The 54925-nt window shown below is 41.2% G+C and overlaps 1 protein-coding gene and 1 long non-coding RNA gene across 2 annotated transcripts; one reads left to right on the forward strand and one right to left on the reverse strand.

Moving 5' to 3' along the window:
* Positions 1–14362: 14362 nt before the first annotated feature.
* On the forward strand, positions 14363–18924 carry LOC139433815 (uncharacterized). Its single transcript, XR_011643217.1, has 4 exons — positions 14363–15188; positions 17342–17448; positions 17838–17898; positions 18011–18924. It is a non-coding gene; the product is annotated as an uncharacterized lncRNA (long non-coding RNA).
* A 6374-nt stretch (positions 18925–25298) lies between these two features.
* On the reverse strand, positions 25299–32785 carry LOC117446938 (adenosine receptor A1-like). The gene is made up of 3 exons (XM_034083463.2): positions 32044–32785; positions 28430–28724; positions 25299–27795 (listed from the first exon to the last, which is right to left on the reverse strand). Exons 1-3 carry the CDS (start codon positions 32376–32378, stop codon positions 27415–27417), a joined length of 1011 nt encoding a protein of 336 aa, XP_033939354.1. The 5' UTR covers positions 32379–32785; the 3' UTR covers positions 25299–27414.
* Between the last annotated feature and the right edge of the window lie 22140 nt (positions 32786–54925).

A 54925-nucleotide genomic window follows, 5' to 3' on the forward strand; every position in this document is an offset into this window, starting at 1 on the left:
TTTTCGGGCCAATTATGCCAAGATACAAACATTTGTTTTTTCCCTCTCACCACACGCCTTTTTAGAATTTTCTCGACTTGAAAAGCCTTGTCATTGGTTATCTTCACTTTTTGTAACTCTTTCTCATAAAAAGTCCCATTGATCTCTTCTCCATCATAATCTTTGAGCTTGTAAACAGGTGGCTGCCGAGGTAAGCCTTCAGACACCGTAAATAGTTCGTCAGTATAACTCTGCTCATATTTTTTATCAAATACCCCTCTCAATTTGGATATCCTTACAAGTTCGCCCTCCTTAAAGTTCATTTTGACAGCAGCTTTTTTACGTTGGCTAGAGGGGTTATACAGGTTCCGAAACACTTGAGCCGCATTTTCCTTTGTCACCTGCATTGGTGTCATTTTAATACTCCGGTGATAACTATTATTGTAACTTTCAATTAGTTCGGGTAAGATGTCTATATATCTATGAGTGTTTTTAGCTGTAAAATACCTCCACATTCTAGTTTTCAGTGTACGGTTAAATCTTTCTATCACACATGCCTTCATGTCACTGGCTGTTGTATAATGTGCAATACCTCTTTTCTTCAACAAGTTTTGAAAAACTTTATTAAAGAATTCTTTCCCCGCGTCTGTTTGTAATTTTTTAGGGATCTCGCTGTGTGTTAAAACTGTATCAAAAGCTTTGGTAACCTCTATACCCGTCTTTTTCTTTAATGCTTGAGCATAGGCTTTTTTCGAAAACACATCTACGACTGTTAATAAATAATTAAAGCCATCATTATAGTCGGACAGCGACTGCATATCACAGAGATCTGCTTGAAATTGTTGCAGCGGTCTGAGTACGAAAACTCTGTTTCTTGCAAAATGCACCCTTGCCGGTTTATGCAAAGTATATGCGTCTTGCTCAGATAAATATTCTTTGACTTTCTCTACATTTATTTGTTTACCCATTTCATTCTGTACAGCTCTATGGAGTTTATCCACACCTCCTAAACTCCCTGGATTAGATGGATTGTAATACACCCTATGCATAACACGTTTCTCAGACATGTTTCCTGTTACAGCCCCGATGAGGTAATGAGTACAACAGTTTTTCTTACAATGCATTTTATTGATATGTCACACCCATGTATAGAAAAAACATGTTACAAAAAGAAGTAAAATATAAAAACAGATCAAAAATAAAACATACTTTAACGAAAAAGTATCAAAATAAAATAAAAACTCTTCCTAATGCTGCCAGAAGGCCCAAGCTGCTCTTGTAATCTTCATTTGGGTTTCGTCGTTCTCTACCAGCTGTTCGTATAGTTTCTCGATTTTAGCCTCAAAGAGTCTGGTGTTTCTGAGGTTGTGCAGAATCGCCTCGGTAGCTCCAAAGACTCTCCTCTCTGACACATGAAGGTGGTTCTGGTGCAGAGCGTCCCGAATGGCTGGAATGAAACGAACGGTCCACAGTCTCTTTACCACTTCATCATAGTGTCGATCCAAATAGTATTCATCGGTAGGGAATAAACACTCGTGCTGCCTCTGACTGGGGTGATCGACTTGACATCCGTTACATGTTTCCTTTCTGTAAAGGTACACGACTCTATCCAACAGATGAACTACAACCGCTTTTACCGTGTTCAGGAATGCCGATGTCCTAATACGTTCTGTAGCATCACCCTTGGGAGCATAAGGAAAGCATGGCGAATCAATGCCTACTGTTGTTGTTGATTCCTCTGGAGACTTGGATGGAGGTTGAGGCATATCCAGCCACCCCGTGATATCAATGTCAGCCATAGCGCTGTCCAGATCTGGTGTCCAAAATGTTGGTGAGGATGGCGGTCCTGTAGGCGTTTGATCCAGGCTGCAGATCGTGGTTTTTCTCAGATCCATGGTTGCTGCTCTCTAAAAATGTCCTTGCGGGGTCCTTACTTTTTAAATGATCTGCTGAGGTGGGTGGGACTTGTTATGTTGACTGGGGGGCGGAGTCCTCTGCAAAAGTGAGGGTCTTTTTCACCAGTATAATGTCCATCGATGTCTGACTTTGTTTAAAAAGTTCTTTAAGCTTTGTAGCTTTTCCATCAATCATTTCCATCCATGCAGTCAGAGGCACCCTCAAGGACGTTTGAAATACCCCGCAGGTAGAATTAAAATACTCCAAAACAAAATCATCAGAGGAGTCCTTACCCAACGTCACCAAACGGCTTGAGCGGTAATACCAACGCCCAGAGGGTCCGCTTTTAGTTTCCCAGACGGTGCCTGTCAGGACTCTTCTCCCCTCTGGTTGTGTGGGAATATCTCCTTCTTCTTCCTCCACATTGAGGGGTAAGGATGCAGGCTCTTCTTTAATCTCGCATGCTGTTTGTGTTTCTTTGTTTTTCTTTGCAAATATCTTGTACACCTCTGGTTCCACGATGGTTTCTTGATGCACTACTTCTTCCGATACAATGGTTGCGTGTAGATCTCGGGAAGACACCAGAGTTAACACAGCCCAATCTGTTGAGGTCAGTGTCACTTTAACACTACGGGGTCCATACGTTTCTCCATTCTTCAGATTGTAGAAATGCAGTTCATTAGCCATATAGTTGAATATATAACCCCAAACATCGCCATTTTTTAGAATCCATTCTTCGTGAAGTTCTTCGGCTGTAGGCGTCTGAACCCGGCATACAAACTGCATTCGTTTCTTGATTGGAGCACCCAACGGATGGCTGTAAGTTGTCACCGGTGTCTCGCTGATTAAATTCATATCAAGACGTCTCTTGGCCATTTTCTCTCGACTTGAAAAATATTTAAGAGTGACCAAAGACGCCGGCTTTTTATTTAGACAGAGGGAGAGGGTGAGGGGCGGGGCGGGGAAAGTGTGTGTGTGTGTGTGTGTGTGTGTGTGTGTGTGTGTGTGTGTGTGTGTGTGTGTGTGTGTGTGTGTGTGTGTGTGTGTGTGTGTGTGTGTGTGTGTGTGTGTGTGTGTGTGTGTGTGTGTGTGTGTGTGTGTGTGTGTGTGTGTGTGTGTGTGTGTGTGTGTGTTCCCCCTCCTTCACCATATGTTTTCTCCCCTCATGTCCTGTCATGTCCTGTTTGCAAAAACAGAGAGGTTTAAATATATGTTTTTTTAGATGCTTTACTTTTGATTAATTTCATGTTATTTTGTAAGTTACATTCGATACTATATACAGGATTAACCACACAGGAAGTGGTTAGGAGGCGGGACATATATCCTAGACATATTAATTGATTGAAAACAACGGCATTTTATTTTTCTCATTTTTTAAATTTAAATTTATTTTTTATTTTATTTTGTAAACCGGAAGCGGGGGCGGGACATCCGCCGGAAGCGGGGGCGGGACATCCGGTCGAACGAGGCGGTACTTCCGGTCGAACGAGGCGGGACTTCCGGTTTTCAAAATAAAAAGGCGGGACTTCCGGTCAAATAAGGCGGGACTTCCGGTCGAAAAGGGGCGGGGCGACCTGTCACTTTTTTCTGCATACTAATGAGATTGATATGGCATTGGTAACACTACTCATGAAGACTGTACAGATAGTGCATGAGTGCCACTGGCTCGCTTGGCAGCTGCCAGGGTCAGCTTCATGTCACACTGTATTCAGATTGTACCACTTACGGGCCAGGCCCATAGAGCCAAGCGCTCTGGGTGTGGGTGAAAGATCGCCCCCCCCCGCTTGGGACAGTATGTCCCTGCGTAGTGGGAGCTGCCATGGCTGCCCGCACAGCAGCTGATATATCTCCGCTAGCCAGTACATAGCTGGCCAGTGCGGAGCTATCAGGATAAGTGTGTGGCGTTGCTCTCTCACTCTGGCCAGAGTTGGGGGTATCAGAGCCAGGGGTGGGAACGCGTACAGAAGGCCCGGGGGCCAATCGTGCGCGAGTGCATCCACGCCTAACGGTGCATTTAGATCGCGCAGCGAAAAGAACAGCTGACACGGAGCGTTGTCTTTCGATGCGAACAGATCCACCGCGGCTCTGCCGTAACGCACCCACAGCTGGCTCACAATCCTTGGATGTAGAGTCCAGTCTGCATAAAGTGGTATACCTCTGGACAGTAGATCTGCCCCGAGGTTCATCACTCCCGGTATGTGCGTCGCTCTCAGAGAGAGGAGACGTCTACCGCTCCATAGGAGTGTGTGTGTAACTGGAGAGAACGCAAACCCCCTTGGCGGTTAATATACGATATTGTGGTCGTGTTGTCTGTCCTCACGAGGACTTGATGTCCCCTGAGGAAAGGCAGAAAGCGTTTTAGGGTGAGAAACACCGCTAAAAGCTCCAGGTAATGTATGTGCCCCCGCTGGAGGTCTCTCTCACCCCTCACCGGGCGACCTTCAGAAATACCTCCCTAACCTGTCAGACATGCGTCCGTGGTGACCACCTTCCGTGAAAGGACAGCACCCATAGGCACACCTCGTACTAGAAAAGTTGGGTGCAGCCAGTGGCGCAGTGCTATTACGCATTTCACAGTAACCATTACTCTCGGGTTTAGTTTTAGGGCGGCCACCCAGCGCTGAAACTCCCTCATATGTAAGCGTCCCAGTCGTACGACCAGGATGGCTGACGCCATGAGCCCCAGCAATCGCAGGCATGATCTGAAGAGAATATGTTTGCACAGCTGGAAAAGAGCGAGATAAGCTCTGAAAGCTTTCACTCTTTCCGCTGACAGGCGGGCTGTAAAGGGCACCGAGTTCAGGCGTAAACCCAGGAAGAGTATAGTCTGCGCGGGGCACAACATGCTCTTCTCTGTGTTTATTATGAAACTCAGGTTGAGCAGGGGGGTATACTACGAAGCAGGATTTTCGCTTAGCCGGCTAAATTCAGGGGAAACTCCGGCTTTCCGGTCCTACGAAGCTGGTTCTCTTTTTAGCAGGCTAGATCTCCATGGTAATTTATGCTTAGCGGCTAACCTGGTCGGGACCAGGTTAGGTTGCAGGCTAAGAGCTCAATTCAGTGAAAGCACCGCCTGCTGACCAATCAGAGCTCAGTGTGCGGAGTTTAAAGCGATCAAGTCATATTACAGGAGAAAGGAAATACAGAAAAACTGCCGTGGCAGGAAAGACGGCCGGCAAAAATCACCGACTGTGTGAACGTGAACGTGAACATCAATAGAATATCACCTCCCATCTTCAGAGCAATCTGACTATTATAACATTAGCGTTAAGAAAGCTTACTTAAATATCGGCCACAACATAAGTAACCGGATCAGAGTACATTAAGTACAGTCCGCGGCATATCACTTCATAATGTATCATATATCTCCTTATCTGAGTCAGCTGAGCCGTATCTGGCCGTGCAACACTCACAGTGTCACATACTGTATGCAGAAGTATTATTTTAAGCAACACATTAAGTTGACGAAACACTCGAGACAAATGTAATTAAAGTCAGATCGTGTTTTAGACGTGGCAGTGATATCATAAACCTAATGTACGCATTCAAACACTTTTTCTTTTGCCAGCTGTATTCACCTTGCAGGTGCAGCTATGTGGCTTTTATCCTGGATCAAGTGTTTAAGTCATGGATGTTTAAAGTTTAACTTCTTCATTTTTGACTAGTATTATAGTTCACTTTTCATTCAGGAAGTATGACGCTGCGCTGTCAGTACGCTTTTCCATGTTTGTGATTGGTCGAATGCTCCAAATACCACCCCTTTCATGTGAACGCGCACCTAACTAGATAGGACACGGCTGGCTTGAGCGATCCACTTGATAACCAGCGTCGTAGTACAGTTTAGCGAGAGCGCGTATGTTTTGGATTAGGCCAACCGGCTAACTCAAACACATCCAGGTTAGGTTGAACCAGGTTCGTAGTATAGGCCCCAGGTGCTTTACGAGGACATTTGTCTGCGTAACAGCCTCCTGCTCCGACTGTGCGAGAAGCAGCCAGTCGTCCAGGTAGGTCGCCAGGCGAATACCCTGTTGTCTTAACGGGGCTATCGCGGCTTCCGTACATCGTACAAACACCCTTGGACTGAGAGACAGACCGAAGGGGAGTACTCTGTATTCATAACAGATCCCCTGAAATGCGAATCTCAGATATTTCCTGTGTGGGTAATATACTGGGATGTGAAAATACGCATCTTTCAGGTCGACTGATGTAAACCAGTCGTCTTGTCACACGAGCCGCAGCAGAGATGTGTGAGTGAGCATTCTGAATTTAGATATTTGTTCAGAGCCCTCAAATAAAGTATTGGCCGAATTCCGATCCCTCCCCGTTTGGGAACGAGGAAGTACTTGGAATAGAAGCCGCCCTGACTCTGCTCGGCGGGTACAATAGATATAGCCCTCTTTTCTAGGAGTGAGAGAATCTCTCTCTCCAGAATATGGGCTGACTCTCCTCGGGCCTGCGAATGCAGAATGCCCGAGAAGCGAGGGGGGGTGACGGTGACTTGGAGTCTGTAGCCCCGTGTTACTGTCTTGAAAACCCAAGCAGATGATGTGAGCATCTTCTGCTGCATGCTCCTTAGAGCCAGTGGAGATGTCACGTCTCTTCCCCTCTGAGTCTCTATTTGTTGTGTTATGGGGCCCTCTAGTGTCTGAACACAGTGGTGCCCCTTTTCGACAATCCCCACCGACACTGCGCATGCGCATGATGGTGGTGCCTTCACAACCCCAGCAGGCACTGCGCATGCGCGTGACGGTGGTGCCTTTAAAGCCCCAGCCGGCACTGCGCATGCGCGTGGCGGTGGTGCCTTTAAAGCCCCAGCCGGCACTGCGCATGCGCGTGGCGGTGGTGCCTTCACAGACCCGCCTGTAATCCGCCTTTTGAGAGATGCCGTAGCTGCTCTCAGAAGGGGAACAGTTGACGGGCTGTTTATTGGTTTTATTGTTTTTCTTTAAAAAAAAATGTTGAGCTGCGCCCTCGGCCTGAAGCCTAGATGCAGCAGCAAATGTTTTATGACAGAAAAATCAACAAATGTGTGACATGTGTTTGTGCGGACTTGAGGATGGTGTTGAGGCATCTCTCGAGGTGGCGGGAACACATTTAGAGCTGGGGAACCGTGGACTTCCAGCTCTGTCACAGAGGGGAGAATGAGGGGCTGCTGGTCGAAATTCTGGGTTGGCTGCACCTGAGCTGCAGCCGGAACCGGCGATTTTCTAGGCCAGCTCGCCCTCGTCTCCAGCCTGGGCTGGGGACTCGGGGCGGGCTGCGACCTCTGCGTCTTCGGTGTTTTAAACCGAGCAGGGTTCGAGGCAGCTTGGGCGAAGGACTGCTGCTGCGAAGGACTGCTGCTGCGAAGGACTGCTGCTGCGAAGGCAGCGGCTGGACCCTTCGAGGGAGGCAGATGTGGAGTGCCTCGTCCTCCTTCTTTTTCGACTCACACCTCCTTTGCATGGAGGCGAGAGCGGAGCCGAAAATTCCCTCGGGAACGATGGGCATATCCAGCACATCCTCCTTTTCCCGGTCTGGGAGGTTGGTGAGGTTGAGCCATCTCGCTCTTTCCTGCACCACCATGATCCCCATCGCCTTGCCCGTGGCCTGGACGGCACAGCGTTGGACACGGAGACAAATGTCCGTGACCGCTGCCATCTCGTCCAGAGTGGCTGCCCCCGGGTTACCCGACAGGTCCTCGCAGAGCTCCGCTTGGTAAGCGGTTTGCTGGCAGTGTGGGGTTCCTGCTTGGTGACGGGCCCATCCTCGGTAGGAGGTGGGCCGCTACCAGCGGTTCCATGGGCGGTATGCAGAGCAGGCCGAGCTTCTCCATTCGGTCACAGTCTAGGGAGGAGGCACCCTGGATTGGGACCTTGTTGCTGAAGGGCCGGTCTCTCCACGAGACCGACACCTCATCCAACATCTCCGGGAAGACCGGAAGGAATTGTCTCTTCGTCCACGCTGCTTGGGGAAAATGTTTCCCTTCGTAGCGGGACCTGGAGGTCTCCTTGGCCATTTCAGGCCACGGGATGTCGAGTCTGGCCGCAGCGCATTTACACACGGCCTGCAGGTCCATGCTCAGACAGGGCGAAGCTGGTGTGCTATCGCCCGGGAGAGCAGCCCTCGCTCCAGGCTTTGCAGCCCTCGCTCCAGGCTTTGCAGCCCTCGCCGATAACATGAAGATGTCCTCTTCATGTTCATCCGACTCGGACAGGAGGAACACCGAGGCGTCCTCTTCGTCCTCATCGTAGTCCAGCTCGAGGACATCCTCCGCGGGTGAGACCATGGTGAGGTCTAACCGGGAGCCCCAGCTCGGTGGGGTTCCGTTCCCGCGTGTCTTGCCGTCACCAGGTCCCGGCCTGCCAGGGCGCGGGATTCCGGTTCTGCAGCCATCGCAGATAATGAGCCCCAGACCGACACGGAGAGGGGTTCACTCTCTGCAGCGGACGCCCCCGCGTCTTGACTGCCGGCCGGCAGGTCAGTGGACATGGGGGGGTCCTGCTCCGACAGGCTAGCTTGGCGTGCTAGCCGTCGGCGGAGGCTCTTCACGGTGAAGCGGACACAATGTCCGCGCGAGCCGAGGTTGTCGATAGCGCCTCGGGCGTGTTCCAGCCCGAGGCAGGACGAGCAGACCTGGTGTGTGTCTGTGCCCGAGATCTTCAACCCGCAGCCGCAGAGTCGAGCCACCGAGTCCCTGACTCCTCTGGTGTGAGGGAGAGAGGCGTCCATCTTGTTCGCCTCGTGGCGTGGAGAGGACCCACTCTCAACAGGTAAATTGGGAGAAAAGGACGGTGTGGGTCTTTTATTCCCGGAGAATACTGACTGGTGGGACAGTATGCTCCTTTAATCCTTTCCTCCTCCGTGGGGAAGAGAAAAGAAAAAGCTTCCTCGCTACCGTGGTGTCGATAGTGAGGGAGCGAGCTAGCAACAGGTGTGTTGCTAGCTTGAAAAAATCAGACCTACCTTACTTTCCGGGGAAAGAGAACGGCGAGGTCGATTTCAATACTAACTGGCGTTAGTATTACCGTCTTCCTGAAAAGCAGAAGGAGTAGCCTGCAAGCGCCCGTCGATCGAAATGGTTATATTTGGGTTCAGTCTGTGGACCGTTAAGCTTGTCCGGCTACTATAGAGATGTGCTCTGAAGTGAGAAGAGGTGTTTGAATGACGGATGCGTCGTGGCGCAAGCTACTTATAGGGGGTGAATTCCCTGACGCTGACGTCAAGATCACCAGCCAATCAGGATTGGCGTAATGAGATTGGTGCTTCTGTTTGCTCCGCGATGAGGCGCATCCCATAGTGAGACATCGAACGGAGTGTTATGTTCCCCCCATGAAGCCAATATTACAAGGGAACCAGAGGTGTGCTGAAAGCAAGTACCCTGATAATTATAAATGAGACAATAATAGGGTAGATCCCTAAAGACAATGAATATTCAATATTAACCTCTACCTGCGACCTGAATTTACAGCGAGCTAATAGAAGATAACAAAAAGGCATGTAACCCGAGGGGAAATCAATTCAGTCCATAACTCACAATAGCCAAACATTAATATTTATATTCCTAAATTAGGTTCATTAACAAAAGGGACGCACAACAATCAGGCATTCGAATAAATGTGTCAAACAACCAATAAACACTTGCAACACAACAACCATAACAATGCAGAGTATTAGCAGCTCAGTGAGAAAAGCTTTGCAGACACCAACACATCAAAAGCAGATTTAGAGTAAACATTGCCAAGCAGCACACACACCTCACAGAGACCAACGGTACAAAGCCAATGACTTCACATGCTAATTTAAACAGTAAGCCCCTTACTTTGTTGGTGGGAAGCAGACCGTCTCAGGTATCTGAGCAGAGGGTAGATCCTTTTAGAGAAGCTGTCACAGTCGCAAAGTCCCAACAGAACAAACTCCAGAGAACTCCAGATTATGGATTGAAATGGAGGCCAAGCAGTCCAACAACTATCAAAACAGTAGCTTTGAATAGAACAACCGCGATTATTCCTTGTCCAATATTCATGAGACAACGTGAACATGTGGCAGGTAAGCTAACTAGCTAATGAAATACAGACTTCACCTGCAGGCAGCAGAACTTTGTTTACAATGGAGGTTAGCAAACGAGCAATGCAGTAGAATCTCATGACCAACTCAGCGACAGAAGGATAGCTTGCACTGCAAAGGGTGCGTTTGATATATGCAGTGGTGTGAAAAGTAGGCATATTCGGTTAAAAAGTACTGTATGTGTGATAGAAGGAATGCTTACATAATTATACAAAAGTATAACCAACAACACATTGCATAAAAGTCCTCATCATGCAGAATGTCAGTGGCTCATTTCAGAATGATTTACATTGGATAATAATTTGTAATGCACTTTAATGTTGCTCTGGTAAAGGTGGGGCTGCTGTGTTGTGAATAACCCCCCACCTCCCATGATTGAGCCTGATTTATTAGTTGAAGATTATATTTTGTAAATATGTATATGTAAAGTATCTAGTAAATAAAGATATCAAATACAATTGGTGAAACAAAGATCATGTTTATTTTACCAGAAAATCAAAATACTCAAAATACAAGGAGCTCAAACATAAGTACAGATTGGCAAACAAAGACATGTATACATATACAATATATATATTTTTATAAATCAAAGGGGGAGGATCTGGATTTAAAAAATTACACAATTTAAGACCAGGCCCATATGCTTTATTAAACACTGCAGTTGCTAAACAAAGATCACCAGCACTTTGTGCACCAGTGCAATAGGATGGACTAATGCAGAGTGACATGCAGGGAACATTTACTGGTGCATGCACTGGAGGAAAAGCAAAAACACCTACAACTATTGATCAGTTATTCCATTACACAGGGCGAGAGTAAAGGATCTAAAGCTGAAAAGAATTGAAAGCCTCTCTCCTCTGGCTTCTCATTTTCTCTAATTGAAGAGCCACTGAAATTACACCTTTTGGCCTCTCATAAGCAGAAAATCCACCGATGCAGCTGGCATCAGTGCTCCCACATTCTCTTCTCACTCCAGTTTTTGTACCCTTTTCATCAACAGTCCCCCCATTGACCTCAGTTTTCCTGCACAGCTGCACCTTATTAGCCAGTATATTATTAAGTCAGATTTTAGACACATTTCATTGGATTTCATTCAAGCTTGTAAAACTATTGCAGGGAAATTCAGATTCAAATTTCAGTTTTTTTATGTTAGAAAAATATTAACATGTTGTATGTGAGTAGTCGATTACAGGTCAAAACTGATGTTGTATTTTCTAACACTATCATATTGATTCCTGTTAACATTTTATGAATATTTGCACGTTTGAAGAGGCTGGTAAATCTTTGTGCTGTTGCTTTTATGTTGCGATCACCCAAACCAAATCACAAAATCCCATGTGATCTGCTTGTATATAATGTAGTTTATGATACTTAATCTTACATATTTGCATGATCACCAGTCACGCTCATTGGTTTCATTTGATAGCAGCTCTTCCTGTGTCTGTGGATGAATTTAGGATTTGGGTACATTTGATTTGCTTTGATGTTTATTTCATCTGCGATCCAATTTTCTGTGTGTGAGCCGCCACACTGACTTTAGTGTATGAGACAGCTCAGAAGTGGGTGTGACATCCCTGCTGATTATCCTGCTGCATGTTTCCTAATCAAGACTTTATTCTTTCCAGAAGAGATGGAATTGCTTGACTGGGCAACCCAATTTCCATCTCATTCTCTGACATCCCAGGGTACAATGTGCGGAGGAAACATGCTCTTTCAGTGTTTTCATCAGTCCTCGCAAATAATGCAGCTGCCAAGGCGGAGTGTATGCAACAAATACTTTGGACCAAGATGAGCATAATCTGCTGCAAAGAGACAAAATACAACAATTATATACAATAAAACAACACATTTATCCATAACATAACCTCCTTAATCAAATTAGTTTGGTGGTGTGAACATTTTGTGGTTGGATGTTGGATCACAATATGGCTGCAGAATTGTATAGGTTTCGAAGGCAGGTAAACAGAGTGCATGCTGATAAGTGGCTGGCTCCTGTTTTGAGAGAGGAATACAAAATAATGCCAAAATAAAATAGCTGATAGGCAGAATCTATGACAGAGCTTTTCCCAAGGAGATGCTTGACTTGGCAAGAGGAAACACAAGTTACAAACTCATTTTATTATTATTAGTTTTATGATTATGAATGAGGATAGAGATACAGCAAGATACACTCTTAATCCCCTGATAGTTTCTAAACTGAATCATGTATCTGTTGTCTTTGGTTTACACTGCGGGTCACTGCACAAAGGTAAAAGCATACATGCATGGGCAGAATTGGTTAGCGTGTAGTTGAGTGAATGTCAGATGGAAAAGTACAAACACCTCACTGGAAGTGATTGATCATTTTGTGTTTCTGTGATGTGTGTGCATGCCAGGCTCAAACATGTATGAATGAACAGCAGTAGACAGATGTTAATACAAGTGGATAATGCAGATGCCTTGGGAAATGCTTTGGTCATCAACTTTCTTCAATTTATTTTCATTGAGTGTGTGTGTGTGTCAGTGTCTGTGGGTGAGTGTTTGCCTGTGTAAAAACCAGGGTGGGGCAGCACTCAGCAAAAACATCATCAGTTGGGGAATGTCGCCATCTTCTGGAGGTAAAACTCTAGTGTGTGTGGGTGTGCAGAAAATCATGTTTGGAAATGTTCTATGGATTGAAGTTCCTCACATAAGAGCAACAAAAAGGACATTATCATACAAGAGAAGTCAGAAGCGCCAGATTCAATGTATTGACAGCATAGGGTGATTCACTACCGCTATAATGAATTTTCCCTCCATTTTTTTGAATATGAGGAAATGACCTGCGTAGTCTCTCCCAGCATACACGCAGTTTGATTGGCTAGCGCTTGTACTAGGCGTCAAAAGTTGAACATTGCTCAACTTTTGAAGCCAGCAACGTCAGCAACGCTCCACGTCGCTTCCAAAAATGCAGTTCGGCTAAAAGTGACGTCACCCCATTCAAAGTGAATGGGCAGAAGCGTTGGAAGCTTCAACGCACGCCGCTGTGTGGAAAATACTGTGTTTCAATATCTCCTCATACCTCATATCTCAACACTCATTAAAGCAAGAAATAACCACGTACCAAATTATCTTATTAGAGATTAACCCAGAGTTCGTTTTAAGCTACACTTCATGATGATAAAAGTTGCCTTCCATGCAAAAGTTATGAGTCGCCAGACCCTCACGGCCCCTACACACGGCGGCGTGCGTTGCCGCTTCAACGCTTCTGCCCATTCACTTTGAATGGGGTGACGTCACGATTCGCCGAACTGCATTGTGGGAGCAAAGCGTAGCTTCTCTCGCGGTGCTCGCTGCAAAAGTAGAGCAATGTTCTACTTTTGTCGCCTCGACGGAGGCGTCAGCCAATCAAATGCCGCGTATGCAAATCTGACAGTACAAGCACTAGCCAATCAAACCAATATGTTGGGAGAGCCAGACCGCAGTTATTTCCCATATGTTAAAAAATGGAGGAGAAAATTATCGTGGCGGTAGGAAATCACCCGGTACTCTATGACCAGTCCCTCTTTACATACAGGGATACAAACCGGAGGAGCCAGGCATGACAGTGGCAGAGACAGTGGGTGAAACTGGTAGGTTTTCGCTTGTTTGGGGAGTTTATATCCAGTGTACTTCGTTTTTAATGGACAGCTAGCAAGCATAGACAGTATATTTAGCCAGCATGGATGTAGCATGAATGCTTTGCTTTGTATGTCCGGGGTGGGACATTCATGTGATTGGTTGTTGGTCGTGTTGCTCGCGTTGACTCCCCAAGCTCAAGACACGCCCACCGCCAAGCGGCAACGCATGCCGCCGTGTGTAGAGGCCGTCAGACTGAATTTCTAAGTAGTTAATTACAGGTAATTATATTCAGTCTGGCACCCCAGGTGTAAATCAGTCTCTAATTAGATTAGAAAACCATTGAGCTTTAGGTCCTGTAAATGATTTAACAGTAGGTAATATGTGTGGCATATAAGTTGAACACATAGCAGGACGGAGACATGCACAATGACTTGTAGAGGCAGTGGCTTTGCTAATTGTACGCTCCTCATGCAATCATGCACTTTTAGTTATTACGGCTGTAAAAACATTCAAAATATCCTCCCTTAGTTTTATTCCTGTATTTTAGTTTTGTATTTCCATTATGTCAATCAGGTTTCTTTATTGATCTATTGCAGTTATCTTTTTTCAAGAAAAAGACCCTTGTTTTTTACCCCATGTTGCATTTAATTTAATGTGTAAAATGGTGCAGTGGTATCAGGGGCGGATCTACGGGGGGGGGGGCAGCTGCCCCCCCACAGTAGAGCCTTTCCCCCCCAGCTGCCCCCCTAATTTTTGTTTCCCTAAAATTGTACTAAAACAAACCTACACTATTTCCACAAGATTCTCAAGCAACGAAACAAGCTTTACATTAGTTAAAAGTGAATCATTTTAAATATCATTTTAGGCCCGTTAAAAACGCAGCTACGGCCCTGCATTAAACTGCGGAGCGGCGTTCACACAGACCGCGGCTCACAGAGCTGCAGAGAGGGAGCGAGCTGTCCCAGCACCTATGGATCAGCTTCCCCTGGGAGCATTTCCCCTTCCACTAGTTTTGTTTTTACTAAGGACGAGAGCTTGAAACTAAATATTAATAAAACGCTGCCGTTTAATCGATAGCGTTTAACAGATGGGCGCTGTTTGGGGCGTTACGTTACAAAATACTACGCAGATAGCGTTAGCTGGGAGATCGTTCACTTTGCTAAACTATGCGGTAGCCTACTATTAAATTCACGTAAACTACACATCACAGCCATGAGGCCAGATCAATGAAACCAGGATACATCCCTTACCGTAAAAACTGGATCTAACCACAGCTGCCTGTGTGCGTTTGATAAATACTTTCTGATGATATGCTACTTATTAGCTAGGCTACATGGCCCTAACGTGTAAAGTTATACAAGCATTTGTACCAGTGCTTTTCACAAGTAGACTCTTGCAGGCCAGAGTATAGGAGTGATTCAACAACAACAAAAAGACATATCTGAGAAGAGATCAGGACGAACAGATAGAGGAAAAGGAAAAGAGAGTTCACTGAAGAGACCAGGAGGGTCAGAGCAGGAGGAAGAGGAGGAGATGAAGAGACCAGGAGGGTCAGAGCAGGAGGAAGAGGAGGAGATGAAGACATCAGTGAAGAAGAAGAAATATATGTGAGGAATAAAGATGAAGTATCAGAAAGAGGGCCAGAGGCAGGGATCAGGAGGCAGATGAAACTCCAGCTGGACCACATGGTATGTTCTTATTCTCCTTACATATTCCATTACAGCAGCTCAATCTAGCAGCTCTTAGTATTGACAATTATTGATTGAAATGTGTTGCTGCACAGGTCACCTTTAGCTCTCTGAAGAGTATGCAGAATTAGAGTATTCTCTGAATCGGGTGCCTTTTGGGTCTTTATATCTTTGAAAATTGAAACCAAAATGTTTGGTCATAACATCTGGTAGTGGACTACATTTTCCCACCCCAGGCACAAAATATAAATAATTACTAGGAATTTACTTAAAAACATTTAACAGGGTTGAAGTTTTTGACAAAAAGTAGGCATGAGACCTTGTTTAGCTAAGATATGGCACCACATGGAAATCAAGGACATTACAACATTGTAATATTTTGCAAAACTATTGTTTATTTTGTAATAAACAATTATTTACCATTATTAATTCATATAACAGAGTTGAAATGTTGAGATTGTCAATCTTAAACCTGAAAATACAAAAACTGAAATATAGGTAAGAGAAGAAACTGACACTTTTGTGATGTAATTCCCTCAATGCAGATCACACATGGACTGATCCATTATTTTAATAGGAGGGTAAATGGTATGGCGTGACGGGGTTGAAACAAACTGAGGGACGTGTGTCAATATTGCAATTTCATAGATAATTCAAGTATTTTTTCAGAATTTATTTTTGATCAGTTAAAGTTGACAAGCATATGATTATATTAGCAGCATTTTGGAATAATTGGCCATTTTGATTCGTTTAATATTAAATTAATATGTAATAATGCTTAGTGAGCACATACAAATATGTCTGTCTAATACTAAGACAACACATTTTTTGTAATGCAAAACAACATTAATTAATTGCTTTAAAATACATGTTGTAGTTTCCTTTCATTTACAATTATTGAAGTAAGCTTGAGGGACTCAAAGGGCACCCGATTGTTTGTCTGAACACCTTGTTTCTCTTGTGCATTAAGAGCACTTGTGTTAGGGCATGAATTAACAATAAATAGGTTATATACAGTGTAAAATATCACGTACTGTCCGCCCTCCCATGCCACCCTGGCATGATCTCTTGCCCCCCCTTTGCCACCCCATGTAAAATGTTCTAGAACCGCCACTGAGTGGTATACTGTACTCCTCGCACTTCAGTGAGGAGGTTGCATGTGGGTTTTCTTTGGCTTCCTCCCACAGTCCAGCAGATGTGATCTGTCTTTATGTGTCTGACTGACGACCTGTCTTCACGCTCAATGTCTGTCAGGGTCACCTCCTGCCAAGATGGATGGATGCTTTTTAACACATAATCTACTTTTAATCCAGTTTGGAGAAGCTGGCCGACTTTCTGATTTACTCCAGTGTAAACATGTGCTGATACTGCCTTTCAGTTGCCACAGTCATCAGCCTTTATATGGAGGTTAGCCAATGTCAGGCAACGCAAGCACTAAAATGCTGCTGCTTTAATGCAAGTTCTGTTCTTTCTATTTGTCAAAGTATTGTGAGATATCTGTCTCCCACCCAATACAATGGAGGAAAGTGGCACATTCAAGCACAATATTCATATCGGGGCCTTTGAATGGATATTGACTGTATATACACAGTTAAAACGTGTGGGGGGTTTAATATGTGTTTTAGTGCTGTGAGCACCAATTACAGTGAATTACCTCATTTGTATTGAATGTGGGCGGGGCTGAATTCATAGTTATCTAAAATTATTTTTGAAATAAATCCAAGACGCAAGACAAATACTGTTACAAACTTCTGTTTGCATATTGTACGTGTTCAAACAGTTCAAGACCTCAGTTGCAATCCAACACTTACTTGTTTGACAGTTCATTGCTTATCTCAATGGCCATTATTTGATCAGTTTATTGGCCAAATGTTCTCTTTTTTTAATTCAGCTCAATATAGCCCACAGTTGTACCTTTACAACTTGTTTTATTAAATCTGATCTGTCCTTAAAGACAGTGTAACAATTACATTGTTTTCTACAAAGGATACAGCGAACAATCTATCATTGGCTTAAGCAGAAATAGAGCTTGCATTTCCAAGTTTGGCCGAAAATATTCAAATCAATGATAACAGATGATAGGTTGTGACCAGAGCCATTTAATAGAAGAGTTACGACATCTCCGTTCACTCCAATGGACCACTTTTTTACAGCAATGGCGGATCGTGGAGCCTCTCAATCGTTCCCCGGAAGTTAGCGCCAAGGCTGGCAGAGCTGTGGAGTTGCTGCATAATAGACCGTTCGTGACGGACTTTTAAAGGTAAGAAGAAGTTTAAAGATGTATATTGCGGATATTATCAGTACATCTGATTCAAATGAACATGTGTATTAAAGGATGTCAGTGGATTATCCCTAAATTAGTAGATTTAGGGAACGTTTACAGATAACAGATTAAGCTAGCATACCGAAGCAAGTTAGCAACACACGTTGAACAGCCTTTTAATTGTAAATTCCGTTCTCTCTATGTCATTTCGTCCAACATGTTGAATTAGAGAAGAGGGGCTTCTAAACGGGATTGTATGCGGGGGTGGAGGGAGTTAAATATTAGATAAATATAACTTTGGTGCGTGTAAGAGTGAGTGTTTTTAGCAGAGCCATATTGTGTCCTTGTGATTCTGTTGATTATTACCTGTCTGTATAATGTTGCAGCCCAGCTGATTCTGGATTGATGGCAAAGGGAGAGGGACTTAAGTGAGAGTGAAAACACAAGGTACGTTTAATACTACTGTTTTATATAAGTAAACACGTTATCTCCCCAAGGCAATAGGTGTGCTATATAGGTGTGTATAACCCTTTCTCCTGTCTGTTACTCCCTCTCTCAGCACAAGAACCAGAGGGGGGTTCAATGGAGCCTGAATACCTGCACTGAGACCCGCACTCTGCACCCTGAGTCTCAACTCTCAGTGTTTTTCAAGCCTTTCCCTGTTTTTTTGTATTAAACAAAACATTAAGCTTTCCCAATGGTGTGGTTTTCGTTTTGTGAAAAAGTGCAAATGCAGTGTTTGTATATAAATCACATATTTTGTTGCTGTTGGTCGTGAAATTGCTCCTGCTGACTTGAGCCAGCCATTTTTTCCTCCGCTCTGTGTCAGTGGGGAAGCCGTACATTCGTACTCCTTTCTCTGAGCGATTTGAGCATCCCCAGGCAGCACATCAAACCATGGTGGCTACTAGGAGGCAGCACAGCAAACCAGGACAACACGGAGGAAAAGGCACCGACAAACTGCATGATATGCTCTTCTATGTTTATTGAATTCCATGTATTTGCAATGGATGTTCCTAAAGCAACACATTTAACATCATCATCATCATCATATCCTGTCGGTCTCCTGTCCTTTCTGAAAGCCATAAAGACGACATTAGTCATTTAGATAACTTGTGTCCTCAATTACCAGGGGATTACTGAAACTACCATGAATTTAAGAAAATGGTAGAAATGGATCCAATCTGAATTTTAAAGCATTACTTTAGATCCCCTCCCTCTAAATGTATCAATACACATTAGAAAGTGATCCTCCTGACTACCATACAAGTTTAAGAAGATACTATTGGTTTGAAAGAATTCAAAGCTATAAATAAACAGCAACAGGCTCTTTAACCAAGGCACTGTTAGTAACATGTAAACTAGTTGTTCACACTAATCCTAATATTATCACTTAATATTAGCAAATTCGATTTTATTTTTGAAAACATATTGATGTAAATACATACACATATCGATTTGTTGTATAAATATTGCAAATCAAAACCTTTATTCACTAATAATTACCAAAAATCGTAGTTCTATCTCCTGTTATCAATGCATTCACATTGCCCGCCATGAACTTCCGGGGAACGATCCCTCGTCTACATGAACCACGTGACGATAACCGTTTTTGGACTTCCGGTGTCGTAACTCTTCTATTAAATAGCTCTGGTTGTGACCATAGACGTTGTGACGTTGAGAGTGTTTGAACACCGGAAGTTCAAGATATAGCTCCCCGTCAAGCAGCTGCGCGCGCTGTCCGATGTGAAGCAGCGATGGCTCCAGATTCACATCTTGTCGAGTGGCAGACTTCTGAAATAATCCGATATCTATTTGACGATGATGATGATATTGCTCTTCGTAAAATAGATGCTGGATTGGAGGTCGACAGCCCCCCAGGGAGCGAAGGTTAGTTATTGTTTCTCTCCGTGAATTATGTAAAGTGCTCGTGTGTGATATCAGCTGTACCGAGGAGGTGCATGCTAACTGTTAACGTTAGATACAGTGAGTGGACTTTTATTTTCATGTGCAAAACGAGAAATCGAATTAGTGATAGTTCATAGGCTTTAATAGCCTATATTGATATTGTTTTTCTACATCAGCAGAGTTTATGTTCGAACAACACGACACGATATGTAGCCTTAACACATCCTCTTCAGTACAGTACAGGCTTACGCAATAATTAGGTTTGTCCGTGTACGTTACATTTTTTTGCCCTGTTAACCTGTCTGTCAGAACCAGATTTCCTTTGTTGTTGTTGTTGTTGTTGTTGTTAACAGGCCATAGGTGGCTGATAAACACGTATTCCCAAATATAGGCAGGCCTACAGTACAGTAAATAGACCTGTGTAGTCTGCTGTCACATTTATTATGTTATATCGTTTTTTTCTTTTCTTCAGATGGACATTTTGACCCAGTTATAATAAGTGAAAAACTGAGGAGTGTGGCTGATTCCCTTAATGACGATGTCCTGTTTAAAGCTGCAATGAAAGACCTGAAGCACGCCGTAGCACAAGAGGTACACAGACTGAAAATGCTTTAGATATAATAATTGTACTTGATATGTTTTTATAATTTGTTTTACATTTTACCATTCATCTGAAGGTAGTTATTGTCCTTGCTCTGCCTGTGACACATCTTAATCAAACAATGGCATTCAGTGGATCAGAGATTGAGGGGAGAAAGTGTTTGCTTTTGACTGTTGCCAATATTTAGCAGCCAGATCACACACACACACACACACCCACACACACACACACACACACACACACACACACACACACACTGACCAGTTTACTCTGCATTGGGCTGAAATGTAATTTTGTTAGTCAACCTGGAAATGCTGGATAAAATATCTAATAACACTGTTCTTTAGTAACTAACTCAATCATCAGTAGCTTAAAACTGCTTGTATTTTAAAATCAAACTTCTAGAAATCAATGTGTACAGCCACAAAACAATGAAAACATTATAAACTAGATCCACATTTAGTTTGAGTTTTTTTGTGTTTCCAAACTTTTAAAGGACTGGTGTATTTTGGCTGTAGTCAGGACCCGTTACTATGATGTCTTAATAATTGATGGTCTTCTCCCTAGGCAATAGAAGCAGCGTTCAGCCACGGGGTGGACGCCATTATCCAGTTTCAGGTCTGTGAGAAGGCTGAAGTGGCTTTAGAGGTGCAGCTGATCAAGGCCTCAGTGGCCTTCGGACTTTATGTCTGGAAGTCATCCCCAGAGTTGAAAAATAAGGTCCAGAGTGCCATGAATGCTTTCCTCAACAGGCGTGTGGGCCCATGGGTGACCCAGCAAGGCGGATGGGTATGAAGTCATTTTTATTTTTTCTGAATTTAGATTACTACTTACTACTACTTGCTCAGGTCAGTACAGGTGGAAAACTACAATATCAAAAGGTAATGGAGACTGAGATAAGATGTAAATTGTTGCAAGGGTCAAGTTTTTGGACTATTGCACTTTCTATTTGAACCTCATGAGTGTTCATATTTATGACATCAATATGTTAAACCAAACACAACGCACAGATTACAATTATGTGTGTTTTTCATTCACGTAGTTTTACAAAACCACTAAGCCTGATCATCAAATTACTGAAGCAATACTGCATTGTGCCCTCGTGGTTACCGAGCTGGTATTACACCACTTCCTCGAAGGCTGTTAATTCTCGTAAAATGAAACTGCCCTAAACTCGTTTATCCAGCTGCATTAGAAACAGCAGACTAACTCATAAAAGCACTGCTCTAATTTTAACCACGCTCTGGTGCGCCAAAGTTATCTACTTTTTAAAACTGCATTTCCTGGATGATATTTCTTTTATATCACCTGTATCTGAACATACTGCTACCAAAACAATATGTTTCCTTGGTTTGAATGTCTAATCAGTGTTAGGTCATTTAAAAAACTGAACAGATTAATGAATCTACAGTACAATATGCATGTGTATCCTGCATAGTTCTGCAGCCATTTTTTACTTGATTATACAGTAAAAGCAACTTTTAGTATATATTTTCAGTTTGGACTTTAGTGTTTTGTTATGTTTTATCCATTTAAAACAATGCAGTTAAAGGAGCTGCAATCGGTACATTGTCGTTCTGTTTTAAGTCCCATGTCAATTTTGTTCTGAGGGACTGGATTATTTAGCAAACTGTAATTTTGTGTTTGTTTCAGGACCAAGTGAGCATTTGAGACTGAATCATGCCGAACCAGCCTCCCTGGGATGGAGTATACCAACCTGAACAACACTATTCACCAGATGACCTTGTGGAGGCATTATATCAGTCTGCAATCTGTCTTCAGGGTTTTTTCAATCACACAGACCAACACCTGAAAACCTTCTAAATCCCTTCCTTAGAATTTCAGTTTCTGTTTAAAATAATCTGACCTTAACATCATGTGCTACGGAATTCCACGCCCCAGGTTAATGTAATCATGTGTTTTTTACGGGTGTTGATAAAAGGGATGCCAGCTGTTGTTAGACTTAGTTTCACTTCCTACTGACATTGGTTAATTGGTGAAGAAGTAACATGAATCACTTGAAATTCCAGATCATTTATTATAAAGCAAACAAACAATGATTTAAGTAAATTACATAATTCTTATTAATACGTTTAATTTGAATCAGAAGACACTTGATATCATAACATGTAGCAGCTGGATTTATTCTGGACCGAGCCAGTGCTTTCACTAGTTTAGCATTTTCTATTCAATGCGCGCTCCATGACGTAGGCTCATTTTGCATATGTATTTGATGCACATGCGTTCAATGGGGTTTCTGCAAGTTTCTATAAATTGAATCGATTTAACATTTAATTATTTATTTGCCTTCTTGTGTGTGCCAAAAAAAGCTTTTAAATTCATCCTATACACAATTTGTCCTCCATAGTTGTCTTAACTGTGTGCACCCAATCAGGGCGTGCCATCATGGGTGCACTTTCAAAGATACTTGAATGTGTTGATTTATGTTGCTTATTTTTCCACAGAATTATAGAAGCATTCCAATGTTTAAGCTTTTGAGTCTTTATATTCCTTTTTTTATTTTTTATTTTGCTGAATGCCTTAAGCACATTGTTGTACTTGACTTACACCGAACACGTTTTAGACAATGCATGCAACATACTTGTTTACATGAAGTAGGAGCCGTTTGGTATATTTAGAAACTTTGATATCTTAGCTACAAGTGAAAATATGTTGGTTTGGTCATTCCAAGCACAAACTTGCATCATTTGAAAAGTGATGTAAACGTTTTAATTCAATGTTTTGAATTTAAAACCTGATTATTGTTTCAATAATAAATGGGAAAATTATTTGAAATGAAGCCTTTAGCCCTTTTATTTTAAAGTCAAATGTAATAATTGTCCTGTACTATGATGACATTACTACTTTATCTTACTCTTACAATCACAAGTGTTTTATATCAATTAACAAAACCTTTTCTTCCCATTATCACAGGAAAAAACTATGGCAGTAGAAAAAAATTATGTCATATAAATGGCAGGTTAAATAACACGAACAAGACTTACAACACATGTCTTCATTATAGTTACACAAATAAGATTAGATAAGGGAGTGTTTTTGAGATAATTCATTTGTTCTTAACCTGGTATACAGACCTGAACTATTTCGTATATAGATATCCTTTTTTTAACATTAGATAAAATGTCTCCACCACATATTTAGTTTCACGGCTAAGCAGCAGAGGGCAGTACTGACCATTTTCAATCCTTGGATGTCAGTGTTGAAGGGTTTGTGATTGTTAAAGACAACACATAAACAACAAGCCTGGATCTATAGTTAAATACAGTTGTTCTTCTTTTGCAGATTGTTTACTTGTTGGAATGGTATTTTAAACTAAGAAAACATTATTTTTTTCTCAGTTGTGATCACAGAGCTTGCTTTTCTGTCGCTGCAGTGCACACTGGCATGTTAAGGCTGTGGGTGTTCACCTCTGTGTTAACGGTTACAAGTCAAGGTTGCTTGTAAATATGTGAGAAATTCTTGCTGACAGTCTTGACAAAACACAATCCCAATGCCTTCTTCCCAGAACATTTAATTTCAAGTCCATTGGCTTGGTGTGTATATATTTGATTTATGTACATGTATGCTGTAGCGGATATTCACGACCACTCCCAAAGTCAAGTGGTCCAACATCTCTGTGCTGCTGTTTGGCGGAAGATATGAAGCAGCTGGGAGGCAGATCCACAGCTAAAAACTTTACAGGGTAAAGGAGGAAATAATGTTTCACCACAGAAAGAGCTGCGATCTATAAAGGGTGGATATTTACATTTTAAAGAAAGTAGGCCTACTGTGGGACTAATAAAGGATTTCTGATTTTGATTTCTGAAGTATATATTTACATATCAACTACACACATTCAGCAATTCCTGGGTAAGATTAATCGGCCTTGACACCTGCGGCCGCGGCAGTCTTAAATGATTGCTGTTGAAAAAATGTATTATTATTCAAAATGTTCCTGCAGGTAAGTTTTATAAAATACATCTAAGATCTCCTAGATCTTAAAAGATTCAATATAAAAGGATTTAATAAATGTTGTTTGTATCATGCAGAGTGTCAACATCTTCACTTCAGGGTGCACTTGCTTTGATATGTCTGTATGAGTGTGTTGATTTGGCAGATAGAGTAAGCAAAAATGAAAGAGAAGTTCTGTCTTTTGAAAATTGAGTTATGATCTTGTGTTGTTCGTAAATTGTGGGTTGTTTTTCCTTGTGCGCTGCAAGGGTCTGGGGACAGAAGGTGTCGCCGGGGCCGCCCCTCCCTACACGCAGATCACGCAGAGTGCGTAGTAGGGCCTCAAGTTGGCCAGGGGCAGCCCTGGGTGTCGTATGCTGCACAGTCATTAAAGCCCCTAAGACAAATGAGTAATGTGTGATATTGAGCAATATAGACAACACTTGGTTGACTTGTTAAATGACTTCTGTAGAATTTCAGAACTACTTGACAACACCTGTCATCAAATTATGAGTCAGCACCCATGATGTAAGTTACTTTAGTTTATACAGTATGAGTTTTTCCCCGCAGCACAGCAGTTAACATAAACTGTATTGACAACATGTTCATATCAGCCAAAATAAGAGTCCCCTTTCAGTGTTGTTAACCCATCTATCAACCCACTTACTCACATTGTTAGAACTATCTGAATCTCTAGCAACTGTTTCTGAATAACAATGTCTGACTACATGAATTATACACTTCCTTTTGACATTGTTAATGTACATCAGAGAATATTGCACAAATCATGTTTAATTTATCACACTGGTCTAGTCAAATATAACAGATCAAAACTTAAAGCCACTATACGTGTGTAGTATTAAAAATACTAAAAGCGGTTGCATCAAAAAAGACAATGTGTTGGACATAACCCAATCCCCCAACCATAGTTTAATGAATGGGCTCAAAGAAACACATTTTCCTTCTGGATTTTTGTTAAAAGACAAATCATTTGAAAGATGTTTTAATATCTTATCTTGTACATATCTTGTATAATATCAACGTTCACACAAAGTGGCCTTAAAAGCATAATACATACAGAAAATAATCAAGTTTACAAGAGCAGCATTAGTAATACAGTGAGTATACTTGTCAAAAACAATGTGTGTGTGTGTGTGTGTGTGTGTGTGCGCGTGTGTGTGCGCGTGCGTGCGTGTGTGCGTGTGTTTGTGTGTGTGTGTGTGTGTGTGTGTGTGTGTGTGTGTGTGTGTGTGTGTGTGCGTGCGTGCGTGTGTGTGTGTGTGTGTGTGTGTGTGTGTGTGTGTGTGTGTGTGTGTGTGTGTGTGTGTGTTGTGTGTGTGTGTGTGTGTGTGTGTGTGTGTGTGTGTGTGTGTGTGTGTACGGTATATGTTGTTACACACAGTTTCAGCTCAGAACGACAGGTCTTAACAGGTTCATATTAACAGGCCTGTTTATCTGATTGGAAAGCATCACATTGACTAGTTGTTGACCTCCGCAGAGACGTAAACTCTTGCCTTCTGGTTCCCTTGTAAACAGTGATCCTTTCACCCTGTCCCACCTTACCCGCTCACCCTCATAACACTGATTCAAACATGTGCAGCTGTATCTGCCGAGTGACAGAAGATCAATGTTCACAAATGGCATCTCACCACTAATGGTTATAGCCTTGATACAGACGAGCACGGAGAGAAAGTTGGATGCTATTTCTGCAAGGGAGTGGATTTTAATCCTTCCACCTAGTACAGTAATGCACGTACCTCATTATGAATTTAAATCAGGGCTCACCATATGCTGTTACGTTTCTTGATTACTATCCTGTCTCCGTTTGTCTAAAACTTTAATGATATGCTTGGGTTTTTTATGCCTTCTCCTTCAACAGCTGTAAAAGGACATGTCAGAGATAAACTGTAAATTAAGCTGTTAATTGATATAATTATATACAGTATATCCTATTAACATTTATATATTTATTAGTTACATACAGTACTTATTGTGTAACAGCAGTTCTGTCTCAACATGTGTATTCAAGTCAAATCTCATTCATATTAAAGGGTAACACTGGTCAGCTTATGATGCTATATTGGCAACCCAACATGGTCACAAATAATTGGGGAGAAAGGTAAAAAAAAAAAAAAAAAAGGTAAAACCTGCTTGTAGTGATACATGTACAGTAGAGGAATATTTTAGGGTTTAAATGAATATCACCAACATAAAATTAAGCTTAGTGGATGTAGGAGCTCCAACAATCCTTAGATTCACCGTCCTGCAGTTATTTAGTTACTAATATGGGGGACCACTCTTTTTCACCATTGTCCATTTAGAATATTATTCGTTATAAGTTTTCTTCTGGCATGGATGCTATTTTAAACTACCGCTGTTAGCTGGTATTAGTCAGCTAATTGTTTCAATCAAATGTCCCTAGTACGTCAAAAAAAAGGTATACTTCACATGGGCTGGTTTACACCAAACTTCTGTAAGGGTCATGAGGATAATTAGTTATTTTGCAACCAATAATAGCGTAGCCAAACCAAACCAACTTCATCAGGCAGAAGTTCCTGGGTTGTAATTCCAAGTAGGTCAAATTTATATTTTTGGTCATCTTTGTAGCCAGCATACAGTAAATCTTGTGCCCATGGTCCATCCCAAACCAAGACGCTAGTTGTGCAAACTTCCTACTTGCCCACCAGTGGTTTACCAGATTCCTGAATACCTAGTTCCTCTGTATTACATGTTCTGTCCTTAAGGCCACATATCTAAATGTCTGAATATATCACACAATACAATCATCATCATCATCATCATCATCATCATCATCATCATCATCATCATCATCATCATCATCATCATCATCATCATCTTTATTTAAAGAGACTCTTGGTCCATTATTACAAAACATACAACACTCAAATACAAACTAAAAAAAGGCAGCCATACCAATGTTTCCACAGAGGTGACTGGTATCGTACAGCACTGAGACACGGATTTGAAAGCAGCATAATGACAGAGTTATGAGAAACATTCAATCGACAGATGAATTTGTACAATGCTTAACTATTTGAAATGATTCACATTGAAAAGGCCATGAGTTTTAATCAAGGTCAAAAATACAATAAAGTATACACTACTTTTGTACCGTAGTCGCTACAGATATAGACTTACTGATTAAAGTTCAACAGGTTGGTGTTGAAGCCCCTTATCTCATTCAACATTCAGCCAGTGGAGAAATAAACAATCAGCCTTATTCAATTTAAAGTCTGATATAGGATGTTTATGTTGTATCCACGGTGATTTGACGTCCTGCCCTCTCAGAGTTCGTTGGATGGAGGTAATCAGCCAGTCCATGATGGAGTTTCCTCAACTCTTTCATCCGTCTGACATCCTGCGATACCATTCAGGCCATTTTGACCAGTAGTCCCTCGAGCATGAAAGTAAAGTATTTTCCATGTGTGAACCAGTGGTGTGAAACCTAACAGTAACACAGCAATCCAATGAGTTGCCAAGATTCACACATCATCATCATAATCATCGTCATTCTGCCTCAGCCTCCTCTCACGTCCTCTCTGGCTCCCTCTTTGAGGAAGCCGACCCACTGGATCCTGACAAAGCATGTACTGTGTCCAGATTTTCCTGAACGCTGTGCGGAATTTCTTGATGCGGAAAGCGTACACGATTGGGTTGACCGCAGAGTTGCCATGGGTTAGGATGATGGCGATGTAAATGAGGGAAATGGGCTTATCACAGGCAGGCCAAAAGAGGGTGATGCAGTTGAGGATGTGAAGAGGGAGCCAGCTAACTGCAAAGAGGAACAGAACGAGTGCGAGCGACTTGGCTAGCTTCAGCTCCTTCCCAAAGTAGCGGCTAGGGTCTGTGTGGCTCGCTGTCACCTACAGAGAGATAAAGAAGAAAATCATCAGCGAATACGTTTAACTTTACATTATCCAGTTCACAGTAAGTCTGTTTAAATACTATTTTAAGGTCCCCTATTATACTGTTTTTCATTACTTTATAATAGGTCTCAGATATATACAAAACATGTCTCTGAAGTGTTTTGCTCGAAACACCAAACAGATCATTGCAACATCCCATAATCCCCTCTGTTTCAGCCCTGTTTCAAAAGAGCTGATTCTCTGTCTGTTACTTTAGATGAAAAGGAGCCCCTCCCCTCGCCCCTCTGAGAGATATTTGGTTAAAAAGAATGCACAATGGTGCTCTAGGAGGAGATTCAGGTGATAAGTGGGGGGCGGGGGTTACCTTGGTTACTGATTGGCTAATGGTTACACAAGCCAAACACTCGTTATGACATCTTAAAGTGGCCAAAATCTGATCAGCTCATTTTCAGACAGGTTTTTATAGAAATGGATCAGGAGAAAAAGTGAGTGAATCTTTTTTCCAGAAACTTTTAGAATCTCTTAACACATAAACACATGTTTATGTATAAAATACATGACAAAGTGTATTTTGCACAATAGGTGACCTTTCATTTGAAGACACAAGAAAAAATGAAGAGGACTACCTCACCTTCTTGTTGAGATGCTTGTGGATCATGTAAAAAATCTCGATGTAGATAGCGAGCATGAGGAGCAAAGGCGGCAGAACCCAGCCAAAGAAGTTGAAGTAGACCATGTAGTCCATGCTGATGACCGTCTCAAACTCACAGGTCACCAGGAGGTCATCAGTGAGCAGGGAGCCATTGTCACGGAGAAACTGCAGGTTATTCCAACCCAACATGGGCGTGAGGCCCACTATGATGGACACCAGCCAACACAGTAACACGGCCGTGCCAGCTCGACGAGGAGTCACCACCCGCTTGTAGCTATGGCGACAAGGGAGAAGATCTTGTTTTTAATTAAATCCAATAAAACATATTAATTACTACAAATTATTTATAACAATTCATTTTGTGAAACTTGTTGTTCAAACCCTTTAAGTGAACTCTAACTTTAAATGAATCCACTCTCGCTAAAAAAAGAAGCGGAAAAGGGTCTTAAAGTTTCATTTGTTAAGGAAAATTGTGTTATTTATTTTTCATTTAACCTTTAGTACATATTCATTAACTGTGTAAGTCAAGTGGCTAACTTTCAACTGCAGTCCTTGGTGGAGATGTTTCTAAACCAGTTAGGCAATGGTTGATTCTTCGATAATAAGAAAACAAGATACCATAAAGACATCAACATTCCTTCAAAAGTTGCATCTCTCTTTAAAGAAATACTTACCCACAACAACAACAACAACAAAACAGTGTCTATTAATTGCTCACCCATATTACTTTAAATTATTGGGGAGAATTTGTTTTCCTCTCATATCTCCACAACTTATAAAGGATCAGAAAACACTGGGATGCGTTTAACAACAACAAAACAATACTAAACCATTAATTTACAACTCTCAAATAATTCTTGCAGTATAATCCAAATCGTATTAATCCATCTGAATGTTGACTTCCCAAACATATCGATATTTGCTCAAACTTAGCATTTGAAACACAAACCCATAAACAGTCCAACATTGCCTTGCAAGTCCTGACAAGTAAAAATTCTAATATGAGTTGCATTAATCCATGTTTTAAAAATAATGTTCATTGTGGAGGCAGAGAGGAAAAACAATGTTTTCTTCAAGAATTTAAGGTCACACAGGGTGAGTGGATGAAGTGGTTCCTCAACACTGTATTGTGGATGTGTTGGACTGACATACTGTATATTGTAGAATTCCAGTTACTTTTAATTCTTTTTCATTCAAAAACTGTGGGAGTTATTGGTGTAAACGCAACCACCTGCAGATCATTGTCATCGTAATAGGATGACCCTCATCCTGTCTCTCCCACACAAAGGTCTGCTATTGGACAGGTCTGTGAATCAGTCATTGTTGAACGGACATTATTTTGGTAGACCACGTTCCTCATTTTTGTAATTTAACCCTTATTTCTAAGAATCAGACCTTACTCAATCAGAAGGCATGACTCAATGATGTTGCTCTCACTCTTTTGCAAGAGGCACATTTCTCTTCCTATCAAGACTGCTCCCTGCCTAACTTCACTAATGCTAACAAAGAAACCCACTGAGAAATGTGCCAGAGCCAAACTGTCATATTATCCCCCTCATTTACTGTCTCTCAGTTGCCCTCGCCTTTCACTCTCTGTCACATAAAGCACACTCACTCAGGAGCTCAGCCAGGATGAGTCAGACACAACACAGGACGTGTGAATGAATACTCCTGTCACAACAGGTTTTTATTTTGTTTGTATATAACTCTCTGTTGCTGCCTGTAAAGCTTGGCTGTCTGTCTCCCTACATATCAGCTGTCTGTCTGCCATAATAATAATCACTTACTGCACTCGGCTGTTCTACATTTATCTATACCTTCTTGTGAGATTTTCATTCACGTCTACCACCTGCTAAATCAAATCCTCCAGCTAAGGACACTAGCAATGCTAGGGACATTTTAAAATGTCAAGCACACCACTCTTATCAAGAGAGTGTGCTTCCATACCACCTCCGCTATAAAAAGCAATCAGTGGCTGTTAAACTGTGTGCCAGTATAGAGTCCCTGGGGAGGTTAGGGGAGGGGGACTACATTTCTTGACACAATAAAATTCAGCATGAGACAGTAATACAATACACTCTAAAATCTGATCATGACCAGATGTGAGTATATGGCCTAAATGAATCACCAGTGAATGGAAATACATTTTCTCAGATTAAGTGAATCTATAAAAAGTGATTGCTTTGTTGGGAAGCACACTTTGCAATCCTGAGGTTGAGGACAATATTTACAAGTGTTACAATATATTTTTTACATGAAACACATCTACAACAAATGTCCAGTTTTGAATTGATAAACTGTGAGATATATCTATCCATTACCTCCTTCTGTCACTACATCCAATGTGTCATGTGAAGTGCTGAGAAACCCTGCAGGGAACTGATAATGAGATCATACAGTATACACAATAATCCCTGTTTAGTTTTGCTGCAACCTGTGTAAATGTCCTCTGAGTGATAGTTCAGCAGCGTGGGTGCATGTTTCTATGTGTGTGTTGTTGCCAGCTTGAAAAATTACGCAATCCTTCAACCAGCCACCATGAGCCGATTGACCAATCATGCATCCTCTGCTAGATTAATTCCCCAATTATCCAACTTGAAGTGGAAACTTGAGTTTTCAGTAAAATTATGGGCAAGGAAACAGGACTGATGAGAACAGTATGATGAGCCCTGCCTCACAATTTCGAAATGTCGAAGTTACCCTGAAACGGAGATGTCAGTTTACCATCAAGTTAGTGATTAACAAACCAAAAAAAGATCATAAGGACTAAATACATAAATCTAACATTGATGACCTCCACATGGTGCTTGTACATATTTAGCTCAGCTTGGAAAACCGCTGTTCCCCCATATATTTGAAATATGTCAGCTTTAAACATAATGGGCCTGGATTAGCTTTGGATCCTGAGGATAATAATGTTGTTCCAATCTTGATATATATTTAAATATAAAAAGTAAAATCAAAAAAGTAAATCAAATTATTTGTGTGCAACAAGATAATCCGATTTCATCCATCTATCAGTCTAACTGCCATCCCGGGTATTTATTAAATTACTGGAAAACTAGAAAAAAATATTCTAACCACAAAGCGTGTTTTATTCTTCCAAAGACATTTAATTTTCAAACTATCTGTGTTACTTAATTATATGTGGGGAAGAGGACAGTTAATGTAAGATTAGTTTGATATATTTTTGGTTCCAGTCTACAGCTTGTATCTGGGATACAGTTTTGTGTTGGACATATACACACAAATAAAATGATGAATGAATAAATTTTTAAATAAATTGAACTTGTGATAAAAACTCTGCCTTGAACACCACGCATGCCACTGACACACTGTCATTTCAGAGACAACAATCAGGTCAATGTACCCCTGTAATAAGGTAACAGTAAAATAATTAAAATCATCAGACACACCTTTACGCTAGGCAACATATTACAGTCTATTTCTGGCTGCAGCTGGAATGGAAACCTTGGATAGCCACTCTGCTGGGTACCCTTGGTCCGAGCAGCGAACCAGACACAAAGGCTTCTGTAAATCAGACAATATATTGTAAACTAGAAGAATCGAGAAGAATTCACCTTTAGGCCTACCTCATGGGTATTTTGACTCTCAGATACCGGTCGATGGCGATGGCCAGGAGCGCCAGTATTGAACTTTGAGTGAGGACGAGCACTGTGCAGGCGACCAGCAGGCAACTGTAGAAGTGCGTCTGGAGTCCGATGCTGATGGTTATGGCGAGGGGGATGACAAGAGCCCCGACCGCAATGTCAGCCAAGGCCAGGGAGACGATGAAACAGAACGTGGTGTCTCTCAGAGACCGGTTAATACGCACAGCCCAGACCACCATCACGTTACCGATGACAGACAACAAGGCGATCACCACCTCCATCCCGATGTAGAGGGCTTTAAGGTAAGGCAGAGCCATGTTCACGGATGCTGCTGCCAGAGTGCACTCAGCAGAGAAACAACACGGCGAGGGAGTCCCTGCGAGAGTTTGTGGGCACCGACTGAGACAGCCTGACTTAGGTTTGTTTTACATCCCGAGTCCGACAGAGGTAGAGGTAGTCTCTGCTGCTCTGAATTATTCCAGGTTCCGCTCCATGACATCGAGCTGCGCGCAAGACGCACAACTTGGTCTCCATGCGGTCGGAGGCATCAATTCCGATAATGAAGTGCACCCTGCCGTCCTGCTGGAGGGGGTGGCTGGACGGAACCCAGGATCTCAAATGAGTCAAGATCCCAATGTCAGGCGATGTTTGAAGTATCTACTGGGAAACTGGTGGTTTATTTTACCGTTTAAACTGAGTCATATAAGCTCATGCACCGGGGTTCAAGTTTAGGCAAGTGTTTATTTTCCTCAGGGTATTTTCTTTATTTTGGAGTTACAAGTTATATAAGCAAATGTCAACCAGGAAATTACTATTATTTAACACACCCCTCATCTTCTTTCTGCATAGTCACATGAGTGAATGAAGACTCGCCCCGTGGAAGTGGACTCAATGAAAGGGAGTAAATCAAACATGAATTCATATGAGGTCATTGTCAGAGATGATCACTAATTTAGTATACTGAAAATCAGAAGTAAAAAATCCACTAATTTAAAGCTTGGGGTTCCTAGCGTTAATTAGAAAGAGGGTTAAACCGCCTTTGTACACATATATATATTTCCCTGATTCTTTTCTTATGTGACTGTAGGCTAAAGTGTGTGGCTTTGACACCGTGGTGAGGATGTAAAGACAGGAATCAAGACAAATTGCCAAATGCTTTGTGTCGAAGAGAGACCATAAAACAATACTGGACAACATCAGCTTGTATCAGTGAGAAACAGCCGGATTCAGCTGCAAGACAGATGCACACACACAAACCTATATACATGCAAATGAGACTCATAAATAAGTTGCATAAAGGCATGATTTTGCATACAGATAGGAAGCATAAAGACATACTGTTAAGACAAATACAGTATGCCTATCTGCTTTGCATTTTATTGCAAATGGCCCCACAGTCTTTGCAAAACTTTATAGTCAAACTTCTTCACCCAGGTGGGAAAAATACAGCCTCAACACTCGCCCTGGTAGAGATGGAAAATGGTCCACGTCAAGGCCCCTGTCTGTCACCTTGACTACAGCGAAGGTCTGAGAATGATTTATGACTGTAATCTTTCACTTGTGTGAAACTCTTCTCTGCCTTCCATCAGGTCTGCAAGATTATTTCCACTCTATCCAAACCAGGGATGCTCGACTCATGGAAACCTGAACCAAATGCAGTTTTTATTTAAAAAAACATGTTCTTAGCAACCTCTAGCTGATGAGTTAATATAACAATTTTTTCCTGAGATGAAGGAAATTCCACAAAAAAACAAATGGGTAATCGTATGGATTTTTGAAGTAAGAATGTACACATTTTGTTAAAATTGTAATCCCCTCATATTGTTTGTAAAGACCTGACATAATGTAGATATGTGTGTGCTTTAGTGATCTAGTTCTCTAATAAGGTCATTGACGATTAGATGATGAATGTTGGTCTTGCTTTAAATCATGTGATTATGATAATAAACGTTTTTTCTTTACTTCTGCACATGTGAAGCCCTTTTTGGGGGTCATTAGTTTCCTAGTGTGATTTTTAATGAAGCTACTGATCTTGAAACATATAGGCCACACAGCTCTCTTAGCACAACAGTAAACTTTACAAAACATCATGTTGTTCATTAACAACGATAATGTCAATATTTCAAAAGATCAATGTCTGACAGGAGTGCTGTCTCACTTCGATACTGAATACACAATTATTTGACATTAACGAAAGTTTGAAACACTTGTATGAATCTATATTTGCTTTAATAATGGACAAATGTGTGAGGACAGGTAATAATCCCGTTTGGGCTTATACTTATGTTGTATTTACAGTCTATTGGTTGATTGGGTTTCTCCATCTTTGTATTTCATTCAATTATGTGTGACAGGCTGCAGTTAAAATAACTCTGAATCATAGTGTAAGATTAAATCCAAGTGTTTCTTTGTAAATGAGCTGCTCCAGGTCTTCAGGGCAGCTTTTGGGTGGTCTAGGTATCAGTGGTCAACATCGCTATGACTCTTCTACAGTACTGAGGTTGTATATGTAGATTGCTATGATTGGCTTATTATCTTGCTGCAAAAGCATAAATATTGTCTTCCTGCCCTCACTCCTCATTGCGTCATCCCATTTCTGAAGAATACCAGTGTGTGTGTGTGTGTGTGTGTGTGTGTGTGTGTGTGTGTGTGTGTGTGTGTGTGTGTGTGTGTGTGTGTGTGTGTGTGTGTGTGTGTGTGTGTGTGTGTGTGTGTGTGTGTGTGTGTGTGTGTGTGTGTGTGTGTGTGTGTGTGTGTGTGTGTGTGTGTGTGTGTGTGTGTGTGTGTGTGTGTGTGTGTGTGTGTGCACAAATGGAGAGATAGTGTTGAACTCTTGTTCAAGGCATTACCTCTGCAGTGTTGTAATATCATATCTCTCTGCAACAACCACATGTTTATGATGCATGATAACGATTTTTGTATGTGATTCAGCGAGCCTGTCCAAACAGCAGAAATCTCTAACTCTCTCATAAAGCATGCTCCTCTAAGGAACAGTTCCTCACTCAATGCCACACAACTCTTTTTATAAGAGGAGTCATGGGAGAAATACCAACTTTTTCAAATAAATTATTTCCTCCCATAATGTTTGTGCACAAGAAGATTGTATGGGGAGTCCAAACAGAGACAGGGATCAGCAGGAGTGTCACGCAGTATCTGGACTGTACTTTCATTGAGACAGAATGTGACAAGGACTATTTTTCACAACAGCAAGAGACGGTGTGTTTAGAAAGGTTTAGTTAAGTATTTTCCAGTGAGAGAGTAAAGTTGCAATGACACATGTTCCTACTTCATATCATTTACTTTGATTTAAGTCAAAGCAACTGGACCATTGTCATGCAGAGGTAAAAAGAAACTGCAATGCACCATAGCTGGACATTTAAAAGTGTATTATGTATTGTGGAATCATAGTTTTGTGTAGCATTACCCTACCAAACAAAGTGGGGCACTCATACTGTACACTGTGATATGAGTTGAATGCACTGTATGAAGGCCCAGCAGATCAATACAATGAAACTAATAAAGGCAAGATTGTGTAATAGCCTCATAACATTGCATTACTGAATCCGTAATACTGCGTTCCAATTTAAACTCATTAGATTTATTCCACATGTTCAGACTTTTGTTTACGACTTAACTATTGCTTATGGGTTCAAAGGAGACAAAAACTATGGTGAAACAAGAACAAGAGTCCATTGTTAGTGCTGCTAATAATCAGACAAATATATGCTCCTATTACTGTGCACTATGTGTATACAATATGCATACACCTGTCAGAACGTCAAAAGAACTGATCAAAACTGAATCACCCAAATATTATCACTTTCTAATAGTCTGAAGAGTTGCTTCACCCAGCATGGCCGCCTGGTTATTTCAGGGAAAAAGTCTAAAAAGAGTATAATCTTTTCTTGCTACAGTTTATTATTTGAAAGAGCCAAGTTTTTAGCACCTATTTTCTATACACTGCACATCAGTAATTTATCTGAAAGCAACCATTCCTCTCTTGGGTTTCTAAGAAATGAACCTTCCCAGGCCTGCTGGGTGTATGCCAGCTTGTGTTGAGGTCCATTGTGTTGAAACTGTGCGGCAGCTGCTGAAGCATGATCATTTAGAGAGTGAACGTGCAGCTCCTCATCAACACTCTCCAGCCCTGCATCAATGAAGGGAATTGTTCAGACACATGACCAAGCCTTAAATTACGTGCACTTCATTTGCTGCAGGGTGCAACTAAGTATGAGAAACAACCGGTAATCTCAGAAACGACTAAAATTGGTAATAAGCTTTCAAATATTGTTGTCAGGACGGAGCTGCCATCCATGAAGGACCTTTACTCCCAGCGGCTCAGGAAGAAAGCCCTCAGGATTATAAAAGACCCCATCACCCCAGCCACAAACTGTTCAGTCTGCTGCTGTCTGGCAGGCGTTACCGCAGCATCCGGACTAAAACCACCAGACTCAGGGACAGTTTCATCCCGCAGGCAATAAGACTGTTAAACACCTGAACTGCTGAAACTATTTCATAACATTCATCTGCTACTTAGTAATGTATCTATTATCTAATATATCATTCCAATAACTTATAGACTCGTATTGCACTATTCCACTTTTTTCTTTCTCTCACTTTTTTTTTTAAACCATTTTTCTTTGTTTTACCTTTATAGTATATTTTAATATTGGTTAATATTGTCTGCTTATCTGTATTATTGTGTTGCATTGTTGGAGAAGCCTGTGACCTAAGATTTTCAACGACATAATTACTCTGTAGCTATGTTAGTTTGACAAGAAAGAACCTTGAACCATTGTCTGTGAAGGTAAGAATACAAACATCTAATTTGCCTCTCTGACCAGCAGCTGCTATGGAGAATACTGAGAAAGCTGCATTCATTTTTTGCAACGCTGAAGAGCTGCACAAACAAATACTTCCTGTTTTCACTTTAGCATTTCACAATTTTGTTAACTGGTGTTAATCCACAGAGTTTCTTGAAACTATTCACAGTCAAACGCCTCCCACGAAACACTGAATCATCTTGACTGCATATTTGTCGGTGCTAAAAAGTATGAAGTGAATCTAATGCTCAGTTTCTTTTGAATGAAGCAACATAATCCTAATGTCAACAAAAAATGTAATATTAAAAAATATGTATTATTCTCCAACTCTTAATCACCCTGAAGTGCATACAATGGGAATATATGAATGCTCTCTCTGGATGTTTGTTTGTGTGCATTTTAAAAAATATTTTTGGTTATGTGGATTTGAGGAACTGCTGGGATTTTGGAGTCAGACCCTGTTTTCTTTACATGTGATTTATTTAATTTTTTCTTATTTCAAGTAAGTTACAACATGCAAATACATAAATGTTCAAAAGACAATTTGTTTCTCTCTTGTAAACTGCAGTAAGCAAGGGGCCAACATCAACATTGTGAGATTCAGCTGCATACTAGCATGGACTTTGTGAACATGAGAAATGTCCAGATGTGTTCTACATTAGCCTGTCTGAGACACTTTTGCTAGATTTACTCAAACGCCCCAAAATGTGCTAGGGCTCTTGCGACTGTCCAGTGGTGGACTGAGAGGCAGACGTTAAAAATGATTAACCGTTGGATAAATTAATTACAAATAATGGTGTGTGAAGATCAATTTCAACAGAGAAGCTTGGAAGCTTGTATGGTACATTGTGATGAAGAAATGTTTACACTTTACTCATGCCTCATAATTGTACAGGAAGATATTTAATTCAGTATAAAAAGTAACGTTGACTTACACTTGCGATAAACTGTTTTTATTGAGCAGTATAACGTCAGAAGAGATGTTTCGCTTAAGTTTACTTCAATGTAAACACTTAATTAAGTAGGCAGTATGCAGTGCATACACATTGATGATGTAGTATGCAGAATATGTGAGTATGCACATTCTAACAGAACCCTTACCAACCTTTAAAAACAACATTGTCTATGAGACTTGTTGCCTCTTCAGGCTTTGGCCAACTTTTCTGTAAAAACACTGTTTATGTAATGGGTAAAAGTTGAATGGAAAAGTGCCCAAAACTACAGATCAAACACATGTCTCTCAGGATCATCATGGCATGGCTGCAGTCAGCATCCGTACTGTTTGTTCCCCTGGCATCTCCCATGTGTGCTGCATCAGTGGGTAACCATCCAGATTCTGTGTGCCTCCAGTAATTCCTCCCCTGTTTTCCTGCAACTATAAAAGCACATACCAGATGCTCTTTTTATCTTTTTTATCAAGGAGTTGTTCCTCAAATCAATGTTAACCTTTTCCCTTTTTGTATCGTCTCCCTGCAAACATTTTCAATGAAAACAGAGATTGCCAGTTCTTTCAGACACAAACTGAAAGTATTTATTTTCACTTATTTGATACGAAGAAATCAAAAATATGTTGTTTTTTTTTTTTAAATCCTGTTACGAAACATGGTCACAGGAAGATTGTGACACAATTCCCTTCCAAAATCATAATCTAATCAAGCCAGATATCAGAACAGTTGGAAAATTGTATTTATGGCTTCTGTCCTGATGAGACTTCCAGAGAAACGTATTTCCGTCTCTTGTGGTTGTGTAGAAAGTCTGATACCATCAGAGGGAGTAGACCAAGCACATGAAGGTTCATTTTATTTACATCTCTTTTAATTAAGACTATTCTTGAGTTTGATGAGACATTATATATATACAAATACAAACTTTTTAAGACATACAGCATGTCTCCATCGCCCTTTATCTATTAGGAAACGTATCAAAACATTTCTCAAATCTGTGACCTTGACTGTTGCACGGAGTAAACATGGAGGAGAGGAGGTATAGTTCAAGTAGAAGCATCAATCTGGATTCAAGTGAAGATGGAGAGGAGACTGAAAGTGTCAGGGATGGGAAGAGTAAATAAGTTCAAGGTAGATGGTGAGAGAAGGGATCATGATGCCCAAACCTCAACACTTCCTGCATACAAAGACTGTAGAGCCACAATAACTGTTCGCCCGGTTAGATTAAATCCTTATTTAGGAAAGACACAGACTTTATTTTCATTTGAGTTTCGGTCCGTTGAACCCTGGCAATGCGGGTGTGTGCTCACTCAAATCAGAACATTTAGTGATGCATGAATGTTTGACGCCGGGGAGGCTGGATAATCCTGAGAGGAATGTCTGCTGCTCATGTGACAAGAAATGCTCATTCCAAAATATGACATACATGAAAACAATACATTTTATATTGAGAATATTTTTGTTCATTTTAAAGTGACAGTCCATTTATGTTACTACCCTGAGTGAGTATAAATCACTAGCAACTTCATCTCATGCTAATTTTCCTGCCGAAAAAGTCTATTTTTATCAAGCTTATAATGTTCAGTTGATGCCGACACTGTCAAAGTGGTGTATCTTAAACGGTAGCACTGAGGTCATTGCAGTGATGTTTAGATGCTTTATATGTATAAGTGTTTTTACTATTTCTCCCCTAATATGGTGGATATTTCAACAGCAGCATCATCATCATTTCAAACCGGAGAGACGTGATGTAAGGAATACATATTTATTGCTGACACGTCATATGAATGAAATGATTGCCATGATAATACAACAGGAGAATGGAATGGTGTTTGGCGATTAGGCCCCGGTTTGCAGGATAATCATTCAGGAGGGAAAGAACCGCTCCGATGAAATCCCCAAAACCAGTGAAGTATGAAATACTGAGATGAACTGAGTTTCTTACCTTATAGGATGACTGTGGTGATCTGGGGATGAAATAATAGACCGAAGTCTGCTGGGACCAGCAGTCTACGAGACCGAAGTCTACGGGGACCCCCAGTCCACACCTGACGTCGCAGGGTATACATTTTACACAAACACATTTGAGCAGGGGCCTGGGATTTAGATACCTGCGTGCAGGAGAATGTAGCCCGTTACATGTAGATGCAGCGTCAGACGAGACATTGTTCCCTGTGGGCGGGGGCCCACGGACTAGGACAGGAATGCAGTTTGAAATCCGATACCATAATGAGACATGTATACGTGTAGACGTGTTATGAACCACCACCAGTTTTATGCATAGATACCAGCCTTCGTCTAATAAAACGCAGTCATGGAGGTTGTCGACCGCTGAATGTCCAGGAGGCGGGAGATGAACGAGCGCCCCTGGGGGATGACGTGCATGGCAAAGTTGAGGTGTCCGAGAAGGGAGAGCAATTGTTGTTTTGTGATATCGTGTTGCTCGCAGTATGACTTGGTGATGTCCCGGATGCGCTGCAATTTGTCGGAGGGGAGAGACGCCTTCATGTCTATGGAGTCGAGGATGATGCCTAAGAACTCTATGTGTGTGTCGGGACCTAACGTTTTCTCTTTGGAGAGAGGGACACCTAACTCCTGAAAGCAATGTTTCAGCTTGGCCAGTGAGATCCCTGAGCTGTCCTGTGGCGGGTCTATGAGGAGGAGTCGTCCAGTAGGTGAAGGACGGAGGGGATTCTGACGATGTTCAGCAGGATCCAGCAGAGCGCTTCCGAGAAGGAATTGAAGATGCAGGGGCTGCTTCTGCACCCGGAGGTCAGGCGAACGGCAAAAATAGAGTTTGGACTCCCACTTAATACCGAACAAATTCCACTGAGACGGATGAATGGGGATGATTTTGAAGGCATCGGTAATGTCCGCTTTGGAGAGCCGAGCTCCGTGCCCTGTGAACTTGATCATCTTTATTGCATTATCCACTGAGGCATGGTGAAGGGAGAACTGATCTGGAGGGATGATGCTTTTGACGCTGCAGAATGGGCCGGAGCGGGGAGCGGACAGATCGAAAATCAGCCTTTTACTTACGTGTGGCTATTCTGATGGGATGTGAACGGAACACTGAGAAGGGGGAGGAGCTAAAAGGGACGATTATATATCCTTTGAGAAGTTCTTTGTCGATGAGCTGGGAAACTATGTTGGGTTCTTTAGCGGCTGACTGTAAGTTTCTTGCTACGAAAGTCACTGTGGGAGATAGGAGGACCCCTACCCTGAAGCCTTGGGAGAGCCCTGACAGGAGATAGTCAACAAACACGGAATCTGGGTGAGTAGATAGCGCAGCTGCTAGCTGAGGGATGTTAATGGGAGTGTAGGGGTGATATTCCAAAATGTTTGTTTTTTTGTTTTTTTCCACGAGGTTTCTGGCGCAGAGCTACTGTGACGGCCCGTCCACACGGTGGCGTGCGTTAAAGCTTCCAACGCTTCTGCCCATTCACTTTGAATGGGGTGACGTCACTTTTAGCAGAAATGTATTTTGGGAAGCGACGTGGAGCGTTGCTGGCGTTGCTCGCTTCAAAAGTTGAGTTCAACTTTTGGCGCCTCGGCAGAAGCGTCAGCCAATGAAATCCCGTTTATGCAAATCTGCCAGTACAAGCGCTAGCCAGTCAAACCGCGTGTATGCTGGGAGAGACTACGCAGGTCATTTCCTCATATTCCAAAAAATGGAGGGAAAATTCATTATAGCGGTAGTGAATCACCCGGTGCTGTATGATCAGTCTCTGTTCATCTACCGGGATACAAACCAGAGGAGCGAGGCATGGAGGGAGGTGGCAGAGACAGTGGGTGAAACTGGTAGGTTTTCGCCTGTTGGGGATTTTTTCCAGTTTACTTCGTTTTAACATTGCTATTGCTTTGTATGTCGGGGGCAAGAGATTCATGTGATTGGTTGTTGGTCGCGTTGCTCGCAAAAAAAATCCCCAAGCTTCAGACACGCCGACCGCCAACGCACGCTGCTGTGCGGACCAGTAGCATATAGGCAGAAATGTACTTTAGGATGGGCCTGTAAAAATATAGGGTGGGCCAGATTTTTCTTCTGCGCATCAGAAGCTAAGAACAGTCCACGCCGGTACCGGTGGCAGATTACTTTTAGAATACTTCCTTCTCTTTCCTCTTCTTTCTCCTTCTCCTTCTCCTTCTTCTTCTTCTTCTTCTTCTTTGGAATACTTTCTTTTCCGTAACAGATGGGTATGTTTTGGTGAACGGGAGACACGTATTTTACTGTTTTAATGGCTTATCAAGAGCACACACACAACATCTTGGTGTCATTCTGGACAGCTCTCTCATCTGCACCCCACATAAAAAACATCACCCAGACTGCATTCTTTGTACTGTCTTAAAACCTTTCCTTGGAATATGTTATGCATTGTAAGGTGTCCTTGGGTGCTTTGAAAGGCGCCCCTAAATAGAATGAATTATCATTATTATTTATTATCTGAAACGATGTAATAATTTTTTTAACTTTTCCCAGTCACTTGCCCCATGCATTCAGCAGCAGCAATCCGTTCAGTTTGATTTGATCCCGTTATAAATGTCATCATTTCGACAATAAATAAATGCTACATAAACGTTATCTTCCACGTTTTATCTAACCATCTCCGTTTCTACCTTTCAATATATTTTGAAAGAGAACTCTCTCCCTCTCATCTGCGTGCGGGGGCGGGGCCTCACAGACACGCTGCATCTCTCGCTCACAGACACGCTGCAGCGCTGTGCAGTGTGCACACGGTTCTGCCGGTAATGAATATTACATTTTGTGAGGAAACTTTTCCACCAATAATTCCAATAAGTATTCACTTCAGGTTTACGAAAGTAACTGTACTCAGATTACTCGTTTTTCAAGTGTAACGCCAGCTGAATATACTTGATTTTTTTTTTTATTATTCTTTCACACACAGTGACGTCACGAGCTACCCACAATGCAACGCGCGCCATATATATATATATATATATATATATATATAAATACGCCATTTTCCTGGAGTTGCTAATATCCTGGAGGTGCTAATGTAAACAGCTAGCTAAAGTAGACAGAAAGAGCGCACTAGGTTTTTTTTCTGAATTAACGACCGAAGAAATCGCTGCATGTCTTCATCTCTGGACTTGAGTGGTGTGCTCTAGGTCGTTACCAGCGTAAACTAGAGCTGTGTGGGTTGTCGGATTGCCCTTACAAGACTGCCTGCAGATGTATGGAAAAACGAACCTTGAAAGTGGCCTTCGTCGATTTTGGCATCTACGTCTAATTTCTGGAAACACCAGGTGAATACCTCACTTGTCACAATAATATTATCATGCCATTGCATTTATGTGGTATTTTAGAGTTGACTAGATATTGATTAAGGCAATAGATAGACTATGATATTCTGCTTGCACCTCCCGTGAAATGGTGGATACCGGAAGTACGGTGTCGCACTCGGCCCAATACCCGTATGTGTGTGTGAAAGAATTCTGATTACGTAACGCCGTTACATGTATTCCGTTACAACCCAACCCTGTGTAAGGGTGAGTGCAAACATTTTCGTTAAAACTAGTACCTGAGTGCAACGGAAGTTGAAGCTCCTGTGACGGAGTCTTCCAGGGCCTGGAGGCGAGCATCGATAGCTCTATCATGGAGCTAGCCAGAGATTGCAGGGAGCCGGCCACGCTACTCTCCATAACGGGTGTGTTAGTGACACTCCCGGACTGGCAAGCCTGGGAAGGGGTGGATTTTGGAGGTGGACGGGATCCTGGAGGGCTCGACTTCCTGCCCTTTTTTTACCTCCGCGGCTGCGGCCGCGTCCTCGCCCTGCTCTCTGGGGAGCTGACTGGAGCTGCTGCCCCGGACTGGGGAGCTACGCTGGAGACCTGGTCCGAGAGCTCTCGGAGTTGAGAGAGAGTGAGGCCTGGCCTGGGGCTGTGGGAATGCCCTGCTGCAGGTGCCGGGCGATGAGGAAGTCTGCCTCTGTTGGTAAGCCGCTGTGGGGAGCCGAACCGGGATCGGAGACTTCCAGAGAAGTTTCGTGTTCCGAATTGTCCGAGTTGGACATCTTGAGCTAATTGTTTCTTACGTTATTTCTCATGAGGAGGAGTATTGTAGTACTACCACGGCGTGTAGTCACCTGAAATGACAACTGACAGGGAGGAAGAGCAGGTATTTAAGGAATTTAGCCTGTGCAGCAATTGGCTGCTGAGGGGTGACGCCCTCGTATTTAATGAGGGGGGAAGGGAGCAATAGAGTGACGTGTAAGTGACTCGTGTTAGGTCTTCCTTATTGAACTTGCGCTAAAGCTTTCATTAGGCAGATGTCTGAAGGGCTAACATTACTGTTATGAAACGTTGCCTCATTTGCCTCAAGGGGAATAACAATATTCACTGCACTCAACACCCCCATCATTTAACCCTTGCTCTGTGAAGGGTAAAACTCCCTAAAAATACAATTAGAATAAACCCTCAAGAGGAGCAACTGAGGAGAGATGTGCAATAATGCAACAAGTACAATCAAAATGACAAAAAGGTCAACATATAACTCTTCACCCTTCAGTAAAGGGAGCTGAGAAGTTCCACACCAACACTATTTGCAATATAAATATCATTAGCATCATTACAAAAACTCGCTGCTAGATAACATGTGCAATATTATTATTATGAATAATGATCTATGATAACGTGCAATTACGTATCTGCCACTACGTTTTTTTGCATCAATTGGATGTCTATAATAAAAACGTACCTGCACAGTGTTTTCTCCTCAGAGGTTTGCCAAGGTGGACAGATGATTTCTTCTTAAGGCTTAGCAGAGAAGTAACTGTAAGTATTACAGAGATAATCTTACCTTCTTTCAAGTTTGAGTTTTATAATTTGATTTTCTACATCAAATGAAGCCTTTATGAAATGTCTGGTTAGATATCCTGAGCTGCACTTTGCTTAGAATGATGAAATGTTTGGTAAACATATTTAAAAAAGTTTCGGTTCGACTGAATACATTCATCTTTAAATTGTTCCTCTAATCTTGGACACACAGTTCATCAAAGACATTATAGTTTAAAAGGGAGGAGCAGGGCATTGTAAGCATCTTGATTAGTCAGTGGATTCTGAAGGTATTCTTTTTAACTTGCACAGTAGGGCTTTGCAGTTCAACTTCCTACTTTGCAAATAATTCAGCAACTTCCTCGTCCATTACATCTGTGGTGATAACATTCCCGACATAACCACAGTCAAACAACCAAAACCAGAGCTTGCAAAGAATGCTTTTGTAATTAAAAAAACATTCAATGGAAATTCAATACATCTGTTATTGCATTTTAGACTAAATATAACAACATAACTTAAGGAGGTTGTCTCCAAGGAGAATTACAAAAAGAAACTCATAGATTACATAATGTTGTTTGCAAGGGATTAGGAGGCCCTTTGATGATGCATTTAAGTGATGATGGCTTCACAGGTGGAATTCATTAAAGAAAACATTTTATTATTACATTTCTAACCATGATGAAGGCTTTGTGATGCTGTACTTACTTGCAAAGTAGCTAAATGCTAACATCGTTATGCTGGGCTCCCATGACAACTAGATCATGGTGATTAAGTGGCAACACCTGGGTCTGATGAATTAAGCTAATGAAGAAGTGCCTTTAAATTGCATTCACTGTCATGGCGACTCCACCGGATTCAAAAAGAAGTCTGGTTGTATAGAAGTCTATGAAAACATGACCCATCTTCAAAACCATAGTCCTAAGGGTAAGGTCAACAATGTTCACGTCTTACATACAGTCTATGATGCAGGAATTTTAGCAGGAATAATGTTTTAACCTATACTAAGATATATCTCTCAACATGTAAAACCTCTCACTTATTGACGGTGTTAGGGAATAATTTGCCTAGGTATTCAACCTTTGACACAGTTCATCATTTTCTCCTCTCACTGTCTCCTTTCCCATGGCATATGTCTACGGCCTTGGGTATTGCTGCTATCTCTCTTAAGGAGGGCCAGCTTGGGTGCATTGTTGTTGCCAGTCTATGACAGAGCACAAGCTGCCATGAGGTAGTTTACTGTTCAGGGACGTAGGTTCCCTGGTGCGCATTCTTTTCTATGGACGAGAGCTCTAGTTAGATTCAGGATCCATATTTGTTTAGTCTCACTGACGAAGAATGTTGATTATTACACTCCGAACTAGATAAAACCTCGAGCTACAGAAAGAGTTCTTCAGAATTGGTTTGGCAACCGCTGTGTCAACTCGTGACACACCACCTGTCTTGTCAACTCTCCGGCCGTAACTCCAAATAAACCATCAGTGTTTGACATCAAAGCTCCTGCTCATCCCGTGTCTCCTTCATGAGTCGGTGACTCCCACTGCACTGCTACACAGAAGTTTCCTCCACAGACGGCACTAGAGATTGATTCTCAAAGGATCACTAAAGGAACCTCTGCAAACGATGAATGTCTGTAGAAAATGTTATAGAACTCCATCCTGTAGTTTCCAATAATAATCATAACATGTTTCAGTTGTAACAACATTTAGCTTTCATGAGTTATTAACCATTAGCTGACTGCATGTCCTCCCTCTGTCTGTGTTTCATCTGTGTGCACCGCTATTCCTCCCACTGACCAAAGATATGAGGTCTAACCTGAAAACTCAGCCGTATGTAAGCATGCTTGTTTACGTTTAGATGCTATTTATAAGACAGTAGGGCTATATCATGTCCATAAAATCATGAATGTGGTGAAACAGTGAGTTAAAAAGGAATGTGGCAGCCTGTGTGGATGAGTGTTTTTCTACACTGCTTATCTCACTTTTGATCATCAAACACTTTTGAGAAATTTAACAGAAACACATTCTTACAGCACCGTCTAGTTATGGGTTTGAATATATTTGGCTGCAAATATCAATTTGGCATTATCAAATATGCATTTCACGCATGAGTTTTTTTCATCAACATGTCACACTCTCATTATACCCACTCAGATACTGCCAAACAACATGCTAATTGCATTTTTGTTTTGTTTAGCCCTGCAGTGTTTACAGTATCTTCCATCAGATCCCACATAGCGCATAATGATGAGTAAACACTAGCTTTCTAACTAGCTTTTATATAAAACGAGTAAATTGTCAGTGTGTGTATTTGTCTCACGTCTCCTTGCAACCCTGTCTCCTTTCAACCCTGTCTCCTTTCATATACTACTAATTTGTTTTGCAGAGTATATTTCAAGGAGACTGAGTGACATTGGTAGAAACCTTGGTAACATCATTACCAGAGAGGCGGCGGCTGATCTAGGACAAAGCAGGACGACTACTATTACCTCACGTCTCATTTAATGTCATTGAAAAATCTTCTTTTCTTTTTTTAAATGTATCCGTTGTAACATGAGTGAAGTCATGCATTTCCGGAGATATGTAAACACTGAGCTCTGATTCAAGGCTCAGTTGGTGTCAGGTCTGACTCATTAATGACATTCACTGGTTCTCTCTGTGGTCCATGAAGCTAATGCTTTGGATCAATGGTCTGTGAAAAGCCGATATTTAATCTGTTTTCACTCATCAAGTGATTACCTCCTGAGAAAATAAGCAATATAAACACAGATATCTGCTCATTATAATTGATGAAATACCCACAGAAACACATCTGTGTTAAGGAAGATATTAGCGGATGACATTTTAAAACACAATGTAATTTTTGTGGTGTGTAAGATATATAACTTATTCACTCTATATCTAAGCATTCAGATACTACATGTGTTCATTTAAATACATCTTTAAAACATGTTATGCAGTGCACACACACTATATTACATTATCTTCAATGCTTTTATGGTCTCTAAAAGATTGCTGATTTAGAAGATAAATGTATTGTGTTTGCTATTTCCATTAGAACTAATTGAAGAAGAGAAATATTTGCTGATATAATAGAAATAAGTGCATATGTAAATGTTGCATAGAGCCTAAATACTGCCTGAGGTTCTTCGAGTCATCCTCTTTCACATCCACTGTGACAGAGCTGTGCACTATTGGGACAGCTGAGCCTACACCTGTCAGCTCCTCTCCTGGTGGGAACGACGCGCCTTTGAGTAAGTGTGTCCTATCTTTGTTGCTTTCTCCTGGAGCGCTGTGCACCTCTGGTGATCTGTCCATCAGGCTACACCGTCTCAGTCCAACATGTGTTAACAACAAGCCCTGTGGAAGTGATAAAGCCCCAGTGGAGGAAGTGAGCTATATAATAATCAGACTCTGATAGTCTCAGCAGGACCATGCAGGATATTTGCAGCGAGACTGCCGACGTGCTTTGGACATTTTCTTTTTTTAAATGTCTCACAGCAGTTGGGAAATCACATCGTCATTATCAATGTGATGAGAGAGATTGTTGCTAAGCTTGAGATGTCACAGGCTGCATACAAAAAAGTATCTTGGTGGGATTTATTGTGACGGTTGGGCATTGTGTTGTTAGAGGACTCACATACAACTGTCACCAGCATGTGCACCAAGCAAACTCCAAACTCTAGAAACCATCTGAGGTTACAAACACTATATCCTTTAATTATGTTGCATGACGTTAAATCTTTGTTTATTCATTCTATGCATTTAATCTCACTTATGAACTGTTAGCTGAAAACACTTACAAAATAAATGCTGCAATAAAAAATAAAAAAACACAGCCAGCGAGATAGCTAACTATTGTTAAAGAGTTGTGTGAAATGAGGTGTAGCTACTACCCGAGCTAGCATTAGCTAAAGATAAAGATATATCAGCTGTTTTCCCTATTCTCTCCAATAAATATGTGTGACAAATATATTTGATGATCAGTTTTGTAATGTCACATAGTTAAATGCAGCGGCAGCTAAATCAATATGATTATGATTAAAGAAACAGCTATATAAGTTGGTTGAAAGGTAACTTACTAGCCTAGCTTAGCTGAGTTAAAGTGTGATAGTGATTTGTTTTATATTAAAATCTATTAGATCAAAAAGGTATCTTTATATACAATGCCACATATAAATTAATAGCAGGCAAAACATTTATTTAAAAATGTTATGATCAAAATAAAAATACATTTCTATGTTTATCTATTTGTCTTGCATCATTTTAGACAATGTGAATCTTTAGGTATGAAATTTGGCGGGTAAAATAATTACACCATATTGCATTACAACCAACCAGCCTGAAGACATTGAACCCTTACACATACAATACATTCAGAGATGAAACATGTAGCCCGTTGAACTGCATGCACTTCACCTTTGAGCATAAGCATGCATTGAATTAAAAGAGTTTTTTATCAGATACATTATTGTTGTGTCATCATGAGACCACACACACACACACACACACACACTAAAGCAACTTTCTTTTTTGCGACTTGCCCAGCATATGTCCCTGTGCCCCAATTAAGATGATAGAGAAAACACTGCACCAGTGCTCTAACAATGCTGGGTTTGATGATGCCCATTACATCATCTGTGTTTGGCTCATTGGCAAGGGAAGGTGGCCGTGGACAATCAGCCGGCCCTGCTGGGCTTTGTAAAGCCTCTTTGGCATCTGCCTGTTTCGTGTTTGTAGTTATAGCAAATATGAGGTCTGCTCCTGTGCTGTGTCCTGGAAAATTGAACGGCTTCAGAATCTACTTCTGGTCAATAGTATAGCTGTGATTGGTACACGTTTTTGAGGGGGAAAAACAATGTTTGGAGAGGGATTTATTCTCTGTGTCGTGAGGATGTGCAGATGATGTTTGTTCCAATGAACTGGCACAGATGGGGACGTTTTTAAAATGTTTACATAGTTAATAGGAACAGAGAAAAATGTTTGTTCTGTCTGCTTGTTGGTATTTAAGATAGCTTTGGATTTTAAAATTTTCTAAGGCTATTAAACAAGTTTTTTAATCCAATTTTACTTTGTATTCTGTTTATTTAAATGTATTAAAATATAATATAATCATTGTGATTGCCCCATTGAACTACCCTTGGTAATGCTAAATATATTTGTTACCTTTATAAAAATCTATTTCTGGGATATTCTCTGTAGCGAAAAGCAATACTAGGATGTGCCTTTATAACTGTAATTCTATTATAACAGAGGGACTCCATGCTCCATAAGGCAATAATGTGTTATCAAGCTCTGCACCTGTGAAGCTCTCACTGGAGCCTAAAAAGGTAAATTAACTTTTAGATTACAGCCAAACATTTAAAAAAGTCATTACAGGCTACTAGGAGAAATTGTTAGTATAAACCAATAAATATTCCTTTCCTGCCTCGCAGAGTTCATGCTTTTGAATTCCTTAAATAGATGTAAGATGTCTTGCTAAGTTCTGTACCACCCTGTCCTCTCTATTACACCGTGTTGAGTTATGAGTTTGGTGTTTACCTTGGCACCCTCCATCTGTCATTCTGATGAGTCTCCAGGGAAATGAGTTCGCTCACAATGAAAGGATGTGGGCATTAGTGATTTGATGACGTAAATAGATTTATTTTTGATCGATTTTTCTGCATTTCTTCACTTTCAGCATTTAATCTCCACAAGGCGTTGAAGTTCCAGTCCTAGACATTGACAGGTCATATGCTCAAAGCACTGATATTCAAATTAAAATGATAGAAAATGAACAGGTTTTTTCCCAAGAATAAATGTATACACAATTAAGCAGATTACCTTGGTCAGCATCGTAATTTGTGTTGTAATTTTAATTTATCTCATTCATGGCAGCAACTATAGAGTTGAGGTCTGATATTGTAACCGACTGAGGACCCTCCACTTTCCCCTCCTTTCCAGGTTTGCAGAAAAGCTAGTGAAACATCATCTCTAAAGTTTGGTTTTGTCCAATCAAATCTACTGTAGAAACAACTCAGTGAGATTACCGGCTTTGTATACATGAATCCAACAGATACACAAATATTCTTATTTTAAGGTGATTTTATGTGATTGTGATGTGCTATATGTGACATGTATGTATAACGTGTTGTTTGCATTTTATTGTTCTCTTTTATTTATTTTCTAGATAAATATCACATGACGTCATACTTCTAAGCTCACGTTGCCAATAGCATGAACTCGTCTTCCAGCCACTGTTCAACAGTTCATTCATAACTCAAACATTGGGTTGAAGTTGATGCCCTTTTAAAAAATGAATGCCTAGAAAACTAAGCAGACAAATTAATTTAGCTACTTGAAAACGAATTAACATTTTTCTAAGACACATAATCTATACTTTTGGTATAGTTTGGGTAAAGTTTGCCTTCTCATCAATGTGTAATAACAAGAGAGGCAATCTTTCTCATCCAATGCTGGTGTGATTCAGCTGCGGTTAAAAAATAGCAATTTTCTTCTCCCTAAGACCAAATCACAAAATTGCTCCCTCTCAGTGCAGTACTTTCATAGCTGCTGCACCAGCATATTGCCTGCTGGCTTGGCGTGAAATCCTACTGTGAACTTTTTCCTTAATGTCAAATTTTTCTCACTTAATGGTGTGTTCTTGATGAAGTTGAAGCAGCACTATTGAAGCGGGCAAATGACAGTAAAATGGTATTGTCTGACTGGTATTCATGAGGAACCTCTGACAACATGATAACTGAGGCAATAGTGCACTTGACCGTTTCATGTTGCTGACAACCTAAAATTGTCTGAAGATCAGTTGAAAGAAAAGTCATTTGTGCCCAGAGAGGGTGTGCAAGAAACACAAAAGCAGATTGTTCTTCAAAGCGCTTCTGATACATCAATTGCAGAGAAACATAAAACTGGTCAAAAGCAATCTTTTAAACTAAATTCATAAAATAGACACCGACAAGCTTCTAATTTACCCAGACACATCTTAGCTTCTCTGTTGCTTTAGACTAAAAGCACCGGCTTTCAATTTTAATCACAAATGCATGCAAATCAGGATGAATCACAAGCAAAATCTCATTCTGCATTACAATATCTCTACTCAATCACACCTCACAAGGTCAGTCTGCACAGTGCACGGCATCTTTTAGTTCATGTGGAACCTAATTGCTGCAGGTCTCCCTTGAAAAAGAGACCTATGATCTCAAGGGACAATCTGGATAAATAAAGGTTTGAAATGAAATGAAGATAAATCTACCAACTCAAGTCCTCCAACTCATACGACCAAATAGGTTGATTGTTCAAGCCCTTATTACGACTAAATAGATTGTTTGTTCAAGCGCTTAATACGACCTATAATTACATTTTAAAGTTTTCGACCTCTAGTGCTCCCGTTGATTGCAAACGTTACAGATGTTCGTTTATTCACAAATAACCCTCTCTGTAAAATCCTAAATTGTAGGATAGTTTGGCCATGTTATCTGTGTTGGTTATTCTCGCGTCCAGGAGAGAAGCTTTAAAAAAGGAGACTAATTGAGTCTCTGTGAAAGTTCAAATGGGTACTTTAATTAAAAATATGGCGCGGTAATGTTACAAACAGGAGAATGATCAGACAGAAAAGCAGCTGTTGTCTGGCTCTCACTAGCGAAGAAAGAGACCGAACCCCTCTGGTTCAGCTGTTTATATATCCTCTGCTGGCTCCTCCCTGCGGGCCGGCTCTCCACGTTTTAATGTCCGTTGTTACGTAATTCTTTCACACACACATACGGTTATTGGGCCGAGCGCGACACCGTACTTCCGGTATCCGCCGTTTTACGCGAGGTGCAAGCAGCCGTACACCGTCTAGGTGTTGCTAAGCTTCCTGTACTGAATATCATAGTCTATTGCCTTAATCAATATCTAGTCAACTCTAAAATACCACATATATGCAATGGCATGATAATATTATTGTGACAAGTGGGGTATTCACCTGGTGTTTCCAGAAATTAGACGTAGATGCAGCCAAAATTGACGAAGGCCACTGTCGTTTTTCCATACATCTGCAGGCAGTCTGTAAGGACAATCCGACAAACCACACAGCTCTAGTTTACGCTGGTAACGACCTAAAGCACACCCCTCAAGTCCAGAGATGTAATCCGAAAGACATGCAGCGATTTCTTCGGTCGTTAATTCAGAAAAAAAAACTAGTGCGCTCTGCCTGGCTACGTTAGCTAGCTGTTTATATTTGCACTTCCAGGATATTTGCACCTCCAGGAAAATGGCTATATATATATCAAAACAAAAAGCTAACATCTCATTTCAATTATACATTTCAAACACAGTATTTTCCCACATATTTAAGTTATATTTATTTGGATTGATGCATTCATTTTGAGAATGTTCCATTCAAAAATGTTATTATTAAAAAGGCATTTACACCATAAAAGATGACTATTGAGATCTATTGTCAGGAATGTTAGTCTTATATGGCCAGAAGGCAGGACCTATAAACACATTTCCTACCCAATAGCATTGTGAGGCTGAACAAAAGGACCGTTTGACTATGTAAATGTAGTCTTTTAAAAAAACAAAAACATTTACTGACTTTTTTGGATAGTAATGTTGTAAAATTACAACCGGGGGCCTTACAGGGTTAAGGGCTATTGTTTATTGTTATTTACTTTAAGATGTTTATTCTTAACAATATTGTTTATTCTCCATCCTGGCCACCCCACTGAACATGTCCTGGCTCCGCCACTGACTGCCACTCCAACATCCAATCACAGAGCTTGAGGACTAATCACGGGGTTTGTAAAGCAAAGCGGATGTTGTAGTCCCAAACGATAGCTGGGGATTCTGGGTAGTGTAGTGTCTTCGGAAACTCTGTCGTGTCTAAACTCCGAAAAAACAATTTATTTCTCCGAATCGAAGGTTAAAAACACAAAAGCATTGTACACAATTTAAACCAATCAATATTGTGTAATTAACAAGGATAAACTGATGGTTTTTAGTGGATGAGTAATGCAGATATCACTGTGTAATCATTTGACAGTGAGGGGAATACTTCCGGTTTTTTTATGAAAACTTCGAGACCGGAAATACTGTTTTCACCCCGTGAGGGTTGATCATCCATGGGGTTGACGCTAACTTTACATGGAAGCTGCCACATATACACGTTCTCCTGGCGAGACCTCAAATCATCTTCGTAATATCAAACTATAGATCCTACACATCCACTGGACGTAGATTACAAAAGTACAATATACACTTCTCGCTAGAAATCTAATCAAAAAGCATTTTAATGGCCAAACTATTCCACAATTTAGGATCTTCCAGAGAGGGATATTTGTGAATAAACGACCCTCCGGAGCGTTTGCAATCAACGGGAGCATGTTGTTTCTTACACGGTGCTACACTTTAAAACGTGACTCGGAGTCCTATTATTAATTATTATTAAGCTGCTGAACAATCGACCGGTCGTTTTTTGTAGGAGGACAGGCTGAAATCTATTAAGGGCAGCCAGAATATAAATGTATCAGGCACCCACAAGAAAGCCTCTGGCATGATAATGCCCTCTAAAGGATATTGCTGGGTATAATAGTAATATTTTCATTTTGAATAAGCTCAAGACTCATCCATTATGCATTTTTAGTACACAATTTGACATTCACTTTGATTTGTATAAAGGCTGTAGTCCAATTAAAAACGTTTTACTGGTCGGACATTAAAACACTTTCCTTTCTCTCACCACTTTTTCTCACAGATCAGACTGTTGTGGGAAAAACACATTTTTAGAGCCAAACACATCACAACAATAATTATCAGGGTGAAATCCAGGCTTAATTGTATTATAATAAATCAAGTTGTCAAAACAGAAACTTGTTGATGATAAAGTTATGCATTGTGGGGGGAAATGTGGTTTGAATGTCTGAATGGGCTTTGCAATTACTCTCCAATTCCAAAGTAAAACCAATAACACACAGCTGTTTTTTAGTATGGCTGTTTATTTTAATTTGTTTTAAAGAATAGTTTGACATTCTGGGAACTATAAAGCTTAGTAACAGCACTGGAAAAGGGATAAAACCGCTAGCCTGGCTCTGTAAGGTAAAACAATCTGCCTACCAGCACCATATAGCTCACCAATAGAGAGCCACAGCCTTGCATCTGATCCACTGTCCTGTAACTCAATCCACTGTGCCATTTAGCATTTATTAAGTCATTAATCAAGTTTCTTTCCAAAGGAGGCTCACAGTTCAACCAAATAACTAGAAAAGCTGCAAAAGAAAATGTGAACTAATATAAATTGGTGCTATGACTTGCTGGAGTCTTATTGTCA

The sequence above is a fragment of the Pseudochaenichthys georgianus genome, chromosome 5 (assembly GCF_902827115.2).
Source record: "Pseudochaenichthys georgianus chromosome 5, fPseGeo1.2, whole genome shotgun sequence".
NCBI lineage: Eukaryota > Metazoa > Chordata > Actinopteri > Perciformes > Channichthyidae > Pseudochaenichthys > Pseudochaenichthys georgianus.

Coding starts and splice junctions, on each gene's coding strand:
- LOC117446938 (XM_034083463.2), bottom strand. CDS start 32,378: ATGGCTCTGCCTTACCTTAAAGCCCTCTACATCGGGATGGAGGTGGTG. Junction 28,725..32,043: donor AGAGTCAAAATACCCATGAG/GTAGGCCTAAAG, acceptor TTGTCGCCATAG/CTACAAGCGGGTGGTGACTC. Junction 27,796..28,429: donor ACAAGCATCTCAACAAGAAG/GTGAGGTAGTCC, acceptor ATCTCTCTGTAG/GTGACAGCGAGCCACACAGA.